This window comes from Erythranthe guttata, chromosome 9 (genome assembly GCF_056151865.1).
Source record: "Erythranthe guttata isolate IM_541 chromosome 9, IM_541, whole genome shotgun sequence".
Taxonomy (NCBI): domain Eukaryota; kingdom Viridiplantae; phylum Streptophyta; class Magnoliopsida; order Lamiales; family Phrymaceae; genus Erythranthe; species Erythranthe guttata.
The window spans coordinates 5042988-5115076 of record NC_142541.1 but is presented as its reverse complement, the minus strand read 5'-3'; the positions used below and the strand labels follow the sequence as shown (position 1 = coordinate 5115076).

Genomic DNA, 72089 nt, shown 5'->3' with positions numbered 1-72089 from the left:
CTACTAGTTTGCCGATATCTTCACGAAAGGACTCCCTACTCAACTGTTCCAACAGTTTGTCTCCAGTCTCCACGTCCTCTCCTTTCCCGTTTCGACTGCGGGGGTGTATTAGCGTATATATTATATATATATATTACGTATATTATTATTATTCCTATTTATTCTAGTTACCTTGTATAATAGGTCACCTTGTGTAGTTAGGATTAGGGTTTCCTACATAATAACTATATATATGATTAATATACGTGAGAGATAATTCATTCTCTCTTTTCTCCAAAACCTAATTCTCCTATAGTAATGGTTATGGTCATAGTAATGGTAATGATAATGGTATTAATAATGGTATTGGTATTGATATTGATATTAGTATTTTTATTGATATATATTGGTATTAGTATTGGTAATGTTATTGGTATTGGTATTGGTATTGGTATTGGTATTGGTATTGGTATTGGTATTGGTATTAGTATTAGTATTGATATATATTGGTATTGATAATTGTATTGATATTGGTATTGGTATTGGTATTGGTATTGATATTGGTATTGGTACGTATTAGTATTGATATATTAGTATTGGTATTATTAGTATATTAGTATTAGTATTAGTATATTAGTATCAGTATTCGTATATTAGTATTAGTATATTAGTATTAGTATTTGTATCTTAGTATTAGTATTACTATTAACATTTGTATATTAATATTAACATTAGCGAATTAGTATTAGTAATAGTATTAGTATATTATGATTAGTATTAGCATTAGCATATAAGTATTAGTATTAGTATTAGTGTTACTTAGTATTACGATTAAGATTAAAATTAGATTTGGCATATTAGAATTTATATTAGTATGAATAATAGTATTCAGATTAGCATTATAATTAGAATTAGTATTAATATCGGCACTATGATTAGAATTATAATTGGAATTAGGATTTGCATTACCATTAGCATTAACATATAAAGATTTGTATTAAGATTACCGTTAGCATTAGCATATTTGTATTTCTATAGGGATTGGAATTATGATTCGTATTATTATTAAGATTACGATTATGATTAGAATTAGTATTAAGATTAAGATTAGCCTTATCATTAGGATTACAATTTGGATTAGAACAATGATATTTGAGATTAGTATTAGAATTAAGATTAGAGTTAATACCAGGAGTAGGATTAGTAATAGAATTACTAACACTAATAATAATAGTTATTGTGAATTCTTGGAGGTTATGGATGACCAACATTACACTCTCCATTAAACCCCCATTACCTCCACCATTATTCATCATTAAGGTCTTGTCACTCATGACCTTTGACTAGCTTTTTTACACATATAAATAAGGTTCAATGTATTGTATTTTGTAAACTTGAAGCTATGAAATAATATATCACATATCCTCCCTACTTTGTCATCTACTTCTTGTATAATATTTCCTAGTTTCTCAACACGTTATCAGCACGATTGTTCTATTTTTATTTTTGAGAAAAGATGATCCAAAGAAGATAATTCCTTCTCAACCATAGAAGATGAAAAGGGAATTTATTTTAAATATTGTATTCGTGTTTTGAATTGATAAAATATTAACCATCTTACTTTTGTTGTAGGTGAATTTTCGTGCAATTCACGAGTCTGTACTTCAATGTCTGTTTTGGACCTGATACTGTCCGAATTTCAGAAAATTCAAAATACGAAACTTGTAGAATTTTCTGTTGGCTTTTCGGAACATTTTGAATCATCAAAATCGGACCTCGATCAAGAGAGATATGCTTAAAATACTCAGCTCTGCCAGAGCTGTCCTTTGTACGAATTTTTTAGATGAACATGATGTTCAAAAATAAAAAGGGACGATTATAGGCCTAGAGCTGTTAAGTGTATATTTTTACACTTTATCGTACCTTTTAATTTGAGCTTTTGGTGTGTTTTAACGATAATTGGTGCTTAAAAAGTTGATTTATTGTATTTTAGGTACAAATTGAAGAATTGGAAAAGTATGGGGTCAAAACTGCAATTTTGGAGAAAATATGGGCCAAAAGTGAAAAAATCAAAAATCTGAAGATATATAGCATGGGACGGCCGTCCCAGATTTACACTTAAAACTGGGACGGCCCTCTGAGAAGCAGAAGCTGCCTCTGGTTTTGGGACGGCCGTCCGAGTGTTAGTGCAAAATTCGGGACGGCCGTCCGAGATGACGAAAAGGCGCAGTAAAGGAATCCTAATTGCACAAGGAAACTACCTTCTTCTCCAAATTTTCCACCCTATATAAGACCAAGCCAAGCACATAATTGGGGATCCATCTTTTTACGCAATTTCAAGAGCAACAAAGCAATAACGAAGACGAAGAATTCGAAGACTCCAAGCATAGATTTATCATCTCATGTTAATAATTCGGGTTAATTGCTTGCATAATTGAAGGAATTGGGGGAGTAATAATCACATAGGGGGAAGAATAAAATCCTAGACTTGTTTACTCTGATTAAACCTTCGTTTTTAATTGCTTTAGTGTTCTTGTCTTTTTAATTTAGTTTAATTTAGTTAATTCTCTCAAAATTCGACTGTGTAGGGTGGGCTTGATAATAATTGGTAGAATTTAGTGTCCAGGATTAGATAATTAAATATTCCCTGTGGGTTCGATATCCGGACTTAATTGTCCACTATAGTACTTGTACGATACGTGCACTTGAGTGTAGGTTTTCGGCCAACAAGAGCCTAGATTACATACGAGATTAAAAATCTCGATTGAGTATATTAGATTTTAAGTCTAAATGATAAGACTCTTGAACATTTGAGTTAGAGGGTATTCCCCATTTATAATACTATTCTTTCATGATCAAAGTTCTGTTACGATTTTTATTATATATTGAGGCTTGAAGCCCAAATCGAGCACGTGCAATCAAGTGACTCGAAGATTTGAGTGGTATATTAAGAAGAAGAAAAAAAGAACACTTGCTCTCTATTTTATGCAACTTGAAAAATTCCATCAATCGAAAAAAGAACTCGAAGTTCATAAATTTTAGGCTCAAATTAAAGCCTAGATTAAATATGAAAGCTTGAAAGCTTATGTGGAGGAATATTAAATATAAATGCTTGAGGCCTAGAATAAATTTGAAGACTATAAGTCTCAATTGAATACATTAGACTCAAGGTCTAAGTGATAATAATCAACATTGAATATTTGAGTTAATGAGTATTTCCCACTCAAGGTACTATTATTTTACGATTAAGTACCAATTATAAATGTTTGAGGCCTAAATCGAGTACATAAATTCAAGGTATAAAACTCAATCCTTGATATTTGAATAATATATTGTACTCCGAAAGAACGATTCAGTTTGTGGTTCAATGATATATATGAAAATTTGAGTTACTCATAGTACTATTATTATTTCATATCAAGTACTATAATGATTTATATGAAGCCTTCAAGCTCAAATCGAGTACATAATTTTAAGCAATAAAACTCAAATCTTGAGATTATATATATATATATATATATATATATATATATATATATATATATATATATATATATATATGTACTCGAAAAGACTATTCCTTTGTGATTCAATGATATGAGTCATATCACGCAATTTGAAATTATATATATTCGATAGTTCAAGAACAAACGTAACTATAAGTTATGGATCATTGAAGTTGAAGATCCATATACGTGTATTGGAAATACAAGCCAAATATTTCATAATGAAAATGTGTCTAGAAGACACCGAGAAAAAATATTGTTTCATTTTCAAGAACGAGTAAATATGTTGTTATGTGTCTTGTAAAAGTAACATAAAATAAAGTTACTTATGGAGATATATAAGAGAGAAAACTCTCTAAGTTTGTGAATTGATTTGCTACCGCAGTAGCAATATTTTGGATCTATTATGATCATGAAGTGGCAACATAAAAACTCAAGTTGCACTCATAATAGCAAAATCAAGAAATTTGATTGCATATTGTAATAGAGCAAGAGCTATGAGCTAAAATTGAAATGATACAAAGCTCGTTCAACTGTTGTTATTCTTTGAAAGTGAAAAGAACAATATTAAATACTTCGAAGACATATATTGGCATGAATAGCTATCGTGGTGCTCAAGTTTATCCAATATAAATATTTATCTCATCATTTAAAGTGGAAGAGAGATGATAAATATGAAAAATGATTGGTCATATATCCATTTTACGATAAAGCATATTGATAAGCTTTATCAAGAACCAATAGAAAAGCAAAAGAAATTGCATTGATTTTGGAGTCACGATATTGACCAATTCAATTAAAGATTTTGAATCACAAAATTTTAGTGATGCAAATTTCACTCCAAATCCATGTCTATAGAGGTATGTATATGTATTTTTTTTATTGGTCTAGATAAGATGAAATTTCAAACTAAACGGGTAAAAAAAAAAATCTGATTTTCTTGTTAAAATTCAAAATCCTATGCATATTCTGAATTTTCGAAATTTACAGTTTCCTCCTTCAATTTTTTCAACAATTTCATTTTAGTCCCCCCTAGATTTGAAAATTTTACAATTTAGTCCACATGTTTTTTAGAATGTGCAGCTCGTTCCATTCATCATCCGCAATTATGAATCTATTTTTCAACATTTTCAGTTTTCACTGATTTTTTTAAAATTGTAGCCTTGTTCCCAAAATTTTTAAAATTTACAGTTTGGTCCCTGACTTTTCAAAGTTTTGAAATTTGACCATTTATAACAGAATCTGTTAGATTCTCAAACGAAGTTATATTCAGCCACATTACATGATATCATGTGGTTTGTTTATTATTTATGCTATGCAATATTTTGCACCCTTAATGGGAGATATTTCTATGGCATACATTGTCAATTGTCATTTTAATGAGACAATTTTCCCGCCGTTAAGGGGGAGATAAGAAGCCGGTTCTTGTATAACGGCGTGAATTATATGAAATGATATTTGTCTCATCTAAATTTGTGCATGGAAATATTTAAGCACAAAAGAAAAAAAAAAAAAGAATTCATTTGCAACAATTTTAATGTGTAAAATGCTAGATGCATTTATCGACAAAATAGCAACTTAATATTATAATATATGTTGCAAATGAGTGCAAGAGAAAATGTCTAAGAAGGACACATTGCACATTAGATTTTGCCATGAAAGGCTTAATAAACGAATGTCCTCGAAGGACAAATTTCACATTGTGATTGCATCGTGAATCCCTAAATGGGTGAAAAATGATTATGGTACACAACTAATCAATTATACTTTATTTATCTCATTCGATGAAAGGATTCGTCTTAAAGACGATGTTGGGTGACGCCTCAACCAATATCCATTACTATGATTTGATAATTTTTTGCCAATTATGGTGGCATAAATGAAATCTATATTTGGATGAGAAAATCATTGATGATTACACGGTAGCTAACGAGATCATTTAAGTCGAACCATTATGTGCCAATAAGTAGTTGATTGGCAAATATATCATGGTTAACTTGCTCTCTAAGTGAATAGAGAGGCATTTGAGACCATTAGTTTTCAACGTTGTTGTTGTACCGATATAATATCTTAAAGAAGTGAAAATTCTTTTCGAACGAATATTCATGTACCAAATTGAATGTTAATATTGAGTTTGAAAAATAAAGTGGACAAGTAGTCCTCAATACCCCCTCCACATTGTGAAACTCAAAAGCACGCATTTTGTCCATGTAGGACATTTAGATTGAAATAAATAATGAGCTCAAGCACATAAAGTATAATGACAAACTTTATTGATGCAATATTAAAATTCTCTATAAGAGAAAAATACATGGTACATGAAAATATATGGATTTCTACAAGAGCTTGTACCCACAAATGCTACAATCCCCATTTATATGAATATATTTCTCTAAGGAGAATCCGGTACCGGAAAGTAAAATAGTGAGCTCTTGATTGATAAGAAAGAAATATAGGGAGTACGAAAGATGTTATCGAATAAATACATGTACAATTATTTCTATAATGTGAAGAGCTTGAAGCTCATAAATCTTAATAGATGTCGACATCTAATTGGTCATTAGTATATGCATTCACAAATGCAATTGACCATGATTATTTGAAATTATTAATGACATGAATTGTGCATTGACTTGCGGTCATCACACATAAAATTGTGAAAGCCTTTAGTGCAAAAGTGGGTAAAATTATTGCGGTACATTTGAATACCTTTTGAAAATATATTTTTATGATGCAATCACTTTATGATGGTATTCAAAATACTTGACATGCATCATATAAATGCAATTACCGCATATCTATATGGATCATAAAATCAATGAAGAATTGATAATGCGTTGTGCATATAATAAAAGGTTCCGTGAGTCATACTCTAGAAATGATCCATTTACATATTATCTTCAAAATATGGTACATTCACCTCAGTGAATACCTTGTCAATGATCAAATAATTTGACTTACCATTATCATGGTATAGATGTGAGTGACCTAAATCTTGTGGAGGCTCACGAAGAGCTCACAAAGATTGTCAATTATTTGGTGACATAATTTGAGATGAAAAATATTGGAAGGGCAAAATGCATCTTGAAAAGAAGATCTATCAAATGAAATTTATCCATCAATACAAATAATAAATGGATAAGATTCATCTATTGAGTGATATTATGTTTGTACAAACATTTGATATAATTGAAGATCTTTTAAGCCCTCGAGAAGATAATGAAAGAATTATGATTTGCAAAAGTGTAAAATGTGTATTACACTATCTTTATGAAAAATCTCGTGGACATTAAAGTGGATATAGTTGGCTATATCAAAGTCAAACAATAAATTATCATATTCATATATTGGAGAATTGCCAACTACTTCATTGAGAAGATGATTAAAAGTCATATGTCGAAATCAGGGGGAGCATGAGCACTACTTATAACAACACTGTACTCTTTTTCCTTCGACCAAGTTTTTGTCCAAATGAGTTTTTCTTGGCAAGGTTTTAATGAGGCAGTGTCACGCTCACAAGCTTCAGATGGATTTGTACTCTTTTTCCTTTGTTTAGGTTTTGTCCCATTGGGTTTTCCTAACAAGGTTTTAACGAGGCATATTCCATAAATGGTGGACATCCAAGGGGGAGTATTGTGAATTCTTGGAGGTTATGGATGACCACCATTACACTCTCCATTAAACCCCCATTACCTCCGCCATTATTCATCATTAAGGTTGTAACTCATGACCTTTGACTAGCTTTTCTACACATATAAATAAGGTGCAATGTATTGTATTTGTACACTTGAAGCTATGGAATAATATATCACATATTCTCCCTACTTTGTCATCTTCTTCTTCTATAATATTTCCTAGTTTCTCAACAATAGTATTATTATCGTATTAATATTAGTTTTAGCATTGGTAATTGATATACCTAAATGGGCCGGCCCAATGGGCCCTCAAATTTATCTAATAATTAGGCCCAATACACGAAAGCCCAAATGCCTTCAAAATAAGGCTTGGGCCTAATAAAGCAAGCCCAACCCGATTACCGATATATAAATAGGTGTTTTACACATTTATTGAGGTACGTTCTCATTATTAAAAATCAATCTCGAATATTATTCTCTCTGTTATCTCTACGATCCGTACATCTGACTTGAGCGTCGGAGGAGTTTCCGCCGGATCAACCCCCGGCTTAGTTCACGTGTGTTCATTTCGCAGGGACCTCAGGATCATCAAGTTGATTAGTTACTGATCAGCTTTGCTCTCCCAGCTCGTTTTCTACACTACTCCGGTGAGCTATATTTTAGCATCATCAGTAATGGTAATAGAAATGGTATTGGTATTGGTGACGGTAACTGCAATGGTAATGGTCATAGTAATGGTAATGATATTGGTGATGGTAACGGTAACGGTAATGGTATTGGTATTGGTATTTGTATTTGTATTTGTATTCATATTGGTAGTGGTACTGGTACTGGTATTCATTAGTTACACAATACATAATATATTTTTATTTTCTTTTACTTTTCTACTAATTTGTATTGCATATCATTAATCTTACTATTTCGTGGACTTTTTTTAAAATAGAATATTTATTTTTACGATGAATACCCCGTGCAACGCACAGGTGAAGTACTAGAACAATGTATTAGTATTAATATTAATATTTACCTTTGTATTAGTATTAGTATTAGTATTAGTATTAGTATTAGTATTAGTATAAGTATCAGTATCAGTACCACAATTAGTATTAGTAGTAGTATTAATATTAATATTAATATTAGTATTAGTATAAGTATTAGTATTAGTATCAGTATCACTATCAGTATTAGTATCATTATCAATAACAACATCAGCCTCAGTATCAGTATCAGTATGAGTATCAATATCAGTATCAATATATGTATCAATATTGGTATGAGTATTGGTATGACTATTGGTATGAATATTAATATTGGTAAATATTAGTATTGGTATTAGTTATGAGTGTTAGTATCAATATCAATATCAATATTAATATGTGTATGTGTATCAGTATGTGTATTAGTATTAGTATCAGTTTTAATATCAGTAGTAATATCAGTATCAGTATCGATATCAATATATGTATTATTATCATAGTTATTATTATTATTATTATTATTATTATTATTATTATTATTATTATTATTATTATTATTATTATTATTATTATTATTATTATTATTATTATTATTATTATTATTATTATTATTATTATTATTATTATGATTATGATTATGATTATTATTATTATTATTATTATTATTATTATTATTATTATTATTATTATTATTATTATTATTATTATTATTATTATTATTATAATTATTATTATTATTATTATTATTATTATTATTATTATTATTATTATTATTATTATTATTATTATTATTATTATTATTATTATTATTATTATTATTATTATTATTATTATTATTATTATTATTATTATTATTATTATTATTATTATTATTATTATTATTATTATTATTATTATTATTATTATTATTATTATTATTATTATTATTATTATTATTATTATTATTATTATTATTATTATTATTATTATTATTATAAAAAAAAAAATCTGATTTTCTTGTTAAAATTCAAAATCCTATGCATATTCTGAATTTTCGAAATTTACAGTTTCCTCCTTCAATTTTTTCAACAATTTCATTTTAGTCCCCCCTAGATTTGAAAATTTTACAATTTAGTCCACATGTTTTTTAGAATGTGCAGCTCGTTCCATTCATCATCCGCAATTATGAATCTATTTTTCAACATTTTCAGTTTTCACTGATTTTTTTAAAATTGTAGCCTTGTTCCCAAAATTTTTAAAATTTACAGTTTGGTCCCTGACTTTTCAAAGTTTTGAAATTTGACCATTTATAACAGAATCTGTTAGATTCTCAAACGAAGTTATATTCAGCCACATTACATGATATCATGTGGTTTGTTTATTATTTATGCTATGCAATATTTTGCACCCTTAATGGGAGATATTTCTATGGCATACATTGTCAATTGTCATTTTAATGAGACAATTTTCCCGCCGTTAAGGGGGAGATAAGAAGCCGGTTCTTGTATAACGGCGTGAATTATATGAAATGATATTTGTCTCATCTAAATTTGTGCATGGAAATATTTAAGCACAAAAGAAAAAAAAAAAAAAGAATTCATTTGCAACAATTTTAATGTGTAAAATGCTAGATGCATTTATCGACAAAATAGCAACTTAATATTATAATATATGTTGCAAATGAGTGCAAGAGAAAATGTCTAAGAAGGACACATTGCACATTAGATTTTGCCATGAAAGGCTTAATAAACGAATGTCCTCGAAGGACAAATTTCACATTGTGATTGCATCGTGAATCCCTAAATGGGTGAAAAATGATTATGGTACACAACTAATCAATTATACTTTATTTATCTCATTCGATGAAAGGATTCGTCTTAAAGACGATGTTGGGTGACGCCTCAACCAATATCCATTACTATGATTTGATAATTTTTTGCCAATTATGGTGGCATAAATGAAATCTATATTTGGATGAGAAAATCATTGATGATTACACGGTAGCTAACGAGATCATTTAAGTCGAACCATTATGTGCCAATAAGTAGTTGATTGGCAAATATATCATGGTTAACTTGCTCTCTAAGTGAATAGAGAGGCATTTGAGACCATTAGTTTTCAACGTTGTTGTTGTACCGATATAATATCTTAAAGAAGTGAAAATTCTTTTCGAACGAATATTCATGTACCAAATTGAATGTTAATATTGAGTTTGAAAAATAAAGTGGACAAGTAGTCCTCAATACCCCCTCCACATTGTGAAACTCAAAAGCACGCATTTTGTCCATGTAGGACATTTAGATTGAAATAAATAATGAGCTCAAGCACATAAAGTATAATGACAAACTTTATTGATGCAATATTAAAATTCTCTATAAGAGAAAAATACATGGTACATGAAAATATATGGATTTCTACAAGAGCTTGTACCCACAAATGCTACAATCCCCATTTATATGAATATATTTCTCTAAGGAGAATCCGGTACCGGAAAGTAAAATAGTGAGCTCTTGATTGATAAGAAAGAAATATAGGGAGTACGAAAGATGTTATCGAATAAATACATGTACAATTATTTCTATAATGTGAAGAGCTTGAAGCTCATAAATCTTAATAGATGTCGACATCTAATTGGTCATTAGTATATGCATTCACAAATGCAATTGACCATGATTATTTGAAATTATTAATGACATGAATTGTGCATTGACTTGCGGTCATCACACATAAAATTGTGAAAACCTTTAGTGCAAAAGTGGGTAAAATTATTGCGGTACATTTGAATACCTTTTGAAAATATATTTTTATGATGCAATCACTTTATGATGGTATTCAAAATACTTGACATGCATCATATAAATGCAATTACCGCATATCTATATGGATCATAAAATCAATGAAGAATTGATAATGCGTTGTGCATATAATAAAAGGTTCCGTGAGTCATACTCTAGAAATGATCCATTTACATATTATCTTCAAAATATGGTACATTCACCTCAGTGAATACCTTGTCAATGATCAAATAATTTGACTTACCATTATCATGGTATAGATGTGAGTGACCTAAATCTTGTGGAGGCTCACGAAGAGCTCACAAAGATTGTCAATTATTTGGTGACATAATTTGAGATGAAAAATATTGGAAGGGCAAAATGCATCTTGAAAAGAAGATCTATCAAATGAAATTTATCCATCAATACAAATAATAAATGGATAAGATTCATCTATTGAGTGATATTATGTTTGTACAAACATTTGATATAATTGAAGATCTTTTAAGCCCTCGAGAAGATAATGAAAGAATTATGATTTGCAAAAGTGTAAAATGTGTATTACACTATCTTTATGAAAAATCTCGTGGACATTAAAGTGGATATAGTTGGCTATATCAAAGTCAAACAATAAATTATCATATTCATATATTGGAGAATTGCCAACTACTTCATTGAGAAGATGATTAAAAGTCATATGTCGAAATCAGGGGGAGCATGAGCACTACTTATAACAACACTGTACTCTTTTTCCTTCGACCAAGTTTTTGTCCAAATGAGTTTTTCTTGGCAAGGTTTTAATGAGGCAGTGTCACGCTCACAAGCTTCAGATGGATTTGTACTCTTTTTCCTTTGTTTAGGTTTTGTCCCATTAGGTTTTCCTAACAAGGTTTTAACGAGGCATATTCCATAAATGGTGGACATCCAAGGGGGAGTATTGTGAATTCTTGGAGGTTATGGATGACCACCATTACACTCTCCATTAAACCCCCATTACCTCCGCCATTATTCATCATTAAGGTTGTAACTCATGACCTTTGACTAGCTTTTCTACACATATAAATAAGGTGCAATGTATTGTATTTGTACACTTGAAGCTATGGAATAATATATCACATATTCTCCCTACTTTGTCATCTTCTTCTTCTATAATATTTCCTAGTTTCTCAACAATAGTATTATTATCGTATTAATATTAGTTTTAGCATTGGTAATTGATATACCTAAATGGGCCGGCCCAATGGGCCCTCAAATTTATCTAATAATTAGGCCCAATACACGAAAGCCCAAATGCCTTCAAAATAAGGCTTGGGCCTAATAAAGCAAGCCCAACCCGATTACCGATATATAAATAGGTGTTTTACACATTTATTGAGGTACGTTCTCATTATTAAAAATCAATCTCGAATATTATTCTCTCTGTTATCTCTACGATCCGTACATCTGACTTGAGCGTCGGAGGAGTTTCCGCCGGATCAACCCCCGGCTTAGTTCACGTGTGTTCATTTCGCAGGGACCTCAGGATCATCAAGTTGATTAGTTACTGATCAGCTTTGCTCTCCCAGCTCGTTTTCTACACTACTCCGGTGAGCTATATTTTAGCATCATCAGTAATGGTAATAGAAATGGTATTGGTATTGGTGACGGTAACTGCAATGGTAATGGTCATAGTAATGGTAATGATATTGGTGATGGTAACGGTAACGGTAATGGTATTGGTATTGGTATTTGTATTTGTATTTGTATTCATATTGGTAGTGGTACTGGTACTGGTATTCATTAGTTACACAATACATAATATATTTTTATTTTCTTTTACTTTTCTACTAATTTGTATTGCATATCATTAATCTTACTATTTCGTGGACTTTTTTTAAAATAGAATATTTATTTTTACGATGAATACCCCGTGCAACGCACAGGTGAAGTACTAGAACAATGTATTAGTATTAATATTAATATTTACCTTTGTATTAGTATTAGTATTAGTATTAGTATTAGTATTAGTATTAGTATAAGTATCAGTATCAGTACCACAATTAGTATTAGTAGTAGTATTAATATTAATATTAATATTAGTATTAGTATAAGTATTAGTATTAGTATCAGTATCACTATCAGTATTAGTATCATTATCAATAACAACATCAGCCTCAGTATCAGTATCAGTATGAGTATCAATATCAGTATCAATATATGTATCAATATTGGTATGAGTATTGGTATGACTATTGGTATGAATATTAATATTGGTAAATATTAGTATTGGTATTAGTTATGAGTGTTAGTATCAATATCAATATCAATATTAATATGTGTATGTGTATCAGTATGTGTATTAGTATTAGTATCAGTTTTAATATCAGTAGTAATATCAGTATCAGTATCGATATCAATATATGTATTATTATCATAGTTATTATTATTATTATTATTATTATTATTATTATTATTATTATTATTATTATTATTATTATTATTATTATTATTATTATTATTATTATTATTATTATTATTATGATTATGATTATGATTATGATTATGATTATTATTATTATTATTATTATTATTATTATTATTATTATTATTATTATTATTATTATTATTATTATTATGATTATGATTATGATTATGATTATTATTATTATTATTATTATTATTATTATTATTATTATTATTATTATTATTATTATTATTATTATTATTATTATTATTATTATTATTATTATTATTATTATTATTATTATTATTATTATTATTATTATTATTATTATTATTATTATTATTATTATTATTATTATTATTATTATTATTATTATTATTATTATTATTATTATTATTATTATTATTATTATTATTATTATTATTATTATTATTATTATTATTATTATTATTATTATTATTATTATTATTATTATTATTATTATTATTATTATTATTATTATTATTATTATTATTATTATTATTATTATTATTATTATTATTGTTGTTGTTATTATTATTGTTATTATTATTATTATTATTATTATTATTATTATTATTATTATTATTATTATTATTATTATTATTATTATTATTATTATTATTATTATTATTATTATTATTATTATTATTATTATTATTATTAATATTATTATTATTATTATTATTGTTATTATTATTATTATTATTATTATTATTATTATTATTATTATTATTATTATTATTATTATTATTATTATTATTATTATTATTATTACTATTATTATTATTATTATTATTATTATTATTATTATTATTATTATTATTATTATTATTATTATTATTATTATTATTATTATTATTATTATTATTATTATTATTATTATTATTATTATTATTATTATTATTATTATTATTATTATTATTATTATTATTATTATTATTATTATTATTATTATTATTATTAGGATTCGAATTCATATTAGTCTTGGCGTATTAGCATTAGCATTAGCATTAGCATTAGCATTAGCATTAGTCTTAGTATTAGTATTAGTATTAGTATTAGTATTAGTATTAGTATTAGTTTTCGTATTAATATTGGCGTATTAGTTTGAACATTAAATATTCGTATTAGAATTGGCGTATTATTATCAATATTAGTGTTAATCGTCGTATTAATATTAGGATTAGTATTAATATTAGTATTATTAATGTTGGTTTTAATATTAATATTAGTATTGATATTAGTATTATCAATGTTGGTTTTAGTATTAGTAGCAGTAGTAGTTGTTGTTAGTGTAATATTAGTGTTAATATTAGGGTGGCATAGGCAATTGTACGCCGCAATGTCCAGAGTTAGAAGTAGATTTGAGATAAATATATTTATCAACTCATAATCGGGCTATATAACTAAAATTACGAGCAATGTTGTGTGCACAAAAGATTTTCAGCGAATATGAAGGTAAATCACAAACAAATGCATATTTTGATTCAATAAAACATTCTTTTTTTTTTTTTGTATTAGTTACATGTATATCAACTGTTTAAAGTTTTCGTTCGTTTTATTTTAGCCAAAAAAAATTGACCCCGTGCATCGCACGGGTGAATTACTAGTACAAATAAAAAATCTAATACTGTGTAAGGTCATTAATTAATCTTCTATTTAATTCAGTCACACCAAAATCTAGTCTTCAATATATAAATTCAAGAAAAGCAATTAAAATACAATTCCTAAAATTGAAACCCTAGCATTAAAAGCTTCTTTCCGAAAAGGACTTGGCTTCCAACTAAGTACTCGTTCATATATATATATATATATATATATATATATATATATATATATATATATATATATATATATATATATATATATATATATATATATATATATATATATATATATATATATAATTAAACCCTAATTCTGAAATAATGTATATATAAATACCCAATCATGTGGGTGCAGTCTTTCTAATTTAAAATATCCGTTGTTTTTTCCTTTCACACACACACGACCACAGATCGAAAAACTTGTCTTTGCTGTAATTGTTTCCTATTATCTGGTCTACTTTTTCTAATTCTTCTTTGCTTCATTTATTTAATGATCAATTTCATATTATGACAATTAATTTTTTATATTTTTTTTTTGGGAATGAGTTTGTATTATTCAATTTGTATAAATATTAAACCTTGTTATCGATATCACTAATAAATTTTATTATAATTTTTATTTTCATGTATTAAACTAATTATTATTTTTACTTTGAAAATGCTATCCCGAATTAATGCACATGCAAAAAATGCTAGTTTTGATAAAAAAAAAAGTAAAAAAAAAAACGAAATTAAAGGAAATAATACAAATAAAAAATCAAATACTGTGTAATGTCATTAGTTAATCTTCTATTTAATTCAGTCACACCAAAATCAAGTCTTGAATATATATATTCAAGAAAACCTCTAACGAGTAAATAGTAGTTACTTAAAATACAATTTCTAAAACTCAAACCCTAGAATTAAAAGCTTCCAACTAAGCACTGGTTAATAGATATATAGATAATATATATATATATTTTTAATTTAAAATATCCGTTGTTTTTTTCTTACACCCACCCACCCACACACACACATGCCCTGTAATCGAAAAACTTGTTTGTGCTGTAATTGTTCTCTGTGTGTCTACACAGATAGATAGACGATGAATAATCCGTCGCTACAACAAAATGTAGATATTGCGACACTTGGTTGGGGACATTTTTTTATAAACGCCTCAAATATAATTTTTAGGGACATTTACCAAATTTTCGTACTTATAAACATATAAGGACATTTAACTTTTAGAGGCATATTTTTATAAATGCCTTAAGTATAATTTATTGGGACATTTAATTTTAATCTTATTTCTGAAACATATAGGGACACTTGAGCAAAATAAATAAATAAATAAATAAATAATAAATAAAGGATTTTCTGGTTCTATTTATTATTTTCACCCCAGCCGATCGAGTTCCCAACTCAAACTCTATTGTTAGAGAAAAAAAACCTATTCTGTGGTTTTTCTTCGAGCAACGGCACAGAAGAAGCAACGATGCAGAAGAAGAAAAAAGCACTTTGTTCGAAGGTAATCCGATCAATTCCCTTTGTTACGGTAATGGATTCAACGCCCATCCTTACGAACTCTTTTCATCCTAATAATTGAAATCCCAACCCTAAACCCCTAATTTATTCTGATAAATAGTTCAATATGGATATGTTGGCTATTTATCCTCTTGGTTGTTCGACATGGGACATGGTAATTGTGGGAGGAGGAGAAACTGTATTACATTAAATAAATTAACATTTTATATGTTTTAAATTGGAATTTAGCAATTTTAATTCATTCATGCTGAATAAATGAAACATTTTAGCAAAATACTAGTTTGTCATGAATGTTTAGAAAAAAAATTAGAATTTTATCATTTGTTCTCTTCTTTCACCAACAAAGAATGTCTCTGCTTCTAATGTAATTCTATTTCTTTGTCTTAATTTATATATGTGTCATTTAGCAGGAAAATGTATTCTATACATTGGGAATCTAGAAACACTCAATTTTCTCATTGCTTGCAACCCTCCGTATTGTATGAATGTGTGTTTCGATGTCTATGTTCTTATAATTTTGACGGTACTAAGGTCAGATTTTCTACAAGTAAAAGTACCATGTCGATAATTACCTATGGCTTTAAAGCTAGCCAATGTCGGTAAGTTTTCAGGAAGTTTTTTCTTTCGATTATAGTTCTTTGTAAGCCTAATATTTCGTTTTTGTGTTTAGGGCCTCAAGGACTATTTATCATTTAATGTTACTTAGTTTTTTGTTGAACTTGCACATTTTCTTTATATTTTATGTTATATTTCATACAAGAATAATTCTCGAGGGCTCTGATTTAAACTAGAAAGACGGCAAGAAATTATAGTTTATGTTTGCCTTATGCTTATCTCTCTAGTTATCTTATTTATTTTTACCAGAAGGTATTGAATCTCACTACCGAGTGAAAACGAGGCAAGAGCAATTTAAAGGGTCTTGAAGTATACATCGATTGGCCTTTTCATTGGTATGTTTTTTTTTTCTTGTCTTCTATAACTTGTTTATGTTTCTGAGGACTTAATGAATTGAGATTCTTGATGGTAGGTAAAAAAACACTTCAATGATTCCCCCTACAATTATATTCATGTAATCGTAGAGTGCATATTGAATTTCCCTATTTCATTGTGATGTTTTTTTTTTTCCTTATTTTCTGTAAATTGTATTTTTCTGGTTAATCATCAACTTTTGGTGGTTTTGGCTGTCATATTTGGTTATTAGTTGTTGATACTTAGAGAATATTAATTTTTTTGGAGAATAAGAATGAAAGAGTAACCGTTTGTTTTGTTACTCTTGCTCATTGACCATTGAATTTCAAGAAAGCTAACTAGAACATTCTGATCTTATTTTTTTGACCGACCTATATGAGTTGATCATTTATATTTATTTATTACTTGGATGAGTAGAAGTAAGAAAATTGATCAAGTTTGATTTTTAAATGGTCAAGAGTACTGCTTTTATATTGTTGGATTAATTGAAGGAGTCGAACAAGACAAGTTGATGAAGTTACAGTTTAAATGGTTAAGAATTCTACTTTATATTGTTGGATATGAATCATTCTATCAGTCTTCCGAAGGAGTTCAAATTATTTGTTGTTATCTTGCGTTTTTATTTGAAGTACGTGAGTATGTATTTTTGAAGTTTATCTTCTGTTTCTGGCTCTTACTAAAGAGTAGTACTCTTTTAGAGAGATCTTATGTTATTTTGTATTTTCAAATGTTCACTTGGCAGAAATGTTCTTGTACATTGATTTTTGTTTATTAATTGATGTATATTTTTTGTATTTGCAGGTTCCTTTGTTTTGAAAGATGAATTTCATGGTTGATGCAATCTAGAAGATGGTGGGAGCTGGATTACATATTTTTTATTTTCTAGTGTTAGACTTGTAGAATAATTAGTTTGGATATTGAAAATTTATATTTCAGGTCCTATGAGATCATGTTGCTTGTCTTGAAGGATTCCTTGTAGTAGTATGTGTAGGATTCCTTGCAGTAGTATCTGTCGACTTTATGGATGAAAGGCACTCAAATTTTTGATTAATGATGATTTGAGAGTATTCATGTAATGTTTGATTTTTTTATTCAAATTTATATGTTGTATGTATTTCTTAAAGTGTTATTTTTACAATACGATTCAAATATAAATATTATAATTAATATTAAATTTTAGAAATATATATAAATGTCTTTGTGTCACAATAAGTGCCTCAAAAGGATGATTAATCAAAATAGTGAGATTTTAATATGGTACATATTTGTGTCTCAAAAACAATCTCTTAGGACATATATAAGTGCCTGTAAAAGAAAACTTTATAGGGACATTTAATAAATGCCCCAAATGCTATTGCGACACACAACTACGCGACATATATTTTATATGTCCCTAGAAGTATAAGTGTCCCGAAATGTTATATATTGAGACATTTAATTATGTCAGGAAAGCACATTTTTGTTGTAGTGGGAGAGTGCTAAGGAGGCGGTTCTACGGAGGTTCCTCTTGGGCGAGAGTCTAATCGGGTGGCGGTTTAAGCCCACCGACGAAGAGCTACTTTCGTATCTCGCCATAAAAGAAGCTTCGGGATCCTTGCCTTTTGAGGTTATTCCCGAGATTCCGGCAGCATCTTTCTTCGACGATCATCCCAAGAATTTAGGTATGTTTTTTTTTTTCGTATCCAGAATGTGGTTGTTTATATGTATTTAATCATTAAGAATGTGCTTATTTGTCTCGATTAATCATCACGAATGTGCTTATTTGTCTGAATTTTTATACGAATTTTTTTGTTGCACCGAGGGTGTTATGCCGACGAAGAATGTGCTTATTTATCTAAATTTTTCATAAAAAAATGTGCTCATTTATCGAAATTTATCATCACGAATGTTCTTATTTATCTGAATTATTATTCGATGCCGACGAAGAATGTGCTTATTTGTCAGAATTTATCATAAAAATGTGCTTATTTATCGGAATTTATCATAAAAAATGTGCTTATTTGTCGGAATTTATCGCCACCAATGCGCTTATTTATCGGAATTTTTATTTGATTTTTTTTGTTGCACCGAGGGTTTGATGCCGACAAAGAATGTGCTTATTTATCTGAATTTATTGAATATTGATGCATCGATCTACGAGATGGTACACATGAATAATTTACTAATTCGTCTGAGTTTTTTTTTTTTTTTTCTATTTGATTGATCCATAAAAGGAATTTGTGTATTGCGTATGATGAAATCTAGGGTTTCTTCGACCCCACGTCTTGTGATGATAGCCGATTTCTGCTATCAACACGTATCATTTTAATTATGTTTTTTTTATTAATTATGGTTCCGTATGAACATTAAAGAAGCACGATAAATTTGAATTCAATTTGAGAAAGAAAAAATCACGCGTGCACGGCGTGATTTTCACATGGTGTAGGGTTTAAGAAACCCTATTTAAGGCGTTTCGTTCGTGTGTGTGTGTCTGTGTGTATATATATGTATATATATATATATATATATATATATATATATATATATATATATATATATATATATATATATATATATATATATATATATATATATATACACACGATCTAATACCTATATATGTATAATAACGATTTGTTTGTTTATCGTTGGACTTTTGATTCGATTAGTGAAAAAGCAAACGAAGGATAACGAAAATAGTGCGTTAGATAAAGAATGGCACTTTTTCATCGATGGAGACGAGTACTTTGAGGGAGAGATGGCAAAAGATCGAAAAGTGGGACAAGGCGTCGGTTCTTGGGGATCAGTCGGCAGAGAAGACGCAATCATCGGTGAAGATGGCAAGGTTATAGGTTACAAGTATTTGTCGACCTACTTTACGACTGCCAAAAATTCTTCGAGGCCAAAACAAACCCTACGGGAAATGCAGAAGTACCGGTTAAGCGCTGAACAGGTCAGCCTGTATGCACCCGTTAAGCGTTGCGTGGTTGCAAAAATCTCGAGACGTGATACTAAAGCCAGTTGTATGGATTGATTGATGCAGATTTTGGGAGTAGACCGACTTTTTATCGCTATGGCGAACACCAAAATTTCTATTGATTTCGAGAATATTGCTAGTTTGAACAATTTTTTACATTACATATTTTGAGTCCGATATCATTTGGACTCGTTCTTTCGTACGGTTGTTAAGTGTATTTTTTTACACTTTATCGTACCTTTCTATTTGGGCTTTTGGTGTGTTTTAATGATAATTGGTGCTTAAAAAGTTGATTTATTGTATTTTAGGTACAAATTGAAGAATTGGAAAAGTATGGGGTCAAAACTGCAATTTTGGCGAAAATATGGGTCAAAAGTGAAAATATCAAAATTCTGAAGTAACAAGGCTCGGACCCCGTCCCAGTTTTATTGCAAATTATGGGACCCCCGTCCCATACCCCGAAGTTGCGCAGTACAGGGATTTTAATTGCACAAGGAAACTGCCTTCTTCCCCAAGTTCTTCACCCTATATAAGACCAATCCAAGCACACAATTAGGGATCTTTTTACGCAATTTGGAGAACAACAAAGCAATAACGAAGACGAAGAATTCGAAGACTCTAAGCATAGATTTATCGTTTATGACTTATTTTATTTGTGTTTTTGCTTTAATCATGAGTAGCTAAATTTCTTATTTCTAGGATTTTATTTGGAACCCTATGTGGGATTTATGAACCCAATTCTATGATTTTATGCAAGTTTTAATTCCGGATTATTTCTTCTACTTGTTTTATTAAGTGCATGAACTTGATCAACTTATGTGCTTTTATGTTATTGTTAATCGCATGAATCGGAAGATCGGGTTAATAATTAAAACGGTGGTAGAAGAGCCTTTGTGGTATTAACATAGGAATATAGTTAATCTCTTAGGTAGCCATTATTGAGATTTGTGCTTAATGATGTGTTCTAGAATTAATTGCATAGGAATATAGTAATTGAATCTAGAGTATTAGAATCGTAATACACGCGGAAGCGGGTTATGATTAAATTAGCATCTCAGGTTAATAATCCGGGTTAATTGCTTGCATAATTGAAGGAATTGGGGGAATAATAATCACATAGGGGGAAGAATAAAATCCTAGGCTTGCTTACTCTGATTAAACCTTCGTTTTTTATTGCTTTCGTGTTCGTGTCTTTTTCATTGCTTTTTAATTTAGTTTAATTTAGTTATTTCTCCCTAAAGTCGACTGTGTAGGGTGGGCTTGATAATAATTGGTAGAATTTAGCGTCTAAGATTAGATGATTAAATATTCCCTGTGGGTTCGATATCCGGACTTTTAGTCCACTATATTACTTGTACGATACGTGCACTTGCGTGTAGGTTTTCGCCCAACAAGTTTTTGGCGCCGTTGCCGGGGAATATTTTAATCATTTATTTTATTCTAGCTCTAGATTTAAACAATTTTCACGATTCACCCATTTAATTTTTGTTTTATTTTATTATTCTTTTTAGGTACTGTTTATGCGTAGAAGACTCGATCTTGCTAGAGAACCGTTTGATCCCGAAATCGAACGTACTTTTCGAGCGGCTAGGAGACTTCAACGCGCAAACAATATAATGGAGGACGAAGAACGCAGGGCAGCGGGTAATTTACTCGGGGCCAACGGAAACCAAGTCCAAGACCCACCCCCTCAACTTCCAGTACAGCCAGCAGTTAGGGCACGGGCACTTCAAGACTACATAATCCCGACTCATGACGGATTCCGCCCGAGCATCCAATATCCACCCATTGAGGCGCACAATTTTGAGATCAAGCAAGGCCTCTTGACGATGCTCCAAAATAACGGGTTATTTAGTGGATTGGCAGGTGAAGATCCCCATCTTCACATTGTCAATTTTCTAGATACCTGTAACTCCCACCGTCAAAACGGCGTTTCCCAAGAGGCGCTACAATTAATTCTCTTCAAGCACTCCTTACAAGGAAGAGCTCGCCAGTGGTTGATTTCCCAAGCCCCCCACTATATCTCGTCGTGGTCTCAACTGCTCAACCTTTTCATGAAAGTTTACAGCTCACCCGAGAAGGACGAGAGAATCCGACGAGAAATTCATAATTTCGTCCAAGAGCAAGGCAAGCAATTATACGAAGCATGGGAGAGATTTAAAACTCTTTTGCGGCAGTGTCCAACACATGGAGTCGAACAATGGCGGCAAATCCACATCTTCTACCAAGGGATTAACGAGAATGCACGAACGGTCTTAGATGCATCAACCGGGGGAAATTTTATGAGTCAGTCGATACCGGATGCTTTCATCATGTTGGATCAAATTGCACAAAATCGGTTTGCCAAGTCAAGCGAGAGGACGGTTAGTGGAGCCAAGAAAGTTCCCGGAGTGTTGGAGTTAGATGCAATTACGGCCCTTCAAGCTCAAGTGACCCAAATTACTCAACAAAATCAACTCCTTTTGCAGCACATCAAAGCAAATCCACCACAACAAGTCCAAGCCGTCGAGTCTCCATGTTGTGAAATTTGCGGGGGAAATCATTACACACTCCAATGCCAACAAGATGTGGAGTCACTGAACTACGTCAACAACGCGCCTCACCAATTTCAAAATCAAGGGTGGAGATCACAAGGGCAATATGGAGGAAATCAACAAGGCCAAGGATATCAAAGACCTCAAGGTCAATTCCAAAATCAAGCCCCTCCTCAACAAAGCTATCAAGGCAACAATCCACCGGCCCAAAAATCAAACACCATTGAGATATTGGCCCAATTCATGACCGCTACCCAAGCCTCGTTGCGAAATTTGGAGAATCAACTCGCTCAATTAGCTTTGAAGCAAGAGAACCGCCTGCCGGGAGCATTGCCATCGAATACGGAAGATCCTCGAAATCAAAAGTTCGAGACGTGCCAAGCTATCGATGTCAAGAGCGAAAAAAGGGAAGAAATTCAAATCAAGCCGCAAGTCACTGTAGCCGAATGGGTCGAGCCAATCCCATATCCACAAAGATTGCTAACGAAAAAGATCGAGGTCGAGACATGCCAAGCAGTCACCTTGAAGAACGGTAAGCAATTGGAGGAAGCCCCACGAAAAGAGAAGAGAAGCACGGTAATCGAGAAGCCGAAAAAGAATGAGGAAAAAGAATCATCTCATGACGAGCCACCATCGACGGTACCTTCACAAGTCCCTCCAATTCCTTATCCTCAAAAGTTTATAAAGAAGAAGCTCGACGCCGAATATCAAAGATTTTTGGACAAGTTGAAGGAAATTCGCATAAATATTCCTTTCATTGAAGCACTTCAAAAGATGCCAAAGTGGGTGAAGTTCCTCAAGGACCTCGTGAAGAAAAGTAAGAAATTGCAAGGGAACGAGATGATCCTACTCACGGAGCAAATTAGTGCAATTCTTACTCGGCCTCTTCCACAAAAACTCGGCGATCCAGGTAAGTTTACTATTCCTTGTACTATAGGAGGTAAAAATTTTAGATCGCTCATTGATTTAGGCGCTAGCATTAATCTTATGCCGTACTCTACTTTTAAAAATCTTGGGTTAGGAGAAATTGAACCGACGGCTATAACTCTTCAATTAGCCGATAGATCTTTAGTTTACCCAAAAGGTATTTTAGAGAATGTGCTAGTGAAAGTTAATAAATTTATCTTCCCTGTTGATTTCGTTATACTTGATATAGATGAGGATAGGGAGATACCTCTTATCGTAGGGAGACCGTTTTTAGACACGTTGAAAACTCTCATTGATTGTGCTAGTGGTGATCTTACAATGACTGTGCATGATCAAACAATCAAATTCAATGTTTTTAGTGCTAATAAAAATCCATGAGATAATAATGATTGTTTTGCTATTGAGCTTATGGATTTTACAAATAATGAAAAGTTTGATGTTTCGATCTTGGACAATGGGAAAGCATCTTTGAGTGCAGGAGATGATGGCGGAAACGGGAATCGGACGGAACAAGTTTATTTCATGGACTCACTTTTAAATCCTTCGAGAGAAAGTCATGCGAGTCGAGGTCTTAACGACGATGAGAATGCAAGGAAGATGTTGCCAACCAAAGGCTCGAGCAAGTCACGAAAGAAGGATGAGTCAAGCTATTGTGGTCGTAAGGAGAAAATCAAAAAGGAATTGCACAAAGGACAATTGGTGTTATTGTGCAAATCCCGTCTTTGGTTATTTCCAAGGAAGCGCAAATCAAAGTGGTCGCGGCCGTTTATTGTCCAAGAAATTCTTCCTCACGAGGTGGTCAAAATAAAGGAGCGCGATTCAAATCGTACGTTCAACGTGAAGCGGAGCCGGCTCAAACCGTATTTGGAAGCGAGTGAAGAATGCCAAGTGACCTCGGTCACTTTTGCCTGAAAATAACGAAGCAACGTCCGGCTGAAGACTTTAAACTTAGCGCTTCTCGGGAGGCAACCCGAGCTTTATTGTTTTTCGTACTTTTCTTTAATTTTTCGTTTCGTTTTTAATATCATAAGCATGCATTCTAATTTATTTAGTCGAATTTTACTTTTCAGGGTCGAAAACATGATCGAGGGTCGAGTCAGCCGTCCGTGCGCGAAAAAAAAAAAAAAAAAAGAGAGGAGGTTGAGACGGCCGTCCCACAAAAACAGGCACAAAACTGGGACGGCCGTCTCCAAACCAGTGATTGGTGGAAAATTCGGACGGCCGTCCGAAAAACAGGTATAAAAACCGGACGGCCGTCCCCAAAACAGTGAGGGACCGGTAACCCTCGGACGGCCGTCCGAGAACAAGGCATAATATGGGACGACCGTCCCACAGGCAGTGTTTAGGCAGAACGCTCGGACGGCCGTCCGAGAAATAGGCTAAAACATGGGACGGCCGTCCGAGGCTATAATTGGGCGTTTTAACTTCTAAAAATCAGATTTTCTCCCCCATTATTTCTTAAACCCTCCTCTTTCATCCTCTCAACCTCCCACACACAATTTTCGAATTTTTGAACTTCTCTTCGAAAAAAAATTTCAATTTCACACACATAATTCACTCACTCACTCTCCAATTATTAATTTGTGTTGGTATTGACAGGGAGGCTAGAGGATCGAACCAACTTCTTCAAAATCTCATCTTTCAAGGCACGCCCACAAGGTGTTCGACAAATTGCCTCAACCAAATTTGGAGGTCGATTCTCATCCAATTCTTACCGCATCCACTCCAAAACTTCTCCCAAATATGTCGTCCAACAAACGAGGTCGCACGGATGAAGCTTCATCTTCCAAAGGCAAAGGCAAAGGCAAGAAAGGTGCCACCAAAACGACGATTCCTTTTCCCGAAAAAGAAGCCTTTAGTGTGGAAGGCGCCGCGGCTCTATTCGATAAACAAGGCAAAAAGACCGTCATCACGGAACGGGCCTTGACAATCACGTTGTCACACTTAGCCAATCTTAACCAAGAAATCATAAGACGAGGATGGCAAAGGGTTTGTGAACCGGAGCCAATTTACAACATATCGATCGTACGAGAGTTTTATGCGAACACGTTGGTACTCAAGCATCCACGAAAATTCACAAGTGTGGTTCGAAAAATTTATGTTAGTTGGGAGACGAAGGATATAAATCGATATTACGAGCTCCCGTGGTTGGGTCAAGATTGGCAAGAGATGAGCAACGAAGTCACCAAAGAGCGAATTGGTGAAGTGTTGAGTGATGGACATCCAAAATGGATCGAATACCCTCAGTTGGAAAAGCATCAACTATGAAGGCAAGGCGTGGTTGACGTTTATTTGCGCCAACATAATCCCGACTACATCGTTTAGTCGGATCAACCATGAACAGTGTGCGCTCGCTTATTACATTATCACGGGGAAGCCGGTCGACATCGGGTCAATTATGTCCGATCAAATTTGGCTTTCCATGCGCGACAATACAAAGGGCATCTTCTTCCCTAGCCTCGTCACGGGGTTGTGCACAAGAATGAGGGTTCCCAAATTACCAAATGATATTGAGCTCAACATCCGGAAGCCGATTGCCGATTTTGCAGCCTCGTTATTCAAAGAAGCCACCTATGACGAGCCGCAAGCCGCTCTTCAAGCCCGAGACGAGCCCGAAGCCTCAAGCTCCCGTGCCGATCGACGATTCCGAAAGAAGATGGAATGAGAGATGATAATTACTAGTAACCGATTGACTACCGTCGAGCATAAAGTCAATACGGTGGAGGCACTTCAACGGTGGTCGAGCAAGATGCTACAAGCTATTGTCCAACACTTGGGATGCGGGACGCCCGATTGCATCGAGCCGGCACCTTTATCGGCACCCATTCTTGAGCCCGTACCCGAGCTTTCCGATGAGGATGAGCGTGAGAGAGCGAGGGAGGAGCACCCCGATCACATCGACTCCGAATGAATCAGGTGTTTTCTATCCTTAAACTTTGTGCTAATTTCGTTGAGGGCAACGAAAATTTTAAGTTTGGGGGTGAAAAACATGTTTTTGTGCTTATTTTTTGTTTTAGTTTGCATGCATTAGGTTTTATTCGTTTTTATTGTTTTTCTCGTTTTTCCGGAATATAAAAAAAAAATAAAAAAAAATAAAATAAAATTTGCTTGAGTCGAATGCATCGATGATTTATGATGATGAGAGATGATCAATGTTTGATGATGAGATTGCTTGTTTTGTGTGATAAGGATTTGATGTTTGTTTAGCTTTCGATTCAACGGGACTTAGAAGCGAATTATTGCTAGGAATCACATTTTGTGCATTGCTTTGGTTGAATGTTTTGTATTTTAAATTTGGAATTAATTTGTGCTAGATCATGCTATGTTCGGTTTTAAGACTCACCGTAGGAAATTTATGATACGAAGTATTGAGTAGTGAGTGATTTGGGATATGATTTGGGCCTTCTTTGAACCGTTTGAGCCTTTCAAGCCGACCTTTTTATCGAAATTATCCTTAGAACCTTGTTTTGAGCCTCGGAGAAAAGGTATTCTTTCTTTTAGCCAATGTGTAAGGTAGAATAGGTGGCGATTCTTGAAAAAATTATCCCTTGGAGTTCGGTCGAAAATTTTATAAGGTCCTTCTACTTCTTCGAAAAAAAAAAGAAGACAAATATCTATGCTTCTATATATATATAAAAAAAAAAAAAAAAAAAAAAGAAAAAAAAAAAAAGAAAGAGAGAAAAAGAGAAGAAGAAGAGACTAGAAGGGAGAAATAAGGACTAGTTGTTGAATTATTTTTGAAAACTCGATCCATTGCCTTAAAAGCAAAAGTGGAGACTTTTGAACTTTTGTGAATCGAGTTTATTAAAGTCGGTAGAGGTGAATTCATTGTTTCAAACGCCTATCTTTCAAATTTTGGCGTAATCACCTAAATTCAAGAAGAATAGCCACACATACCCATATTTCCTACCTCGAACCAAAGAGCCTAACAATTGAAAGCCACAAAGCCCCAATGATCACAAAGTCAACGGAGGTGCCGTGTGTTGGAAGAGTTCCAAATAAGGCACGACGGCTGATTCCACCACCGAGGCTGAATATATTGCAGCATCAGATGCTTCAAAGGAAGGGTCATGGATTAGGAAATTCATCCAAGAGTTGGGTGTATTTCCGAACGCTAGCGATCCAGTACGGCTGTACTGCGATAACAACGGAGCCGTAGCGCAAGCTAAGGAACCAAGAGCTCATCAGAAGTCGAAGCACGTGTTGAGAAAATACCATGTGATCCGAGAGATCATAGAGAGAGGTGAAGTCAAGCTAGACAGAGTCACCTCGGAGGACAATATTGCAGATCCCTTCACCAAGCCATTGTCAGGATCAGTCCACGAGAAACATCGAGAGTCGATGGGACTTAGATTTATGAGTAGTTGGCTTTAGGTCAAGTGGGAGATTGTTAGAGTAGGTGACCGGCAAGCCAACTTGTGGCTGTGGTCTTTCTCTTTTCTTTGTAATAAAACAATCGTTTTTCGTTCGTAATAATAAAATATCTTATTTGGCATTCTATATCTGTTATCCCATGCAAGCAGCATAGATATAGTCCTAACGAGTTACTCTATTACTGTGAGTTGATCTAGTAGAATCGTGAGATAACTCAGCAATGTAATGTAACTGTTAAACCTTGTTCCTAGTCGATGGGTTACGCCAATAATGAGGATACCGGCCTTTCCCTTTTGAGACTAGCACTTAGTGTATGTGTACTGCGTCTCATCAGTCCTCGGTGTTGTGACATCGGCATACTTGAGTGGGTGCTCATACTGAATGAGTTCACTGAACTCCCTCGCCCTAGAAATCTATAAGTGGTTCTCATTCATCGAGTAATAGGTTTCTAAGATATAGTTGTACACCATTAGTCCTTAAGACCCAGACATCACCGTGACTTCACTAGAGGACCGATTGTATCGTGACCTGTCCCTGAGTCCCACCGCGGACCGCTCCAAGGGCCAACGTTCGTGCAATCCGAAATCTAGTGTGAAGTCTGTGCATTGTAGTAGGGGATTCGAGCGCTTGAGTAGTCATGGATGTCCTGTGTGTTCTGACGGTTTATAATCCATGGAATCTCTGGCCAGAGTTGATAGTGGGGTGATTAGGGAAATGTGTTTCCCTAAGTCGCACACGAACGGATTTATAATACCTAGAACGTTCGCACGGTTATTGAACTTTATAAGAGGTCTCGGTGAACCAATGCCTCTAGTTCAATCGGGACATGTGCTACGAAGGGATCGTACTGTACGCTAACTATATCATAAGGTTCTTGCAGGCACTTCATTTGTATCTAGGGAATCATGATGCGTAGTTGCTAGACGCCAATCTTGATTCGTTGGGCACCGATTTGATCGGGATTAGGTAAAATGAGTTCTACTCTAATCGGGACTCTTGGGAGGAGTTCGTATAAGAACAATGTGTTGTTCGAATCACAAAGAGTTGTGAGCCCACGGCTAGCATACACCTGAACCATTGAGGGTCACACTTCTCGTGTAATATAGATCCTTGATAACAACAAGCATAGATTAATGTGTTAATCTTTGAACGATTGGATGTCGATATGATTGAATCCAAGATTCGTAATTGTGAATTGCGAATTGGAATAAACGTGGAGAAAAGGAGAAATGCGGAATTTAGTGAACTTTCTAAATTGGGAAGTTTCCCGATTTAGCAAGTCCACTGAATTGGAAGTTTCCAATTTTGGAAATTGGAAATTTCGAAGAGGCACTCGTATCGACGAGGACTTTGAGCTCGTCACAAATATAATTTTGTTATAATTTTGTGGACGATCGTTTATTAGAAACGAGGCCGTAAAGGGAATGGACTTAATGCATCAGTGGGTCAAGCCCAATGACTTAAGCCCGCTAGGGTTGAAAACCCTAGATATAAATAGACCTCAAAAGGAGTTTTGAGATCAGATTTTTCAGCACCAAGACCCTAGCCGCTCAGCCCCTCCTCTCGGCCGTTGCATCTCCGCCGCGCCACCGCCGGTCTTCGCCGGAAACCGCCGGTTTTCTCCCGTTTATTCCTTCGTTTATTCTTGTTGTTTATCTAACTCGTTTACATCTAGTGCTGTAGTTCGAGTGGGTCAAAATATACGAGGTGAAACCTAATTGGAGAGGAGCTGCTGCCCCGACGAATCCGCGCACCGCCGCACGCGCCGCACCGCCGCTCACGCGCCGCCGCTGCCGCTGCCACGCGCCGCCGCTGCTGCTGCCGTTCGTTGCCATTCGCCGCTTGCTGGATCAGCTTGTTCCAGCCGTGAATTGCAGCCCGTGGATTGGTAATTTGCAGCTTGTACGTGACTCGTTTTAGGATTTTGATTCGTCGAAATCTCACGCTACAAGAGGTAATAAATCGGAACTTTCGTAATTCGATTCGAACATGTTTGTATGATTATTAACTTGCAAGCATGAGTAATACGTGATTACATGTTTCGATTTTGTGAAATTAAAAATAAGCATGTTTCGTAATTTCCGGTTTTACGCGTTTTTCAATTAAATCGATAATTACCATATGTATGGCGGAAGCGTTAAGGTACGTTGACTATGTGATTAGTTTTGCATGTAATCGAAACTAGTTCGATATAAAATTTTTAAATTCCGCTGCGTATAGCCGTATACATGCACGATCCCCAACAGTGGTATCAGAGCCACGGGTTAATCGTTTATTTGTCAACGTGTTTATCGTTTTCGAAAGCATGCTTCAATTTGTTGAATTGTTGAATTTTTGGTGTTATCAAATTGGGTGGTTTAATATTAATTAAATATTTTGAATATTTCAGAAAATATAAAAAAATTTAATTTTTGAAAAAACTCGTTTTTCTGCTGTTTTTCCCCAGCTGACCGAACCGGTCCGGTCGGACCGGTCCGACCGGTCCGGTCAGCACAAAAAAAAAAAAAAAAAAAATATATATTTTTTATTTGATTTTCTGAGAATTAATATTAAAATTAATTGATTTTTAATTTTTGAAATTATTTATCAATTAAACCCAATTAGATAATTGATCCATTAATTTAATTTGAATTCAAAGAATAGTGTTGGATTAATTATTTAATTTAATCGTTAAATTAGTTTAATTAATGGAACACAAATTAGATGGCAAACAATTAATGGACTTCATTCTTATTTGAATGATTTATGAATGAAAGAAGTCCGTTAATTATATTTGCAATTAATCGTATTTATTAATTAATTCATGAGATGAATAATTGTGATTAAGTACGATGATGATCGTATGTCTCTCTTAGGATCAATATGCGTTTCCACATACCTAGAGAACATAGTTGTAGGAATCACAAACGATCATAACCTAAAACTTCCGATGAGCTAATAAGATTTAAAAATAAAATCCCTCATTCTTAATCAAGAATAATTATCAAGCTATAAAGAAAAACCAAATTGTTGAATTTTTCTTTCCTTCTACCAACAATTAAATTATGTGTAGCCTCTCATAATAGTGCAGTAAGCCGTGTTAGCGGGGAGTGCTATTGTGGGATAAGCTGTAATTTAATTGACATTAGATGGAGATACGTTCATAGATAAAATTATGTTGGATTAATGTGGTCGGCTAGATTAACTAGGGATTGCATTAGTTTGATATAGTTGGATATATGACATCTCATATTGGTAGGCTAGACTTGACACACGAAGATTTTGATATTCGCTAGATTAACTTAGGTCATTATCAAGTGTGAGGTAAATCGATCTTTAGGGTCACATAGTGATGTGATTGATAGTACTCTACCTTTAGGCTTATGTAATCGGGATAGATTAACTACGGGTTACATTAGTGCTATTGGACCTAAAGCCCATTAAAGAAAAATAAGTTTTCTCGATTGTCTGCTAGAGGGTGGTGGAATTCGATAAAATTAGTGGGAGAACAATTAAAATATAAAAGTCCAAAATTTTAATTGTAACGATTATTACGAACTAAACTCTAATTATTGTCTTCTTAAAATTTTCTCAGCAACAATGTCCAAACATCCCTTTTCCTCAATCCTCGACCAAAACAAACTCACCGGTCCAAACTATTTGGATTGGCTTCGCAATCTGAAACTTGTGCTCCAAGTAGAGGAAACGCAACTGCAAGGCTTACCTCGATCAGAAACGTTCTGAAAAGGGTACGTATTTAGTTGAAGTTAATTTGTCCGTTAAATCTTCTTCTTGGGTATTGGATACCGGTTGTGGCTCACATCTTTGTAATGATTTGCAGCTCATGACAAGAAGTAGGAGGCTTAATGTGGGTGAGACCTACCTAAGAATGGGCAACGGAGCAAGGGTTGCTGCTGAAGCCATTGGGACAATTTATCTTTCTGTTTTGGATTCTAGTTTTTCCATTGTTTTGAACAATTGTTTATTTGTTCCGTCACTTATTCGAAACCTTATGTCTATTCCTGTTTTGGATAATGAAGGTTTTACTTTTGTTTTTGGAAATTCGATTTGCATTATACAAAAGGAACAAAATATGATTTGTAAGGGACAACTTATAAACAACTTATATGAACTGAATCCAAGTGAAATACCAATTAACGTTATATCAGCAAAACGAAAAGATATAAGTCTTAACCCCGCACAACTTTGGCACGCTCGACTAGGTCACATTTCCTTGAGAAGGATGAACAAGTTTGTTAGTGAAGGAATGTTCTCCTTGGAGGACGTTAAATCACTTCAAACTTGTGTATCCTGCCTTAAAGGAAAAATGACCAAGACTCCCTTCAAAGGGAAGATGGAACGGGCCGAGGGTCTTTTGGATTTGATCCATTCAGACGTGTGTGGTCCACTAAGCGTTAGTGCTAGGGGTGGTTTTAACTACTTCGTTACCTTTACCGATGATTATTCTAGGTATGGTTTCGTGTACTTAATGAAGTTTAAGTCTGAAACTTTTGAAAGGTTCAAAGATTTTAGACACCAAGTAGAAAACCAACTCGGTAGACGTATTAAGAAACTACGATCCGATCGTGGTGGCGAATACTTAAGTACTGAGTTTATAGACTATCTTAAAGAGAATGGGATTCTGTCTCAATGGACTCCTCCTGGAACTCCTCAACTTAATGGAGTTTCCGAACGTCGGAATCGAACACTGTTAGACATGGTTCGATCTATGATGGGGTTCACCGAGCTACCGGCATACCTGTGGGGTCATGCACTCCTAACTGCCGTGTATTTGCTGAATAGGGTTAATACCAAAGCAGTTAACTCCACACCTTATGAACTTTGGCACTCCAAGAAACCCACGTTTAAACATATTAGGATATGGGGTTGTCCCGCTTACGTGAAGCGGCTAGTGGGAGATAAGTTGGATGGAAAATCCGACCTATGCTATTTTGTGGGGTATCCCGAGGATTCCATGGGATACGAATTCTACTATGTTTCCGAGGCAAAGGTGTTCGTCTCGAGAAATGCCGTGTTCCTTGAGAAGGAATTTCTATCGGATAGAAAGGGCAGTGTAGTTGATCTCGAAGAAGTTCGAGAACCACAATCTGAAGTTCAAGCACAACAATCAGATAATGAACCAATTCAACAAACCACTAACATACCTCCTGAACCGTCGCTGCGTAGATCCGAAAGAGTTCGGAGAGCGCCCGATAGGTTATTCCTCGTTGATGAAGTTGACCAAGGATGTGATCCTAGAACTTTCAACGAAGCTGTATCGGATACAGACAAGGGACATTGGCTTAATGCCATGAAATCCGAAATGGACTCTATGTACTCCAACAAGGTATGGACCTTGGTAGATCCACCCGAGGGAATTGTTCCCATAGGCTGCAAGTGGATCTATAAGAAGAAAATTGGAGTAGATGGAAAGGTATCGACCTACAAGGCTAGATTGGTAGCGAAGGGTTATACTCAAAAGCAAGGAGTTGACTATGAGGAAACCTTCTCTCCAGTTGCTATGCTTAAGTCCATTAGGATTTTGCTGGCCATCTCTGCGTGGTATGACTACGAGATATGGCAAATGGATGTGAAGACCGCTTTCCTTAATGGGGACATTGAGGAAGAAATTTACATGGCGCAGCCGGAAGGCTTCATATCTTCTGGAGATGAGCAAAAGGTTTGCAAACTCCAGCGATCCATTTATGGATTGAAACAAGCATCCCGTAGTTGGAACAAAAGGTTCGACACAACTATCAAAGAGTTTGAATTTGTGAAAAACCCGGAGGAACCTTGTGTCTACAAGAAGGTTAGTGGGAGTGCAGTGACTTTTCTTGTACTTTATGTTGATGACATACTACTCATTGGGAATGATGTAGGGATGTTGCAGTCGACTAAAGTATGGTTATCCACACGTTTCTCGATGAAGGATTTGGGAGAAGCATCCTACGTATTGGGAATACGGATCTATAGAGATAGATCGAGGAGATTGCTTGGCTTGTCCCAATCCATGTACATAGACATCGTTCTTAAACGGTTTAGCATGGAAGAATCCAAGAAGGGATTCTTGCCAATGTCCCATGGGGTTCGTCTCTCGAAATCCATGCGTCCTCAAACGCAAATGGAAATCGAGGAGATGAAAAGGACACCTTATGCATCCGCTATAGGAAGCATAATGTATGGCATGCTGTGTACACGACCTGATATTGCGTATGCTGTGAGCGTCACAAGCAGATATCAGTCTGACCCCGGCCCAGCCCATTGGAAGGCTGTGAAGGACATTCTCAAGTACTTGCGAAGAACTCGAGATTTGTTTTTGGTCTATGGGGATACCGAGTTGAAATTAGAAGGCTTCACGGATTCTAGTTTTCAATCGGACGTGGATGACTCGAAGTCAAACTCGGGGTATATATTCAAAGTCAACGAAGGTGCCGTGTGTTGGAAGAGTTCCAAACAAGGCACGACGGCTGATTCCACCACCGAGGCTGAATATATTGCAGCATCAGATGCTTCAAAGGAAGGGTCATGGATTAGGAAATTCATCCAAGAGTTGGGTGTATTTCCGAACGCTAGCGATCCAGTACGGCTGTACTGCGATAACAACGGAGCCGTAGCGCAAGCTAAGGAACCAAGAGCTCATCAGAAGTCGAAGCACGTGTTGAGAAAATACCATGTGATCCGAGAGATCATAGAGAGAGGTGAAGTCAAGCTAGACAGAGTCACCTCGGAGGACAATATTGCAGATCCCTTCACCAAGCCATTGTCAGGATCAGTCCACGAGAAACATCGAGAGTCGATGGGACTTAGATTTATGAGTAGTTGGCTTTAGGTCAAGTGGGAGATTGTTAGAGTAGGTGACCGGCAAGCCAACTTGTGGCTGTGGTCTTTCTCTTTTCTTTGTAATAAAACAATCGTTTTTCGTTCGTAATAATAAAATATCTTATTTGGCATTCTATATCTGTTATCCCATGCAAGCAGCATAGATATAGTCCTAACGAGTTACTCTATTACTGTGAGTTGATCTAGTAGAATCGTGAGATAACTCAGCAATGTAATGTAACTGTTAAACCTTGTTCCTAGTCGATGGGTTACGCCAATAATGAGGATACCGGCCTTTCCCTTTTGAGACTAGCACTTAGTGTATGTGTACTGCGTCTCATCAGTCCTCGATGTTGTGACATCGGCATACTTGAGTGGGTGCTCATACTGAATGAGTTCACTGAACTCCCTCGCCCTAGAAATCTATAAGTGGTTCTCATTCATCGAGTAATAGGTTTCTAAGATATAGTTGTACACCATTAGTCCTTAAGACCCAGACATCACCGTGACTTCACTAGAGGACCGATTGTATCGTGACCTCTCCCTGAGTCCCACCGCGGACCGCTCCAAGGGCCAACGTTCGTGCAATCCGAAATCTAGTGTGAAGTCTGTGCATTGTAGTAGGGGATTCGAGCGCTTGAGTAGTCATGGATGTCCTGTGTGTTCTGACGGTTTATAATCCATGGAATCTCTGGCCAGAGTTGATAGTGGGGTGATTAGGGAAATGTGTTTCCCTAAGTCGCACACGAACGGATTTATAATACCTAGAACGTTCGCACGGTTATTGAACTTTATAAGAGGTCTCGGTGAACCAATGCCTCTAGTTCAATCGGGACATGTGCTACGAAGGGATCGTACTGTACGCTAACTATATCATAAGGTTCTTGCAGGCACTTCATTTGTATCTAGGGAATCATGATGCGTAGTTGCTAGACGCCAATCTTGATTCGTTGGGCACCGATTTGATCGGGATTAGGTAAAATGAGTTCTACTCTAATCGGGACTCTTGGGAGGAGTTCGTATAAGAACAATGTGTTGTTCGAATCACAAAGAGTTGTGAGCCCACGGCTAGCATACACCTGAACCATTGAGGGTCACACTTCTCGTGTAATATAGATCCTTGATAACAACAAGCATAGATTAATGTGTTAATCTTTGAACGATTGGATGTCGATATGATTGAATCCAAGATTCGTAATTGTGAATTGCGAATTGGAATAAACGTGGAGAAAAGGAGAAATGCGGAATTTAGTGAACTTTCTAAATTGGGAAGTTTCCCGATTTAGCAAGTCCACTGAATTGGAAGTTTCCAATTTTGGAAATTGGAAATTTCGAAGAGGCACTCGTATCGACGAGGACTTTGAGCTCGTCACAAATATAATTTTGTTATAATTTTGTGGACGATCGTTTATTAGAAACGAGGCCGTAAAGGGAATGGACTTAATGCATCAGTGGGTCAAGCCCAATGACTTAAGCCCGCTAGGGTTGAAAACCCTAGATATAAATAGACCTCAAAAGGAGTTTTGAGATCAGATTTTTCAGCACCAAAACCCTAGCCGCTCAGCCCCTCCTCTCGGCCGTTGCATCTCCGCCGCGCCACCGCCGGTCTTCGCCGGAAACCGCCGGTTTTCTCCCGTTTATTCCTTTCGTTTATTCTTGTTGTTTATCTAACTCGTTTACATCTAGTGCTGTAGTTCGAGTGGGTCAAAATATACGAGGTGAAACCTAATTGGAGAGGAGCTGCTGCCCCGACGAATCCGCGCACCGCCGCACGCGCCGCACCGCCGCTCACGCGCCGCCGCTGCCGCTGCCACGCGCCGCCGCTGCTGTTGCCGTTCGTTGCCATTCGCCGCTTGCTGGATCAGCTTGTTCCAGCCGTGAATTGCAGCCCGTGGATTGGTAATTTGCAGCTTGTACGTGACTCGTTTTAGGATTTTGATTCGTCGAAATCTCACGCTACAAGAGGTAATAAATCGGAACTTTCGTAATTCGATTCGAACATGTTTGTATGATTATTAACTTGCAAGCATGAGTAATACGTGATTACATGTTTCGATTTTGTGAAATTAAAAATAAGCATGTTTCGTAATTTTCGGTTTTACGCGTTTTTCAATTAAATCGATAATTACCATATGTATGGCGGAAGCGTTAAGGTACGTTGACTATGTGATTAGTTTTGCATGTAATCGAAACTAGTTCGATATAAAATTTTTAAATTCCGCTGCGTATACATGCACGATCCCCAACAGTGGTATCAGAGCCACGGGTTAATCGTTTATTTGTCAACGTGTTTATCGTTTTCGAAAGCATGCTTCAATTTGTTGAATTGTTGAATTTTTGGTGTTATCAAATTGGGTGGTTTAATATTAATTAAATATTTTGAATATTTCAGAAAATATAAAAAAATTTAATTTTTGAAAAAACTCGTTTTTCTGCTGTTTTTCCCCAGCTGACCGAACCGGTCCGGTCGGACCGGTCCGACCGGTCCGGTCAGCACAAAAAAAAAAAAAAAAATATATATATTTTTTAATTGATTTTCTGAGAATTAATATTAAAATTAATTGATTTTTAATTTTTGAAATTATTTATCAATTAAACCCAATTAGATAATTGATCCATTAATTTAATTTGAATTCAAAGAATAGTGTTGGATTAATTATTTAATTTAATCGTTAAATTAGTTTAATTAATGGAACACAAATTAGATGGCAAACAATTAATGGACTTCATTCTTATTTGAATGATTTATGAATGAAAGAAGTCCGTTAATTATATTTGCAATTAATCGTATTTATTAATTAATTCATGAGATGAATAATTGTGATTAAGTACGATGATGATCGTATGTCTCTCTTAGGATCAATATGCGTTTCCACATACCTAGAGAACATAGTTGTAGGAATCACAAACGATCATAACCTAAAACTTCCGATGAGCTAATAAGATTTAAAAATAAAATCCCTCATTCTTAATCAAGAATAATTATCAAGCTATAAAGAAAAACCAAATTGTTGAATTTTTCTTTCCTTCTACCAACAATTAAATTATGTGTAGCCTCTCATAATAGTGCAGTAAGCCGTGTTAGCGGGGAGTGCTATTGTGGGATAAGCTGTAATTTAATTGACATTAGATGGAGATACGTTCATAGATAAAATTATGTTGGATTAATGTGGTCGGCTAGATTAACTAGGGATTGCATTAGTTTGATATAGTTGGATCTATGACATCTCATATTGGTAGGCTAGACTTGACACACGAAGATTTTGATATTCGCTAGATTAACTTAGGTCATTATCAAGTGTGAGGTAAATCGATCTTTAGGGTCACATAGTGATGTGATTGATAGTACTCTACCTTTAGGCTTATGTAATCGGGATAGATTAACTACGGGTTACATTAGCGCTATTGGACCTAAAGCCCATTAAAGAAAAATAAGTTTTCTCGATTGTCTGCTAGAGGGTGGTGGAATTCGATAAAATTAGTGGGAGAACAATTAAAATATAAAAGTCCAAAATTTTAATTGTAACGATTATTACGAACTAAACTCTAATTATTGTCTTCTTAAAATTTTCTCAGCAACAATGTCCAAACATCCCTTTTCCTCAATCCTCGACCAAAACAAACTCACCGGTCCAAACTATTTGGATTGGCTTCGCAATCTGAAACTTGTGCTCCAAGTAGAGGAAACGCAACTGCAAGGCTTACCTCGATCAGAAACGTTCTGAAAAGGGTACGTATTTAGTTGAAGTTAATTTGTCCGTTAAATCTTCTTCTTGGGTATTGGATACCGGTTGTGGCTCACATCTTTGTAATGATTTGCAGCTCATGACAAGAAGTAGGAGGCTTAATGTGGGTGAGACCTACCTAAGAATGGGCAACGGAGCAAGGGTTGCTGCTGAAGCCATTGGGACAATTTATCTTTCTGTTTTGGATTCTAGTTTTTCCATTGTTTTGAACAATTGTTTATTTGTTCCGTCACTTATTCGAAACCTTATGTCTATTCCTGTTTTGGATAATGAAGGTTTTACTTTTGTTTTTGGAAATTCGATTTGCATTATACAAAAGGAACAAAATATGATTTGTAAGGGACAACTTATAAACAACTTATATGAACTGAATCCAAGTGAAATACCAATTAACGTTATATCAGCAAAACGAAAAGATATAAGTCTTAACCCCGCACAACTTTGGCACGCTCGACTAGGTCACATTTCCTTGAGAAGGATGAACAAGTTTGTTAGTGAAGGAATGTTCTCCTTGGAGGACGTTAAATCACTTCAAACTTGTGTATCCTGCCTTAAAGGAAAAATGACCAAGACTCCCTTCAAAGGGAAGATGGAACGGGCCGAGGGTCTTTTGGATTTGATCCATTCAGACGTGTGTGGTCCACTAAGCGTTAGTGCTAGGGGTGGTTTTAACTACTTCGTTACCTTTACCGATGATTATTCTAGGTATGGTTTCTTGTACTTAATGAAGTTTAAGTCTAAAACTTTTGAAAGGTTCAAAGATTTTAGACACCAAGTAGAAAACCAACTCGGTAGACGTATTAAGAAACTACGATCCGATCGTGGTGGCGAATACTTAAGTACTGAGTTTATAGACTATCGTAAAGAGAATGGGATTCTGTCTCAATGGACTCCTCCTGGAACTCCTCAACTTAATGGAGTTTCCGAACGTCGGAATCGAACACTGTTAGACATGGTTCGATCTATGATGGGGTTCACCGAGCTACCGGCATACCTGTGGGGTCATGCACTCCTAACTGCCGTGTATTTGCTGAATAGGGTTAATACCAAAGCAGTTAACTCCACACCTTATGAACTTTGGCACTCCAAGAAACCCACGTTTAAACATATTAGGATATGGGGTTGTCCCGCTTACGTGAAGCGGCTAGTGGGAGATAAGTTGGATGGAAAATCCGACCTATGCTATTTTGTGGGGTATCCCGAGGATTCCATGGGATACGAATTCTACTATGTTTCCGAGGCAAAGGTGTTCGTCTCGAGAAATGCCGTGTTCCTTGAGAAGGAATTTCTATCGGATAGAAAGGGCAGTGTAGTTGATCTCGAAGAAGTTCGAGAACCACAATCTGAAGTTCAAGCACAACAATCAGATAATGAACCAATTCAACAAACCACTAACATACCTCCTGAACCGTCGCTGCGTAGATCCGAAAGAGTTCGGAGAGCGCCCGATAGGTTATTCCTCGTTGATGAAGTTGACCAAGGATGTGATCCTAGAACTTTCAACGAAGCTGTATCGGATACAGACAAGGGACATTGGCTTAATGCCATGAAATCCGAAATGGACTCTATGTACTCCAACAAGGTATGGACCTTGGTAGATCCACCCGAGGGAATTGTTCCCATAGGCTGCAAGTGGATCTATAAGAAGAAAATTGGAGTAGATGGAAAGGTATCGACCTACAAGGCTAGATTGGTAGCGAAGGGTTATACTCAAAAGCAAGGAGTTGACTATGAGGAAACCTTCTCTCCAGTTGCTATGCTTAAGTCCATTAGGATTTTGCTGGCCATCTCTGCGTGGTATGACTACGAGATATGGCAAATGGATGTGAAGACCGCTTTCCTTAATGGGGACATTGAGGAAGAAATTTACATGGCGCAGCCGGAAGGCTTCATATCTTCTGGAGATGAGCAAAAGGTTTGCAAACTCCAGCGATCCATTTATGGATTGAAACAAGCATCCCGTAGTTGGAACAAAAGGTTCGACACAACTATCAAAGAGTTTGAATTTGTGAAAAACCCGGAGGAACCTTGTGTCTACAAGAAGGTTAGTGGGAGTGCAGTGACTTTTCTTGTACTTTATGTTGATGACATACTACTCATTGGGAATGATGTAGGGATGTTGCAGTCGACTAAAGTATGGTTATCCACACGTTTCTCGATGAAGGATTTGGGAGAAGCATCCTACGTATTGGGAATACGGATCTATAGAGATAGATCGAGGAGATTGCTTGGCTTGTCCCAATCCATGTACATAGACACCGTTCTTAAACGGTTTAGCATGGAAGAATCCAAGAAGGGATTCTTGCCAATGTCCCATGGGGTTCGTCTCTCGAAATCCATGCGTCCTCAAACGCAAATGGAAATCGAGGAGATGAAAAGGACACCTTATGCATCCGCTATAGGAAGCATAATGTATGGCATGCTGTGTACACGACCTGATATTGCGTATGCTGTGAGCGTCACAAGCAGATATCAGTCTGACCCCGGCCCAGCCCATTGGAAGGCTGTGAAGGACATTCTCAAGTACTTGCGAAGAACTCGAGATTTGTTTTTGGTCTATGGGGATACCGAGTTGAAATTAGAAGGCTTCACGGATTCTAGTTTTCAATCGGACGTGGATGACTCGAAGTCAAACTCGGGGTATATATTCAAAGTCAACGGAGGTGCCGTGTGTTGGAAGAGTTCCAAACAAGGCACGACGGCTGATTCCACCACCGAGGCTGAATATATTGCAGCATCAGATGCTTCAAAGGAAGGGTCATGGATTAGGAAATTCATCCAAGAGTTGGGTGTATTTCCGAACGCTAGCGATCCAGTACGGCTGTACTGCGATAACAACGGAGCCGTAGCGCAAGCTAAGGAACCAAGAGCTCATCAGAAGTCGAAGCACGTGTTGAGAAAATACCATGTGATCCGAGAGATCATAGAGAGAGGTGAAGTCAAGCTAGACAGAGTCACCTCGGAGGACAATATTGCAGATCCCTTCACCAAGCCATTGTCAGGATCAGTCCACGAGAAACATCGAGAGTCGATGGGACTTAGATTTATGAGTAGTTGGCTTTAGGTCAAGTGGGAGATTGTTAGAGTAGGTGACCGGCAAGCCAACTTGTGGCTGTGGTCTTTCTCTTTTCTTTGTAATAAAACAATCGTTTTTCGTTCGTAATAATAAAATATCTTATTTGGCATTCTATATCTGTTATCCCATGCAAGCAGCATAGATATAGTCCTAACGAGTTACTCTATTACTGTGAGTTGATCTAGTAGAATCGTGAGATAACTCAGCAATGTAATGTAACTGTTAAACCTTGTTCCTAGTCGATGGGTTACGCCAATAATGAGGATACCGGCCTTTCCCTTTTGAGACTAGCACTTAGTGTATGTGTACTGCGTCTCATCAGTCCTCGGTGTTGTGACATCGGCATACTTGAGTGGGTGCTCATACTGAATGAGTTCACTGAACTCCCTCGCCCTAGAAATCTATAAGTGGTTCTCATTCATCGAGTAATAGGTTTCTAAGATATAGTTGTACACCATTAGTCCTTAAGACCCAGACATCACCGTGACTTCACTAGAGGACCGATTGTATCGTGACCTGTCCCTGAGTCCCACCGCGGACCGCTCCAAGGGCCAACGTTCGTGCAATCCGAAATCTAGTGTGAAGTCTGTGCATTGTAGTAGGGGATTCGAGCGCTTGAGTAGTCATGGATGTCCTGTGTGTTCTGACGGTTTATAATCCATGGAATCTCTGGCCAGAGTTGATAGTGGGGTGATTAGGGAAATGTGTTTCCCTAAGTCGCACACGAACGGATTTATAATACCTAGAACGTTCGCACGGTTATTGAACTTTATAAGAGGTCTCGGTGAACCAATGCCTCTAGTTCAATCGGGACATGTGCTACGAAGGGATCGTACTGTACGCTAACTATATCATAAGGTTCTTGCAGGCACTTCATTTGTATCTAGGGAATCATGATGCGTAGTTGCTAGACGCCAATCTTGATTCGTTGGGCACCGATTTGATCGGGATTAGGTAAAATGAGTTCTACTCTAATCGGGACTCTTGGGAGGAGTTCGTATAAGAACAATGTGTTGTTCGAATCACAAAGAGTTGTGAGCCCACGGCTAGCATACACCTGAACCATTGAGGGTCACACTTCTCGTGTAATATAGATCCTTGATAACAACAAGCATAGATTAATGTGTTAATCTTTGAACGATTGGATGTCGATATGATTGAATCCAAGATTCGTAATTGTGAATTGCGAATTGGAATAAACGTGGAGAAAAGGAGAAATGCGGAATTTAGTGAACTTTCTAAATTGGGAAGTTTCCCGATTTAGCAAGTCCACTGAATTGGAAGTTTCCAATTTTGGAAATTGGAAATTTCGAAGAGGCACTCGTATCGACGAGGACTTTGAGCTCGTCACAAATATAATTTTGTTATAATTTTGTGGACGATCGTTTATTAGAAACGAGGCCGTAAAGGGAATGGACTTAATGCATCAGTGGGTCAAGCCCAATGACTTAAGCCCGCTAGGGTTGAAAACCCTAGATATAAATAGACCTCAAAAGGAGTTTTGAGATCAGATTTTTCAGCACCAAAACCCTAGCCGCTCAGCCCCTCCTCTCGGCCGTTGCATCTCCGCCGCGCCACCGCCGGTCTTCGCCGGAAACCGCCGGTTTTCTCCCGTTTATTCCTTCGTTTATTCTTGTTGTTTATCTAACTCGTTTACATCTAGTGCTGTAGTTCGAGTGGGTCAAAATATACGAGGTGAAACCTAATTGGAGAGGAGCTGCTGCCCCGACGAATCCGCGCACCGCCGCACGCGTCGCACCGCCGCTCACGCGCCGCCGCTGCCGCTGCCACGCGCCGCCGCTGCTGCTGCCGTTCGTTGCCATTCGCCGCTTGCTGGATCAGCTTGTTCCAGCCGTGAATTGCAGCCCGTGGATTGGTAATTTGCAGCTTGTACGTGACTCGTTTTAGGATTTTGATTCGTCGAAATCTCACGCTACAAGAGGTAATAAATCGGAACTTTCGTAATTCGATTCGAACATGTTTGTATGATTATTAACTTGCAAGCATGAGTAATACGTGATTACATGTTTCGATTTTGTGAAATTAAAAATAAGCATGTTTCGTAATTTTCGGTTTTACGCGTTTTCCAATTAAATCGATAATTACCATATGTATGGCGGAAGCGTTAAGGTACGTTGACTATGTGATTAGTTTTGCATGTAATCGAAACTAGTTCGATATAAAAATTTTAAATTCCGCTGCGTATACATGCACGATCCCCAACACAAAGCCCCAATGATCCCAATAGCTTAATGTTCGATATTAGTAGAGTAGAATAATTTGGTGAGTATTTGGAGTCAAGCATATGCATGTAAGTATAAATTCTTTCTATCTTTAATTTGCAAATATTTGATGCTTGAAGCAATTGTATGAATTGTGGTTTTTGGTAATGGTGAGTGACTAAGTGTTGTTGAATTTTGAGCTTGCGAATGCCTAAGAATTGTCATTATAATTACAAGTTTTGAAAACGTGAAGTTGATCATTGATCTATGTGATGAGATGTAATAGTTGAGTTATTTGCTTATTGGTAGATTTTGCTTGAGGACAAGCAAAAGTTCAAGTTTGGGGGTGTGTTAAGTGTATTTTTTTACACTTTATCGTACCTTTTTATTTGGGCTTTTGGTGTGTTTTAATGATAATTGGTGCTTAAAAAGTTGATTTATTTTATTTTAGGTACAAATTGAAGAATTGGAAAAGTATGGGGTCAAAACTGCAATTTTGGCGAAAATATGGGTCAAAAGTGAAAATATCAAAATTCTGAAGAAACAAGGCTCGGACCCCCGTCCCGGTTTTAGTGCAAATTATGGGACCCCCGTCCCATACCCCGAAGTTGCGCAGTACAGGGATTTTAATTGCACAAGGAAACTGCCTTCTTCCCCAAGTTCTTCACCCTATATAAGACCAATCCAAGCACACAATTAGGGATCTTTTTACGCAATTTGGAGAACAACAAAGCAATAACGAAGACGAAGAATTCGAAGACTCTAAGCATAGATTTATCGTTTATGACTTATTTTATTTGTGTTTTTGCTTTAATCATGAGTAGCTAAATTTCTTATTTCTAGGATTTTATTTGGAACCCTATGTGGGATTTATGAACCCAATTCTATGATTTTATGCAAGTTTGAATTCCGGATTATTTCTTCTACTTGTTTTATTAAGTGCATGAACTTGATCAACTTATGTGCTTTTATGTTATTGTTAATCGCATGAATCGGAAGATCGGGTTAATAATTAGAACGGTGGTAGAAGAGCCTTTGTGGTATTAACATAGGAATATAGTTAATCTCTTAGGTAGCCATTATTGAGATTTGTGCTTAATGATGTGTTCTAGAATTAATTGCATAGGAATATAGTAATTGAATCTAGAGTATTAGAATCGTAATACACGCGGAAGCGGGTTATGATTAAATTAGCATCTCAGGTTAATAATCCGGGTTAATTGCTTGCATAATTGAAGGAATTGGGGGAATAATAATCACATAGGGGGAAGAATAAAATCCTAGGCTTGCTTACTCTGATTAAACCTTTGTTTTTTATTGCTTTCGTGTTCGTGTCTTTTTCATTTGCTTTTTAATTTAGTTTAATTTACTTATTTCTCCCTAAAGTCGACTGTGTAGGGTGGGCTTGATAATAATTGGTAGAATTTAGCGTCTAAGATTAGATAATTAAATATTCACTGTGGGTTCGATATCCGGACTTTTAGTCCACTATATTACTTGTACGATACGTGCACTTGCGTGTAGGTTTTCGCCCAACAACGGTCGATATTATTCGAATTCATGCGTTTTTGTTTTTTTATCTGTATTATTTGGCTATTTCTTTCTTTTGATCGATGCTACTCGGACTCGTTCGTTCTTTTTTTCTTTTTTTCTTTTTATCAGTATTATTTGGACTCGTTCAATCAAGTTTACTACATACGAGCCTCTTACGAACTTATGGGATTTGGCTTTTCTATTTACCCCCTTATACTCTCAATTGCATCGATTTGCCCCCCTGTACTTGAAAAATTGTCTCAATGTGGCCATCGATGTTAGTTTTTAGACATTTAACCCTAACACCATTTGATGTAAGTGAGAAAATAACGAAAAAGTTACACCTCCTATTTTAAATAATTATTAAAAAAATTTAAAAAATTCAAATGTCACAAAGGAAATTTTGTTCCATATACCTGCAAGCAAAGTCTCCGACTTAGATATATAGCGAGCGAAATAATGACAAATAGTGTAATATTTAAAGGTAAGGTTTAGAGATGTAATTATATTTTCTAATTGTATCTCTTGATTGACGTACCCTAGATATCAGTTCAAGTTCGCAATTCTCGTTACATTGTTGGCGAGGTTTGTATGACGAAATCCGATATCAATACTTCGGATATCAAAATTCCGGACCGTCCTAAAGAAGGAATCAAAGGGTGTATGCGAAGACGCCACAATCGATTGCGAAAGTTCGATTGATAAGTCGGGGTGAACAAACGGAATCCACCGATATGTTCAGACAGTTCTTCACGAACCAAAGAGAATAAACTAAATTAAATGATCAAAATTCGTCCTCCTAATATGCCAAATTGGCAACCTATTTATAAGATCTAAAAAGACTCCTTTTTCAGAAGGAAAATGACTCCTACCTAAACTATAATAAGGAAATAAATAAATAACCAAATCCTAAGCATAAAGGACTCTAAAATAATAAAAAAACATAATAAAGCATAAATTAAAAAACGAGCATAATTAAATAAGATAACTTGATCTTCAAGTCGGCTTCTCGATCACCCTTCTAATCTCGCGACATTGGGCTGTGCACGTGCATGCAATTAAAGCTCAATTTAGACAATGTTCCACTTCGAATATATCTTCGCTCAAAACATAAAAGTTGTAGATCTTTCAGTTAGCTTTCTGAATCATTTTGAATCAGCTCAATTGGACTTCGGATGCGAGAGTTATAACTCGAATGGTAAACTCTGCCAGAATAGGCGAGAATCTCGGATGCATGGAATTCGACTTGTCCAACGACTTCTTCTCTTTCTTTTCTTCCAATTCCAAACCATGGACTCCTCAAAGACCTGATCCAATCTTTCATTCTTCAATTCCAAACCGAATAAACTCCTTAAACTTGTACGCTTTCGCTTCTTCCAATTCTTCAACTTGGAGCTTGTTAGGATCGTATCAGAGTAACTCCAGCAGGAGATATCAAAATGGAGCATTAAATATTCATTTGATGTTTGATATAGTACTTTGATACTTCTTGAAAAAAAATTCACTCCAACCACAAGTATTAAGTAGATTATCAAATTTTAATTATATGAATAATTATATTTTTAAATGCCACGTGTCAAATAATGATAGGTTAATTGGGTGGTTATATTTTTGATACCTCATTTTCCAGGAAGTATTTTTACACCTCGGAGTAGTTGAGTATCAAAATAATTCTCACGTTAATGCCTCCATTGGAGGAGGATCTTTTAATTTTATAACATCAAAGTGGTAGTTTATTAGTTTGATACTTTATTTAGTGCCTCCATTGAAGTTTCTCAAAGAGCAACTCCAATGGGGGAATCAAATGGAGTATCAGATGATAAAACTTCCATTTTGATCCCCAAAACTTAAAATATCCAATGGAGGCATAAAATTGATGGTTAGTTTGATACTCAATATCCTGGAGGTGCAAAAATGGATCCCGAAAAGTGAAGTATCAAAATCGTAACCACTCAATCAACCTATCATAAGTTGACACATGATATTTAAAAATATAATTATTCATATATTTAAATTTTGATAATCTATTTGATGTTTATGGTTGGAGTAAAAAACTTTTAAAGAGGTATCAAAATAATATATATAAGAAGTTCAAATGAGTATTTGATATTCCATTGTGATACTTGTCCATTGGAGTTGCTCTAATAAGGTATATTCTATACATTTAACTTACTTAAATATTCATCAAAATTCATTTTTTTTCCCAATAGTAACATGCACATCGCGTCGACGTATATATAGTAATTTAGTTAAAAGTGATATTTACTATTGACATCTACACTAATTGAATATATGATCATATACAAGATATAGAAGGTGTTGACTAAGCTTATTTTAAATATCAGATAAGTCCTTATACCTTACCTGATAAATTTTTTAAGAGTCGATAAAATATCGCATCTTATTTTTTAAATTAGAGTGTTTGGATAATGAGCTTCTTATTTTCTTTTACTAATTATTTTAAGATCTTCAAAAAAAATCTTATAAGCTCTCCACAACTTATTTTTTGAATTTGTAAGATCCTTTAGCTAATTCACAATATTGTTGTGACTTCTCTAGTAATTATATTTTTGAGGATTTACGAGTATTGAATCTATTTTCAACACGGTGAGAATATGCCTTAGGGTTTTAATCAATGTTATCAGAATCGGACCGGACACAAAACCGGATAGGTTTTCGGGTCACGGTTGGACCGGTTCAACCGAGTTCGACCCGGGTTTTTTAATTTTTTTATTTATTAATTTTTTTAATTATTGTATTAATTTTAAACTTTAAAAATACAATATTCCTATATATCTTTTATATATTTTACATGTCTTTTCCATTTTAATATCATATATCTCACTTCATTTTGTTTTATTTATATTTTTATTAACATTTTTTATCTCTCATTTGACATGTCTCTTTCTCTCTCTTCCCACTTTCTTTTTCCTTTCTTCTTCACGCAGCAGCCCCCCTCTCCCTCTCTCTCTCTCTCTCTCTCTCTCTCTTCCTTTCTCTCTCCTCTGTAAATCCAAAAACCTTCCTTCTCTTCTTCTCTTATTTTTCTCTCCTTTCTCTCCATTTCGGCCTCCGACCACTGAATTCAGCCCACCACCGCCCAGATTCGCCCACCTAATATAGTCTTTACAACCAAGATCCGTCCACCTCCAGCCTCCGACCACCGGATTCAACCCACCGCCGCCCAGATCCGCCCACATAACAGCCTTTGCGGCCGAGATCTGTACACCATATACTTTTATTGACAAAACCCGGGGTCATTAACCGGTTCGCCGGTTTCCGGGTTTTACCCGGTTGAACCGGGTTTGTTCATTTTGACCCCGGTTTTCAATTTCTCCGGTTTTGGAGTTCAAACCGGACCGCCAAATTGTTGGGTCCCGGTCGAACCGGTCCGACCGGCCGGTCCTGTCCGGTTCCGATAACATTGGTTTTAATAAATAATATTATAAAAAATATAACGAGTTATTTTAGATTTTACTAGTATTTTGCCTCGTACGTTAACACAGGTGGATATTGAAAAAAAAATATAAGATAAGCAAAATTAGAAATTAGTAAACACATATGACATGTACAATAGCAAGACAATGAAACACCGAAAATGTAAAAATTCCACTAATTGCAATCATAATCTATATATCTATTTTAAAAATGAAATTTAATACACATACATACGTGTGCTATAAAAAAAGAGAGAAAAGTTAGTGCCGAGGGGGAAAAAAAAAAAGAAAAAAAGAAAAAGAAAAGAATTAAAAAGAAAAAACAAATGTAAAAATAAAAATTCAAAGTTGCTCGTATTTAGTGGGGAAGGAGAAAAAGAAGAAAGAAAAAGAAAAAACTATATAATAATAAAAAAAACATGTCCTATAGAAAAGAAGAGAAATTTAGTGCTTGAAGAGAAAAAAAAGAAGAAGAAGAAGAAAATAAAAAAAAATACTTAAAAAAAATGTATTATACTATGTAATTTTAAAAATTATTTTATGCTTTATTAATTTATAATATATTATACGGGTTTTTTTAAAAATTTTTGAATGTGTATTATCTTATAACTTTAGCGAATTATAGTTTAGCATTTTGTCCCCGAGTCGGGAACGGAAAAAAATATTATTTAAGTGAAGTTATTTATTTACGTGGTATTAATTTATCGATGTTCTACTGTATAATACAACCTCGAGGTTACCGACTTCTTTTTATATTTAATATTTTAAAAAATATATCTTATATATAAAAGAAAGAAACGTTGCGGCGACCTAAGAAACCCTATGTCATATTCGAAAAAAAAAACAACATTTTTTTCAATTACTTCACACCAAATCTCGAGTAGCACAGTCCTGATCCACAACACTATATTTTTGTAATTGTTATTATTATTTTTATCTTCTATTATCCAGTCTATTTTCTGTAATTCTTTTTTGTTTCATTTATTTATTGATCAATTTGATATTATGACAATTAATTATATATATTTTTTTGGGGAATGAGTTTGCATTATTCAATTTGTATAAATATTAAACGCTATTATCGATATAAGTAATAAATTTTATTATAATTTTTATTGTCATGTATTAACTAATTTTTATTTTCACTTTTAAAATGCTATCCCATACAAGGCAAGGGAAAAAAAATGCTAGTTCTGAAAAAAAAAAAAAAAAAGAAATTAAAGGAAATAATACAAATAAAAAATCTAATACTGTGTAAGGTCATTAATTAATCTTCTATTTAATTCAGTCACACCAAAATCAAGTCTTCAATATATAAATTCAAGAAAAGCAATTAAAATACAATTTCTAAAATTGAAACCCGAGCATTAAAAGCTTCTTTCCGAAAAGGATTTGGCTTCCAACTAAGCACTAGTTAATATATATATATATATATATATATATATATATATATATATATATATATATATATATATATATATATATATATATATATATATATATATATATATATATATTAACCACTGCTTAGTTGGAAGCCAAATTCTTTTCGGAAAGAAGCTTTTAATTCTAGGGTTTCAGTTTCAGGAATTGTTTTAATTGCTTTATATATATATATATATATATATATATATATATATATATATATATATATATATATATATATATATATACACACACGTTGCTTTTTTCGGAATTGTATTTATATATATAAACCCTAATTCTGGAATAATGTATATATAAATACCCAATGATGTGGGGTGCAGTCTTTCTAATTTAAAATATCTGTTGCTTTTTTCTTACACACACACACACACACACGCCCACAGATCGAAAAACTTGTCTCTGCTGTAATTGTTTTCTATTAACACCGATAGAAAGATGATGAATAATCCATCGGAGAGTGCTAAGGAGGCGGTTCTACGGAGGTTCCTCTTGGGCGAGAGTCTAATAGGGTGGCGGTTCAAGCCCACCGACGAAGAGCTACTTTCGTATCTCGCCATGAAAGTTGCTTCGGGATCCTTGCCTTTTGAGGTTATTCCCGAGATTCCGGCAGCTTCTTTCTTCGACGATTATCCCAAGAATTTAGGTGCGTTTTTTTTCGTATCGAGAATGTGTTTGTTTATATGAATTTAATCATTAAGAATGTGCTTATTTGTCTCGATTTATCATCACGAATGTGCTTATTTGTCTGAATTTTTGTACGAAATTTTTTGTTGCACCGAGGGTTTGATGCCGACGAAGAATGTGCTTATTTATCTAATTTTTTCATAAAAAATGTGCTTATTTATCGGAATTTATCATCACGAATGTTCTCATTTATCTGAATTTTTATTCGATGCCGACGAAGAATGTGCTTATTTGTCCGAATTTATCATCAAGAATGTGCTTATTTATGGGAATTTAATAATCAAGAATGTGTTTATTATTTGTCGGAATTTATCGTCACATATGCTCTTATTTAACGGAATTTTTAATTGAATATTTTTGTTCCACCGAGGGTTTATTGCCGACTAAGAATGTGCTTATTTATATGAATTTATTGAATATTGATGCATCGATCTACGGGATGATACACATGAATAAGTTGCTTATTCGTCGGATTATTGTTTTCTGTTTAATTGATCTATAAAAGGAATTTGTATATTGCTTATGATGAAAGCTAGGGTTTCTTCGACTCTACGTCTTGTGATGATCACCGATTTCTGCTATCAACACGTGTCATTTTAGTTAAGTTGTTTTTTTTTTTTTGCTAATTTTGATTCAGTAGGAGCATTAAAGAAGCCCGATAAATTTGAATTCAATTTGAGAAATAAAAAGACACGTATGCACGGCGTGATTTTCACCGGGTGTAGGGTTTAGGAAACCCTTTTAAGGCTATATATATATATATATATATATATATATATATATATATATATATATATATATATATATATATATATATATATATATATATATATATATATATATATCAAACCTAACACCTATACATGCATATTAACGATTTGTTTGTTTATCGTTGGACTTTCGATCAGTGAAAAACCAAACGAAGGATAACGAAGGTAGCACATCGGATAAAGAATGGCACTTCTTCATCGACGGAGACGAGTACTTTGAGGGAGAGATCGTAAAAGATCGAAAGGTGGGACAAGGCATCGGTTCTTGGAGATCAGTCGGCAGAGAAGACGCAGTCATCGGTCAAGATGGCAAAGTTATAGGTTACAAGTATTTGTCGACCTACTTTACGACTGCCGAGAATTCTTCGAGGCCCAAACAAACCTTATGGGAAATGCAGAAGTACCGGTTAAGCGCCGAACAGGTTAACAACATGTCTGCACCCGTTAAGCGCTGCGTGGCTGCAAGAATCTCGAGACGTCATACGAAAGCCAGCTGTATGGATTGATTGATGCAGATTTTGGGAGTAGACCGACTTTTTATCGCGATGGCGAACACCAAACTTTCTAGTGATTTCGAGATTATTGCTAGTTTGAACAATTTTTTACATTACATATTTTGAGTCCGATATCATTTGGGCTCTTTTCTTTTATTCGTTCGATATTACTCGAACTCGTTTGTTTTTGTTTTTTGTATCTGTATTATTTGGCTCTTTCTTTCTTTTGATCAATTCTATTCGAACTTTTTTTTTTTTTATCAGTATGATTTGGACTTGTTCAATCAAGTTTACTACATACGATACGAGCCTCTCGGGAACTTCTGGGATTTTGCTTTTCTATTTGCGAACAAGTTCAGTAAGAAAAAAAAAAAAAAATCATGTATTATTTGTTATTATTTGTTATAGTTTAACAATCCAAATATTCTTAGAAAAAAAATCACAAAAGGAAAAAATAAAAGGAATGTTATCTTTTTATTTCTTTAAATTTGTAATTTTATGTAGAACAAAGTCTAATAAGTTATTTTTCGTCTAACTAGTTTTCTTTCTCTATTTGAGTATATATATATATATATATATATATATATATATATATATATATATATATATATATATATTGCTATTGCACTATCTCCTAATTGTTTCACAATTAAATTATGTATAAAATCGAATTGGCTAGTCTGGCTTAAGATAATGTAAAATACAAGAAAACTATAGTTTTTGCCTTTTATCTTAACAATTAAAAAGTTTTTTAAAAGGAAAAAAAACTGGTGAAAAATTGCTTAAATTAGTAAAATTTGATTAACTATTTTGCAAAAATGTATGTGATCGAATTGTGGATAGTGGTCGTCATGAAATTCTTGTATCAGATAAATTGTTGGAGCCATGGGAATTGTCGATTTAGAAGCCATTTTCTATAGCGTATAGAAATAGAATGTAAGCGATATTTCTATGCCGAAAAGATTGGTGGAACATTTGAAGCTTCTAGAAGAGAAGAATGATAAAGGAATAATAAGGCTTTAATGTATCATAATCTTCGTATTTGAGTCTGAAACAAATATCTCTCAAGTTGAGAACAATCCACGAATAAAACTTATGAGCAATTAGCACACGGATCACAAAATATTTCAGCGATTCAACGTCGTTTAGACATTCAAAGTGCGAATTAATTTATCATTTGTAGAGAAGTTTAAAAAAAATAATCATATCTCATTTGAATCATGATCAGTCGGTTGAGACTTCCTAAAATTACAAGATATGTTAGATTTAGTCAATAACTCATTTATGCCACATTCGATAAAATTTTGTATTTTTCTAGTTTAATTAGGACTTTATTACTTTTCGAGACTATAAAATATAAGCAAGTGATCTTTAGGGTTTCATAGATTTTGAAATTAATATAATATTTTGAGAATCTTCTATATTTTTCAATGGATTCAAATGTTTGCTTGTTGTATAGGATTAGTTCTATTCAAAACACTTCCGCATTGCGTAAGCTCCGATTTAGTCGTACGACTATGAAGATACAAGAAGCTATTTCCCTATTAAGGTTGAGGTTCAAGATCAAGCATATACAATTTTAATATGAACATCGATCGTTTTCACTCAAAAGAAAAAAATTATATTGAATATTAAATCAATTTAAATTCTTAAATATTTTGAGGAAAAAAACTCAATTATTTGATTTGATTAATTGCCAAGCACATTTATTGTATCAAGCAAATGTATAGGCATTTAAATCCACATGCATAGTGCAAGACATCTATTTTCTAAATAGAGATGTTGTTTCTCAATTATGGAAATTAAATTTGACGATACTTAAATTTACCCATTGGAGGTGTATTAAAAATAACTTAAATGCTAATTGCAGCGGGACTATTACTGAAATTGGTTTATTTGCAACGGTAGTCTTATTTGTCAATTTTCTAACTTTCTAAAAAACCAAAACTCTCTCAACTAAATAAAGTCGAAAAATTAGAATCTGAAGGTCGTTCGACAAATTCGAAACCAAACAACATTTTTTGTGTGGCCGATCCATATTATTTTTACAAGCTAAAAACGAAGAAAAAAAAAAGAATGAAGGGAGGGATCGTGTTGTGCAGCACGTTGGGTATAAAAAAAAAAAATTGAAGTACCCGTCCCCTAGATGATGGGAATCTAGGTTTTAGTTTTTCTTTTTTTTTTTTTACTTTATTCCTTTAGTATTATTTGGTAGGGTTATGATGGTGATTTTTACAAAGAAATTGACGATTAATATGCCAATACAATAATCCTAATATGTGTTATCATGTTCCTCAAATAATTACAAAATTCGATATTTAAATATACGTATTAAGAAAAAACAATTTTTTTTAAGCTCCCATTCCGCGTTCTACAGAGCAAAAAAACTTGAAGATCTTCAAGGAATCGTGCTCTGCAGAACGGGAGCTTCAAAAAATTTTGAACTCACCGTTCTATAGTGGACGAAACACCAACAATTTAAAAAAAAAATATGGAACTTCCCGGCCTCTAGGGCACGAACACTTGAAATTCTTCAAGCAACCGTTCTGAGCACGATTGCTTGAAGAATCTTCAAGTTTTTGTGCCCCAGAGAACGGGAAGTTAAAAATATATATTTTTTTCGAAATTTACCTAGATCTAATCCTAAACATGCGTTTTTATAGGAATCGAGCCTCATTTGCTACGGATTCAAAGTTGAAATATTTTCCAAAATTCAAATGTCTTGAGAGTGTTTGAGAGTAGGAGAGAGAATTTCAAATAAAAAAAATTAAATAAAAAAGATTCTGCTGTATTCATTAATAGTCCCGCTGCAAATAGCAACACCCCAAAAATAAGTGTGTATATGAGTGGAGGCCCATGAAAAAAGTACCAATAAAAGGGGTATCACAATTTTCTTAGAAAAAAAATATATGGTTCAATAAAGTTTATGTTTTCGTTAGATTTGTTTATGATACCCAATAGATCGTAGATGTAACACCCCACGTTCCCAAAACCCTAAAAAAAATTACTAACATTAGAATTTCATACCATATGAATTTTAATTAATCGTAGGCTCATACAAGAAGTATTATGTGCTTAATTGATAAATGTTTAATTAGATGTGTGACCTTATGTGCGTAGGAGTGTGCATGTGAATTATGAATGCATGCTACACCTTAGTATATATATACATATACCATGAAGCATGATAGTTATGTATGTGTGTAGAATATACGTGTGTGTGTGTGTGAGAGTATAGATTAATTAGGCTATTAAATAATATAAGCCTAACCTAGTGACTATTAAGTCTAAACCCACACTCTACCTCAATCATGCTTATTAGAAGCCCAAGAGACTCTCTGATCTCCCTTTCTCCCTCACACCTTCGGCTCTCTCCTTCTCTCTCCCCTCCCTCTCTTATTCTTCAAATCACCGAAAACACCATTGACATTAGCCTCCATCAAGCTCGAGTCACCCCAAAACCATCAAGATATTTCTCAAACTAATATGAGAATTCCATATCTAACCCTTGCTCTTGAATACTCCAAGAACAGTATAAATACATGGTGTCCCTTCATAAATGAAAACACCTCTCACCTTGAAATCTATACCGTGTCATTCTCCATCAAAGTAGCTTGGTTGAATCTTCACACTTGAAGAGGTAAGAGTTCCATTTGAGTTCTAAATTCCCCTTTCCTCCCTTTCTTTCCCTTCTCTCTAAACTTCGATTTTTAGTTGAAGGACCTCAAGGACTCTTCCCTTTTCGGCTAGCTTTTGTTTTTCTTTATTTTAAGGTAAGGAATCGAAATCCTTGCAGCACATGGAGGTATGAAGTATCAAGAAAGAAATTTCGAAAATAATCTAAAAGACACCCTCTTTCTTGTTTTTGTGTTGTCCTTAATTTTAAATGTTCATCCTCGTTTGCTCCTATGTTTAAAATCACTGCATGTATGATCAGATTACATAAACAATGGGTTCGAGTTAATTAAAAAGGGGATTCCCAAAGAAATTTTCAGTTTATTTCGGAGTTTTGGTAGAAAATTTAATTTGGTGAAATTAAGAGGTTGCATGTGTAGATCGAAAGATTTTTGGGTCAAATCCATAATTTTTGAGAATTCAGTCCTAAATGTGGTTTCAAAACTGTTTCCAGCATTTATTGAAGGATAATTTCGGTTTTAAAAAGGTTTTGCAAGAAAAAAAGATTTTCGAAATTTTAGTGGTCTTGCATGTATAGATCTAGAGAATTATGGGGTGAAAAATGAAAAATTCCGAAAGTTCTGCATAAAGTAACTTTCTAACTTGGTTTTCTGCATTTATTGAATTAAAAGGGTTTTTGGCACTTTGCACCCTTAAATTACACTCTTTTGACACTTTGCACACTTAAATTGCAAAATTGGCAGATTGCACCCTTTAAACATAAATTGTTTGGCACTTTGCACCCCAAATCACTTTTGGCTTAGAAAACTTACCTGCAACTTGCTAGAAACCTGGAAGATGGGCAAATTCATAATTTTCTTATTATCTATTCTCTCCCCTCAATTCTTAATCACCGTTCCATCATTTTTATCTTTCGTCCCTTCAATCAAAAAAATCCTAAAATATTTTTAGCCATTTCTTTCAATGGTAAAATCGATATAAACACTAAACAATAATAGTAAATCACTTTTTTTTTTCTTTTGAGTATGAAAAATAATGTAACTGGAAATTTTAGGCCAAGCCCTCAATTTTTTTTTTTGAATAGTCAAATGACAAAATAAAGCTACTGAGAAGTTTATTTGGTGGTAGAAATGTGGTGCCTATTAGTTTCATAATGGGAAGATTTTTGTGCTCCCATTGAATAGTTTGGATCTGCAAAATTATTAAAAAAATATAGCGTTACCATGGAATAAAACTTGATTTTCTGAAGGTGTGTTATTCGACTCTTGTCTATATATTCCGACCATTCTTGAGTTTTAGTTCAACATTTACATATTATGGAAAATAGAAATGACTAAGAAGAATTTAGTGTTTTTTGATTAATAGGACGAAATATAAAAATGGTGGAACGATGATTAAGAATTGGGGTAAGAGGATAGATAATTAGAGAATTGCGAATATGCCCGTCTTTCATATTTTCAACAAGTTGCAGGTAATTTTTCTAAGCCAAAAGTAATTTGGGGTGCAAAGTGCCAAACAATTTATGTTTAAAGGGTGCAATCTGCAAATTTTGTAATTTAAGGGTGCAAAGGGCCAAAATGGTGTAATTCAAGGGTGCAAAGTGCCAAAAACCCGAATTAAAATCTCAGATTGTTAGGGGTTCTTCATGAAAAAGTGGATTTTGAACTTTTAGAGTGGTTGCATGTGTAAATCTTGAAACTTTGGGGTCAAAACTGTAATTTACAGAAACTGCTGAGTGTTTTTGTTTAATATTTAGAATCTATTAAATTGATATGTTTTCTTGATCTTAGATATTTAATGGAAAATTTTTCAGTGAAGCATTTTTTAAGAAATGGTAGAATTTAAGGGAGATTTTAAGTGTTTTTGTTATACATCTTTTAATTGTGTTAGAATCCCTCGAATTTATGAATAACCGAGTACCTCTAATTAAGAACCTCAAATTTGATGAAAAGAGTATTATTCCTCTCCCTTCAGCCTCAAATTATTGATTAAAAGACATTAATAATTGTTGAATATATGTATACATGTTTTTCCCCATCTTGATCGAATGTTGAAGTGTGTGCATGTGTGTGATAACACCTTGGTTAGCTAGTTATGGTTTAATTGTTTTAAGCTTTAATTAAGATATTATGATATTTAATACATACTTTATATATATATATATATATATATATATATATATATATATATATATATATATATATATATATATATATATATGTATATATATATAAAGGTTTGTGCGCGTTTAAATGCAATGTTATCGGAACCGGACCGGACCGGCCGGTCGGACCGGTTCGACCGGGACCCAACAATTTGGCGGTCCGGTTTGAACTCCAAAACTGGAGAAATTGAAAACCGGGGTCAAAATGAACAAACCCGGTTCAACCGGGTAAAACCCGGAAACCGGCGAACCGGTTAATGACCCCGGGTTTTGTCAAAAAAAGTATATGGTGTACGGATCTCGGCCGCAAAGGCTGTTATGTGGGCGGATCTGGGCGGCGGTGGATTGAATCCGGTGGTCGGAGGCTGGAGGTGGACGGATCTTGGTTGTAAAGACTATATTAGGTGGGCGAATCTGGGCGGTGGTGGGCTGAATTCAGTGGTCGGAGGCCGAAATGGAGAGAAAGGAGAGAAAAATAAGAGAAGAAGAGAAGGAAGGTTTTTGGATTTACAGAGGAGAGAGAAAGGAAGAGAGAGAGAGAGAGAGAGAGAGGGAGAGGGGGGCTGCTGCGTGAAGAAGAAAGGAAAAAGAAAGTGGGAAGAGAGAGAAAGAGACATGTCAAATGAGAGATAAAAAATGTTAATAAAAATATAAATAAAACAAAATGAAGTGAGATATATGATATTAAAATGGAAAAGACATGTAAAATATATAAAAGATATATAGGAATATTGTATTTTTAAAGTTTAAAATTAATACAATAATTAAAAAAATTAATAAATAAAAAAATTAAAAAACCCGGGTCGAACCCGGTTGAACCGGTCCAACCGTGACCCGAAAACCTATCCGGTTTTGTGTCCGGTCCGATTCTGATAACATTGTTTAAATGTACGTATACATATATATATATGGAATACGCATATTAGAATATAACATTAACACGTTTGTGTGAGTGCATCAGTGAGTGTGCAGGTGTAAAAGGTAATCTTATATGTTTTTATTATTGTGATAATTGATCAAATGTGTTTGGGTGATTGTTTGTCACTTGATTGATATTTGTGATGTCTTATGGTGGTTAAAATTCTTTATGGGTTGTGGTGAGATACTTGTATTATTGTGTACCTATGTGGAAATTCTAAAATACTTCAACCATGCCACTTTTGGGAGAAATAAAATGATTTGGGGAGATTAATGGAATACTTAGAAATAATAAGAAAGGATACGGGGGGCCGGTATTCCAACCATAGATACTATAGTTATGTGGTTTGATTCCACCGAAAACGGGCTCAGAATAATTTTCTTATTATTTATGTAAAGAAATTAATTTCTCATCGGATCCGATAAAATATTTTCTATAGTTTACGAGTTTAATAAAAACCCAAGATATGTGCTTTATATTTGATTTCAAATTGTTCGATATGTGGTGTAATATTATAACGTAGTATAACGATATTTTCAATCATCGATATCCCTCGAGATCCTTGCTGAGTTTAGTTAACTCATATAGATATTCTCCGTTTGCATGTACTAGTAGAACTAACTCCACCGGATTGGGCTAGTCGACGGTTCGAGAAGTCGACTCCGGATTTTGACTCGTATGGAGGATCTACTTATGATGCTTGTTGTCCTAGATTTTGTGTATATTGTCCTTAAAACAATTTCAGTTTCTACAGTAGCTCATGTGTATTATTACTCTTGGTAAAAGATTAAAACTCTTCCTCGTATGGGCCACTTTTGATAGCCCCGGTCCATGTATCACCACGTGGACCTTCATAGATTATCACCACGTTTTATCAAGGTGGCACCCAATATAGACTCTCCGAAAGATTATTGGTGTTGTTACTTGTTAGATAAATACCCCTAAATTCCACTTAAAGTCCTTGGTCGGTAATTTCTTCTGAAACCCCACCTAGTCCCTTAGTCTCCAAGTCTTCTTAAAGTATACATGGCTTTCCCAATCTAAGAAGACCTATTGTTTAAAAAAAAAAAAAAAAAAAAAAAAAACCACGCTTCCGTTCACTTTTTCAACGGTGAACCATATCGGTTTACCATACCTTTCCTAGGGGGTGTCACAATAGAGTTCATACATATATGTCTGCTTTTTCCGCCGCCGGTTTCCGGCATATACCGCTGGTCTCCGACGTTGACATTTCCTAGTGATGTTTTTCTTCATTTTTTTACACCGCGCTGAACGTTGACTGTAATTGTACTGTCATTAATAATTATTGTCACTGACAGTACATTAACGTAATTATACTGTCGTTGACAGTACATTTATGTAATTGTATTGTCGTTGACCGTACAATTACAGTGAACGGCAATATTATTATTTTTGGTTTGATTGTTGACAAGACAACACAATTATATTACTGTCGTTGACGGTAAAAATAACTATAAACACAATAATATTATTGACAACCACATGAATATTTTTTTTTTTGGTTTTTTGTTTTGTTTGAGTTGTTGACGGATTAACGTAATATTATTACTGTAAACATAATAATATTACTGTGGTTGACGGTAATATTACTGTTGTTACAATAATATTACTATCAACCACATCAATATTAATCCTTTTTGTTTTTTATTATGTTTACCTTTGTTGAACGGTCAACATATTAATATTACTCATTTACACAATAATAATGACTTTTGTTATGTTAATATTATTATATTACTATGCTAGAGATTAATTTAACATTATTACTGTGTTAATTTGTAGTATATTTAATATTACTCTGTTTAACAGTACTATAGTTAATATTACTGTCAACCACAATAATATTACAGTTTAAACGGGGAAAAAAGATGTTATAGAAAAAAAAATAACACATTCAAGATTAAAAAAAAAACAAAGTCAACGCCACTGGAGATTGGCGTTGACCGCCTGTCAACGGCGGTAGAAGCAGGAAAAAATTCGAACAAGTCAGTGCATGAAACCGGCGGAAAAATCAGGAAGGAAAAAACAAATGAATCAACGCCGGTGACCGGCGGCGACGGGCGAAGTTGTACTCAAAATTGCATTTTGGGTCAAAATTGAATAATATGTAAACTTTGAGGTCAAATTGAGGTTAAATATAATTAAAAGACGAAATTGGAGCATATTAAACTATGAGGGGTTATTTTAGTCTTTTACAAACCTCTGGACAATGTACAAACTTTTTTGTAAAACATGTTTTGGTATGGACCACTTTATAAATAATTACTCCTTAATAGGCTTATTTGTAATGTCCTCTAAAATCTATGATGTTTTAGTTTTATTAGATATTTTAATTTTAGATTTACATATTTATTACATTTTAAATTTATAATACTAATTTGGGTTTATTTGAGATAACTCCTCACTAACCTATATAATATGGGATAAGTCCAAGTAATTTTTTTTTGGGCAAATGGCAAAGATGCATATGACAAGGGAGTTGAATGCACATTAGTCCAGACAAAAAACTGTATTCCAAATAAATCCATCCACATGTCTTTTGTCTAAAATAACCAAGTATTCTAAATATCGGTTGTGGCGGCAAAAATACTCATCGATATAGTAAAATTACAGGTCAAGACGATAAAATTAATTAATACAGTAAAATTAAAGTCTCAGACAGTAATTTAGCAGGCAAGGCAGTAATATTGATTAAACTAATTTTTTTAAGAAAAAACAAAAACGGGTTTTCTATATAAAAAAAGTCAACGCCGGAAACCAGCGGTTGACCTGCCGGATTTTTTTTCTTCAGAAAAATAAGTTTTCAAAAAACAAAAAATTCAACGCCGGAGAACGGCGGTCTCCGGCGGGGGTGGGTCAAAATTGGAATAGTGGTCAAAATTGGTTAATTTGTGAAATTGGGCTAAATTGGTGTGTAAATCATGAAATTGGAGTTAAATTAGAGTTTCAAGAAATTGGGGGGGGGGGGGGGGTAATTTTGGTATATATAAAAGGGTTATCCTTATTCGCAAATAAGTTTGAATGAGCTGGAATTATTTGGAAGACAAAAAAGTTGGATGTCCCTTTTTTAATTAAATGCATTTGTCATGGGCCTCTTTGCCATTTACCCCTATTTTTTAATGTTTTTGAGAAAAAAATCATTTTTGTAAGTTTCGTTTGATATCAAACTCAAATAATTTGTTTTTATCATTTTTAAACTCTGATTAGAGTTTGTTTTATCATACTTGTTTTAATTATTATTATTTTTTTTATTTATTATTAAAAACTTAAGCTCTAGTTAGCTGACTCATAATTACTTAACTTCACTATTTGTTGACATTCCATCTTTTTGCTTTTTTTTTTTCTTTTTTTTTTGAGGCGATGAGTCGTTGGAGCTTTGATTAGTTTACTTGCATTAGCTGACGACGGATTAACTGACGTTCAATTTTTTTTTCTTTTAACTTTTCGTTTTTATTATTTCCGTTAATAGGGCGTTTGGGCTCTGATTAGCTGGCTATGCATTCGTTGAGTTCGTATTAGTTGACTTTGCATTAGCTGACATACGATCTTTTTTATTTTTCTTTTCTTTTAATTCTTTTTTCTCGGCGACTTGTCTTTAGGGCTCTCGATTAGCTGATTAAGCATTAGCTAAACACCTAATTTTTTTAGAGTTGAAGTCAGCTAATTGTAGCTCAAATGATCCACCACCAGATAAAGGAACAAAAAGTTCGAATGTAAACTAATGTTCAAGTGAGCTAATGCGAACTCAACTAATGCAAGTCAGTTGTCAGAGTTCCGACGATCTGCCACTGGAGGAAAAAAAGAGAATAAAAAGGATATAAGTATAAAAATGAGTGTCAACTAATGTTGAGTCAGCTAACCAGAGCTCCGACGATCCACCGCCGAAAAAAATTAAAAGATAAAAGAAAAAAATGGAATGTCAACTAATGTTGGTTAACTCATGTTGACTCAGATAATCGAAGCTCTGACGACCTAGACCACCGAAAAATAATATAATGTTTTTTTTCAAAACAGATTGGGTCTGACGGGGTCGGACCGGACATGGTGGGCGGGGTGAGATGGAATGGGTGTGGGTTGGGCTTATCTCTAATAGAATATGTACGGCTATTTTGGGAAGAGGAAATATACAATCCCCCTGAAACCAAAAATGTTATATGGTAAACCATTTGACTTTCCAGACTTTTGCCCACACCCAAAGTCCAATCTTAATTAGTGAAATCCCCTCAACAAAGTGTGATAAGGCAAAATTACCCTTATTAATTGTTTTTAAAATAATTAAAATATTTATTTTCCATAACCGTCTCACGTGATTGTAGGAGTACATTGATTCTCCCTCTCTCTCTCTCTCTCTCTCTCTCTCTCTCTCTCTCTCTCTCTCTCTCTCTCTCTCTCTCTCTCTCTCTCTCTCTCTCTCTCTCTCTCTCTCTCTCTCTCTCTCTCTCTCTCTCTCTCTCTCTCTCTCTCTCTCTCTCTCTCTCTCTCTCTCTTTTTTTTTCCTTCAGATCCATAAACCACCGCCGCCGCGCTCCTTACTCCAAATTTACACCGATTGAGACCACTGAGTCGCATACGGCACCGGCGCCGGCTTCTGATTCTCCTTCCGAAGAGAAGACGAAAAAAGAGGAGAACTCAAATTTTTGAGACGTAGCAGTTTTCGCGCATAAGCCAGATCAAAAGATCTAACCGTCAGATCGGGTTGAAATTTTTATACAGGATTCGTAACACATAAATATAACTTCTGATGGTGAAAATCGGAATTAGACTTCTCTAAATATAGATCGGATCTTAAAACTCGCTGCTATTTTTACATAATACTTCGGGCAGCTAGATTGGACGTGTTTTCGTGCGATTGAACCGTTGGTTGTGGCCGAAATTTGGGTAGAGTATTCCGAGCATACATTTTATATTCTATACAGAGGAGATTGAATTTGGTGCCTTCTAGATCCGGATATAAATTGTGAAAGTATCACAATTTGGTGAGATCATTTTCATTATTTACTCTTCACTTTTTGAGATTTCCTGTGACATCCCTTTTCTAGTTACACTTAGTAATTTAGAATATGCTAGCAGAAGACTTTTAGAAAATAACGAGTGTGGAATACTCGTTTTGAAAATCACCTTCTACAAATAGAAAGTTATGCATAACTTTTTTTTAAATAAGAGGAAGAGCGTCCACATATTACCATATCATATACAATTAACCAACTATTACAAAAGAGGCATGCATTACTAGTACTTTAAATTATTAAGAGAGGATTTTCGGACATATTAGGTAGATCAACTTAGAAAATTAATTTATCTTTAACCTTTGATGAAAAGACTTTGAAAATTTAACCACATACTCTCATATGGGTCTAAATCCCTCCTATTAAATAGTTTTAAAATATCTGTAGTAATTTGAGATAAATAATTAAACACATGAAACTGTACAGTTTGAAAATCCAAAACAGGGGAGGGAGCTTAGAAAATTCTTTATAAATTCCCTACAGCTCTAAACACTACCAAATTTTATAAAAAAACGTAGAAAATTAAGTTAGGAACATACTCCAAGTTAAATGGAATCATTTGAGGAAGAAACATTTCTCATATTGATGCATGTCTCTGCATGTGTACAGTTATGAAAATTAATTCCTAATAAATTCATGACTTATCCAAATGATGCAAAGGACTTACCAAAATGACCGTGACGCAAAGTCGTATGATACTATAAAATTACATGCAATTCTAAACAAAAGGTATATTTAATAGGCATGATCAAACAACATGGCAGAACACAACATATAATTAACCGATAAACATTATATAGAAGTTTGACAAAAAGAGGAAATCATAAATCCTAATTATTATTAGATGTAATGTTTTTACTAATAAAAGTTACGAGTGGAGGAAAAGTACGATAATAGATATCTAAGACGGTATTGAAAGTCTTTAAAATTAAACTATATAAGTCAAAACCACATAACTAGATTAAGAGCACACAAGATCCACACGCCTTCCATATGAAAAGATCCCTCAATCCTCGAAGCCGACTCCAACTTTACGACTCGTTCTCGGGGTTGAAAGTACCTACAAGTATTTCAACACCTATATGAGTCTTTTGGACTCAATAAGAATTTCTGAAGAAATACCAAATACACATAGGCAAACAAGCATATATTTATGATATGTATATATACCATCTCAAATCACACATATACACAATATAAAAATTTCGATTTTACCTCAATCGTCATTTCATTTAGGAACTTTACCAATTTACTTTTACGTTCTCGGTTTATCTCTTAGACCTTCTCGTTTTACCTCTTAGACCTTCCTTCCATCATTTCATAAGGAATAAGAGTAAATTCCTTAGAAGAGAGTCGTCATTATTTTACACATACATTCATTCAAGTGCTCTTACAATGTGTGAGAAAAATATTTTTGTTCGGATATCCTTTGAAAAATCAAGGAAAACATTAGACAATAAGACTTCATTTATTTGGAACCCGTTTCATAAGTGGAATCAAACCACACACTCTTCATCTCATTTCTGGGGTACAGGTCCCGCATACCCCGTGCTTATTCGATCTAAGTTTTACAAGATTTTCCAACTTTAAAAACGTGCAAGTGAGGTTAGTATATATTCTTCATTTCACATATTCAATGTTAGCTTTCACATAGGCACACATATTTCACAAAGGCACACATATTTCACAAAGGCACATAGTTGAGTCTCAAAATCACAAAAGCAAGTAAGACGCATAATAACTCAAGCAAAGAACATAGATCACATATTTACAGACATAAAAAACGTAGCTCAAAGCATTCGGTTATTTATAATTACTATCTCCAAGTTTCATTAATTAAAGTTCAAGCCCTCTTTCTCAAGAGACTTGAAGTTTTCTTTCAAGTAGCACCAAATTTCCATTTATTTCATTTTCTTTCCAAAATATTCGAACCATCAACAATTCAATCACATAAAATTTCATTTTTAATAATCTTGTTCTAGGTTTTTATCTTCGTATATTATTTTATTACTCATAGATCATAAACCATGGACCGTAAGCTTACTCGACCCGAAGGGAGTACACTTACAACCATGTAGATCGATATATATACTCATAGAAACGAAACATATACTTATATATAGCACATATAGATTATAAATAAACCATGGTTCAAGTACTTTCTTCGACCACGCAGGTCTAGTGTATATATATATATATATACATACATAGAAATAAAATTGCAATATTATTCTTAGTTCTTCAAGATTATATCATTTAAAACTTAGATTCTTACATGCATGGATGATCAAAGCATAAATTCAACACAAATTTTATTATCTTCCTCCTTTAGTTTTCGGTCATCATAAGAACTATAACGAGAAATTAAAGAGAAAAAAAATACTATTGGTGTTGAAGCACTTCTAGCAAGAATTCGAAAATTCTCACCTCAATCTTCTTAGAAATTTGGAAGGGAGTTCTTTCCTTTCTACAAGGAGAAGAAGAAGAAATTTTAGAGAGAGGGGAAGAAGAAGTTTGGCTTCTTGAAATATTCGAAAATGAAGAAAAGAAAGAAGAGGAAGAAGACTTAATTCTTTGGCCAAGAATTTTACTCTTGAAAGAGAAATTTTGGGGCTTTCCTACACTACTAATTTCGAAAATGGAGATGAAGAGAAAGAGATTTTAATCTTTAATCTCTAGAGTTTAGAATGTGTGTGGAGAAGATGAGAAAGTAGATTAAGGCTTGGGTTCTATTTATAGAGTAGTGGGGAACTTGCATATTTAATGATTAAGAATGGGGCAGTGGCCTTTTTGCAGTTTAGAAAAACTTAGGAATTATCTAGAGGAACTTCTTTGCAATTTCATTTAACTCTCCAAAAAGAAATTCAAAATGGAAAAATCTTAATGCACATGGGCTCATCTAGACAAGGGTTGTACTCAAGGAAAATTTTTGGTCATGTGTTGTACCATGGTCAAAATTGAGGGATGAATATGAGGAATTTTCTATTTTTATTTAAGCAAATATGTGATTTAAAAATTCTCCTAACAAATGACTTCTAGCAAAATAAATGAGTATATGATTAATCTTTAGATTAATAATGATTAACTAATATGATCAATTTAAATTCGTCCAAAATTATTTTGGACTAATGCATTCTATATGAAATTTCACCGGTTATCACATAAATAAAATCTTAAACTAATAAACGCACCTAAGATATAAAATCATGTTAACTAAATATTTGCCAATTAATAGGAAATATAATTATCGGAGACGCGGGGTGTTACATTTCCCATTTAAAATTTGTTCGGGTCATTTGTCTTTGATTTTTATATTCCAATTGTTGTTAATTAGGCTGTTTTTTGTTGAAAATATGAAGTTTGACCATTATTGCATATCTGACGAGAAAACTTCATAATAAATGGTGGCAGTAGCTATGAAATGCACTAAGAAAATGGAGCAACTTGCAAGCCAAATGACAAGAATTGGTTTTTCATAAGATTCATATGTGGTCACATATATAGTCATATTTACGTTTTGTAATTGATCTGTCTGTTTTGATTTCTCTTTTTTTTTTTTTTTCTGCATTGTGAACATACAGTTTCTGATTTGAGCAGCAACAGTAACACGATTATAATCATATTCGAATATGACTATTGTTGAATATGACTCTAGTGATATTCGAATATGTTCTTTCTTCTCGTTTCAAGTTGACTTGTAATAACAAGATTCAAATTGTGATTTTTTGTGTGGATGTTGATTGGATTGTTTTCGTAAATAATAGACAATCTTCGTTTTCTTATATAATTTGGTAAACATGACTGTACTATAATATATAATCAGAATTTTTTAATTGAAAATGTAAAAAACTGCAATATAGAGCAAGAATATGACTACGGTTGATATAGTGACATATAGTCGTATATTAGACTACAGTCATATTCAACTATAGTCACATTAGTAAAACTGTCAAGAAAAAAAATCATTTTTTTTTTGTTTTAAAAGAAAATTAAAAAACAATTAAAATATTAAAAAAATAAAAATTAAAAAATAAATGAATAAATGCTAATTAAAGTCCGAAAAAAAAATCATTTTTTTTATTTAGTAGCAGATTTTTAAGGATAGCTAATTAACACAATGGTAATATTGGAGATACAAATTTTAGGGGTTATCACAATATATTTTTTAAGGGTATATAAGGGGCTTATTGCTAATAACCCTATGGGAATTCATGTTTTTGTGGCTTTATTTATAATGAAAGTTAAATAAAGAATTCATTTGTAGTAAAACTTCATTCCATGAGCCTAGCTCAAATTCACTATTTATGATAAAGATACCGAACACAATATATATAAAAATATTTATATCTATAAAATAATTAAATAAACACGTGCAATGGACGTGCATTTTTCTAGTTTGCTAAAAAAACAAGCATGCAAATATCAATGGAGCTACTACCACTGTTCCCGAGCTGCACGAGTTTCCCTCCTCTAGATCTGCTCTGTCCCAGCAGCTTGCCCTGCTTTATTTTCAAGGTTTTTTTTTTTTACTTTATGTTGTGTTTTCTAATTTAATCATCTCATCTCTTGTTGTAATTTTATTCCACCTTCTTTTTATTATTATATATGCATCTTCTTTTGCTTGGAGAATAATTTGAATGGTCTAATTTATATAGTATGCTATTAATTCATAAATTAATCCATGAATTATTATTATTATTCGATCTCCCAAGTATTTATGCGTATTCCCAAGATGAGTCGTTTGAAGATTACTACTCCGAAGACGCCAGAGATGGTGACGCTTACGGCTGACGATGAAGAGAACCGCAACTATGACTTGGCGGGTGACGACGGCAATGAGGATGATAATTCTGACGATGATTCCAGGGTTCCAGTGATGATGAGGACGATGACGAGACAACTAAAGAAGAATGGGAGGCTTATAAGCATGAGTTGTTATTTGTAAGAAGAAGAATAATAATAATAATAATAATAATAATAATAATAATAATAATAATAATAATAATAATAATAATAATAATAATAATAATAACAACAATAATAATAATAATAATAATAATAATAATAATAATAATAATAATAATAATAATAATAATAATAATAATAATAATAATAATAATAATAATAATAATATTATATATATATATATATATATATATATATATATATATATATATATATATATATATATATATATATATATTATTCTTACAAACACTGTGATGCTGAAAATTTGAACTAAGTTATGCAATTTATTAATCCAATTTTAATTACCCATTTTTATTTATTTGAAAATTAAACTTACATATATTTTATATTACTAGATATGTGCACGTGCATTGCACGTGTCGAATTAATTTATATATAATATAATCTTATATCGTGTAAGGTATATTTTTTTGTTGCATTATTATTATACATTTAAAAAAAAAAAAAATCAAACATCTTAGGATACTTGATAATTTTTTTAATAACGCAATAAAATCCAACTTTATTTAAGTGTTTTATATTCTATTTTTTTATTGAATCAACTATTTTTTGTAATTGTTCTAGTTTGAGCACTTTCCTCTTTGTATTTACTTTACAAATCTATAAGTAATAATATTTTATCATCATTACAACATATTAATGATACAATTCTTTTTCTGAATTATTACAATCTCATTTTATTTAGGCATTGCCTTCAATCTCAATCAACGGCAACTCCACTCTATGGTAAGGGTGGACTCAAGCTCCCTTCAGTTAGAAACTTTTCTATCATATTATATACTGTGCGTGTTAAATTCCACACTTAAATTAAAAAAAAAAATTCTCTCTCTACTCATATTCTCTATAACTTTTCTCTAAGATGTTTTTATCCAAGTCAAACAAAATTCAATATTTTTTTACGTGAATAATCATAAAAAATGAGTTCAACTTTAATTAATATTTATTCGATTTCATTAAGCCTATTTAATTATTAAAATTCATATCAATTTAATTTTTTTCATCAAATTCCAACCTTATTTTAGTTTGAACATATGAAGATTTTTGTCAAATTCGAACTTTGAATGCTAGGGGCGTTTTTAGTGTGTGATTTTGTGAAGAATTAAGGAAAAACGAAGAAGGGTGGGGAAGGAGAAGAGAAGATTTTAGAGAGAAAAATATTTTTAGTTATGTGCATGATTTGGTAAAATTAGTGCGAGATTTAGCATTTCAATACACACACACACACACACACACACACACACACACACACACACACACACACACACATATATATATATATATATATATATATATATATATATATATATATATATTATTTATTTAACGCACTCATTTTTATTATTTATCCCTCTCAAAACACAAATTAACGTAATAAATATCATTTTTTTTCTTTTCTTTTCTTTTATGTTTATCCTATTTTATGATTACGTCATAATTTATGCACAAAAGAGGTCCTAATTTTTTTTCGAGGGCGCGCCTTGAATCCATGAAAATGTTAGTTCACCCCGTAACAAAGTCCTGGACTCAGTACTTATCGCAATTATTTTTTTATATTTGAGTTGATTATATTGTAGATGTCTTTGCCTTCTCCTTTAGATCTTAAGCTATATGTTTTATACTTAAATAACTTTTAATTGTTCATTTCATTTAACCTCCTCTGATTACAGTGTATGTTGTTACTTCCTAGAAAGAAGCTCTTGATATTCCATAAAATTGGTCACATCTCTGCCAATCGTAGCTCAAATTATATCATCCCCTTGCGGCCAGTAGCTAATTAAGACGCCCCATAAACGATTGTATCCGATTCTCCCCACGAACCATCTTGTTGAGTAATCCACTAAGTTTTCGTATCCGACAGTTTTGATTTAACTGTCTCTATTGGGAGGTAACGATGCTTCTTCCTCTTCGATATTTTGAATTACGTGATACATGAAGTCCAATATGCTCCTATAGAACTTATTATTTATCCTAAAAATGACAGACATCCTTAGATCACTAAAATGAAAATCTACAGCAAAAGCGGTTAATTTACAGCATGAAAAACCACCATTCTGCTGCATAAACAATAAGGTAATTAGGAGATAAGGGGAAGAAAAAAAACTTACAGCAAAAGCGGTTAATTTAATCAAATATTCGAGAATAAATTGATAAAATATGACCTTGAATAACTGATGTAGGGAACTTTACGCGACTCCTACTTGTATTACACAATCACTTTTCGGGACTCCAACTAGCTCTATCGAAGAAATTCTTGTAAAGGGTAGACACAAGTATGATAAGTTAGGACTCTTGGATATGATGAAATTAAAAAAAAAAGAAGAAAAAAAAAAAGCAAGCATACTATAATTAAGAACTCTTACAAAATGTTGAGATACTTCATCCGTTCAATTAATTGTGATGACATTGGTGCAGTAACTTGTTTATATGTGAATTTCTGCCGCAAAAAGTATTTCATCTCCTATACAATACTTTAATAACATCTATTATATGATTTAAAATATAAAACTCTGAAAAGATTTAAAACCTTGATTATAGAATACGATAATGCAGTGCATTAATTTATTTTCAGACACAATAAAAAGAATCCCAATGGCGAAGAACACCTAGGTGGCATCACCAACGACTTTCAGGCTTGCAACCGATCAAACCCCTAAAATAGTTTGAGAGCATGACTAAGAACACCATATACTCCAATCTCATTGAACTCTTGATATGCTGAGAAAATAAAAAAAAAACGATAAAGAGCCGTCTAGCGTGAAAGGGCATTGGTGAGCTCGTAAATGAAAACGCATGTTCTCTTTATCTCTCAAAGTTGAGTATGGTTTCTTATCCAGATATGTGGACATATGATGACAAAGATTCAGAAGGGTAGGGGAGAAATTTATTGGTAATGAAATATTACTGATCAATGTCATCAATTGTCGTTAATTCATTGTATGTAGC

The 72089-nt window shown here is 33.9% G+C and overlaps 2 protein-coding genes and 1 long non-coding RNA gene across 3 annotated transcripts; all 3 read left to right on the top strand.

Moving 5' to 3' along the window:
- The first annotated feature begins 16285 nt into the window (after positions 1–16285).
- On the top strand, positions 16286–18462 carry LOC148767941 (uncharacterized). The gene is made up of 3 exons (XR_016033558.1): positions 16286–16428; positions 17310–17395; positions 18216–18462. It is a non-coding gene; the product is annotated as an uncharacterized LOC148767941 (long non-coding RNA).
- A 339-nt stretch (positions 18463–18801) lies between these two features.
- Positions 18802–20427, top strand: LOC148767940 (NAC domain-containing protein 96-like). Its single transcript, XM_088822702.1, has 3 exons — positions 18802–18813; positions 18883–19075; positions 20063–20427. The coding sequence occupies exons 1-3, from the start codon at positions 18802–18804 to the stop codon at positions 20425–20427; spliced, it is 570 nt and encodes a 189-aa protein (XP_088678828.1).
- A 30471-nt stretch (positions 20428–50898) lies between these two features.
- On the top strand, positions 50899–52423 carry LOC105951495 (NAC domain-containing protein JA2-like). The gene is made up of 2 exons (XM_088822701.1): positions 50899–51106; positions 52056–52423. Exons 1-2 carry the CDS (start codon positions 50899–50901, stop codon positions 52421–52423), a joined length of 576 nt encoding a protein of 191 aa, XP_088678827.1.
- Positions 52424–72089: the final 19666 nt, after the last annotated feature.

What these genes read in the sequence shown, in the direction of transcription:
- LOC148767940 (XM_088822702.1), top strand. An exon ending in CGATCATCCCAAGAATTTAG is followed by an intron (nt 19,076 to 20,062) that starts GTATGTTTTTTT and finishes TGATTCGATTAG; the next exon opens with TGAAAAAGCAAACGAAGGAT.
- LOC105951495 (XM_088822701.1), top strand. Translation starts at nt 50,899, where the DNA reads ATGATGAATAATCCATCGGAGAGTGCTAAGGAGGCGGTTCTACGGAGG. An exon ending in CGATTATCCCAAGAATTTAG is followed by an intron (nt 51,107 to 52,055) that starts GTGCGTTTTTTT and finishes ACTTTCGATCAG; the next exon opens with TGAAAAACCAAACGAAGGAT.